Below are 70,763 nucleotides of genomic sequence, written 5' to 3'. Positions count from 1 at the left end.
AGAATAAAAAAAAGGTACTTTTTTGCCCTTGCCATCGAAAGTACCTCTTAACTTAGAATGACCCGTATGTAAAGTAAGATTTAGGGTGCCCTTTAGACATCAAGGTTGTTAAAAACCTGCTCGATGATATTATAATTCAAGTGTTCACATAATATTTGAGCTAACTTACTTAAAATACTTTTCAAACAGTAGAATGGGAATTTAGTGAAATGAACCTTATAGCCTTATTTAAAGAAAATTTAAATTAGTATGCGGTTTCGCCCGAAAGCATTTCGAACAATAAACATTTTAAAAAATCTCAAATTTTTTTGGCTGTTTTTACTTCAAAAGTACAAAAATCACAGACTTTAGAATTTCGTTATTAGTGTCATCAGATTAGATCATCAAATTGGCAGTAACGATGACCAATAACTAACCCACTTGTTAACCCAAAAATCTACTTAATTACAATGAAACTAATTGTTTTAACTCGGAGCTCATATTATCAAGTATAACAAGTACTAAAGTACAAATTTATTGCTGCGAATGAGGGCATTGTTGCCACAGTAACGTGATACGCATGACACATACAGGATTACGGACGTACTTGCATTATTGCAATATTGTAGAACTTGTTAGACCGGTTGAGAAGATATTGTTACGTTGCAGATGTGTTACGTGAAGTTTTGTATCGTGTTTCACGTTAGATACATCTAGTTATTTACTCTTTATTAGAAAACTAGCTGACCCGGCGAACTTTGTTCCGCCTTAATGGCAATAAATAAGCAGAATTTTTTTTATTTCAAACGGGATAAAAAGTATCCTATGTCCTTCTCCTGGCTCTAAACTACCTCCCTGACAATTTTCAGCTAAATTGGTTCAGCCGTTCTTGAGTTATAAGTGGAGTAACTAACACGACTTTCTTTTATATAATAGACTAGCTGACCCGGCGAACTTTGTTCCGCCTTAATGGCAATAAATAAGCAGACTTTTTTTTATTTCGAACGGGATAAAAAGTATCCTATGTCCTTCTCCTGGCTCTAGGATGGAGGTACCCTGACAATTTTCAGCTAAATCGGTTCAGCCGTTCTTGAGTTATAAGCGAAGTAACTTTTTTTTTTTTTTTTATGTATTTTCTGCTCTATGGCAATCTGTTCGAAAACAATAAGCCACTTGTTTGGCTGGAGCTACATGTCCTGAGTTTTATGTTGTCTTCGAGAGCCAATCAATTGCTGAACTTTTTCCAGCAAACTCTCTTCCTGGCTCAGTCTACAAATCTTTGGGCGAGACTGGGAATGCCTTGTCTTTTCAGTCGATTGTACTGTAGTCCACCTTCTCCACTTAAGGCCTGTGCGAGTTCGTTTGCATGAGTTTCCAGTTTCTCCTGGTATTTCAGGCTTGCCTGTACTATTTCCTCACGAACAGTGTTCATGCCTAGGTCAAGATACATGTACTTGTTGCTAATACATTGGGGTACGCCGAGCATGGTTCTAAGTGCTTTACTTTGAAATCTCTCCAGTATGTCGATGTTACTCTTGCTAGCTGTTCCCCATAACTGTATCCCGTAAGTCCAGATAGGTTTCAAAGTTGCTTTGTATACCAAGACCTTGCTGGTGCTGTTCAGTTGCGAGCTTCGTCCGATCAACCAGTTAAGACCACGAAGTTTTCCATCTAGTTGTTTTCTTTTAGCCCAGATGTGCTTCTGCCATGTGAGCCTTCTATCCAGGTGCATTCCCAGGTATTTTGCATTATCTGTCTGAGGTATTTCGTTGTTATTTAGATTGACCGGAGGACAAGTGTCTCTCCTAAGGGTAAAGGTCACATGAGCAGATGAATTGTAGAATTAACGTTCAGAATTACCGGAGTGTGATTCGAGGTAAGATCGGTACAGGACTCAATTGTTATGTAGTTACCATCCAAGTTTTTTGTTATGAAAAAGTCCAGCATGTCAGGTATTCTACATCTATCAGTAGGCCAGTAAGTGGGTTCTCCTCCAGACCAGTAATCCAGTTTCATGTCTTGTGTTACTATGTGAAGTTGCCGTCCCCTTGAAGTAGTCAACCTGGAGCCCCAGTTCAGATGTTTTGCATTCCAGTCGCCAGCACTTACAAATCTTGTACCAAGAGTAGTGAAGTAATCTTTGAAATCTTGAACTGAGACTGTATGTCTGGGGGGACAGTAGACAGCAGAGAATACTGTCTCATTGTGTTTTTCAAGGACAACTATGGTTGTGGCCTGAATTTTCTCTGTGCGGTATTCTTCCATCAGATAGTGTTTGATATTATTTTTAATGATAACTGCACTTCCTCCGTGACTGTTTCCGGAGGGATGGTTTGTAGTATAGATTTTGTAGTAGTTAAAAGCGATGTGAGACTTAGATGTGAGTCTAGTTATAAGCGAAGTAACTAACACGACTTTCTTTTATATATATAGATAGTGACAATCACAAGAGATACAGAGTTAAAATGATGCAATTTTGGTTTTATCGATAGAAAATGATCTTTTCCAGACAATCCTGTACAGATTTATGATATTTTTTTATTAAATAGACAGAAAATTACATTTGTGATAGATAGATCATCTCTTACACCATGTTATTGAACAAATAAATATTTTCATTGAAAGAATTAAGTTGCTTTTTTGTTGGAAGTTAGATTTTAGCTATTAGAAACTAATTAAATTAATTGAAATGAGTGTTATTATTTCAAATCATGATGCAATGATTAGAAAATTGAAAACATTTCAAAAGATCTTAAGGCTTGAGAAAATCCTGGAAAACAACATCGGGTAAGCTAATATTTAATAACTACTGAAAATAGGAACTTTTTGTAGAATTTAATTAATATGTTGTCTTTTAATTAGTTGTGCCAACTTTGGATCAGCAAAAAACAATGTTTTTTGATTCTTATGCCAAAAATTAATTTCCAAACTAAATTCCCATATGGTGTGTTGTTTCAAAAATTACAGTTGAAACAGTTGCGTGTGTAAAACAAGCTGTATAAACATTATCAAGTCAAATCAATTCAATGACCCAATTTGAACAATGTGTACACAAATGCATTCAAGTCAGTAGTATGTCACTCAGTACCAGTACACTAAAACAACATTTTATTTATTGTCTTTACTAATGCCCGTTATAATTTTGTTACAAAACCTTACAATAAATTAGTTAAAATCATTTTTATTTAAAGTGTCTTTTAAAATAATTTTTTGAATCTCTTATTTAAAATAAACACATTAGAGAAACTCATAACTGTAATTCTATAGTGCAACCTAGGGTTATGTGATAGAAAACCATTTAATTTTGCAAATGTAAGTTAAAGCAAAAACTAGTACAACAAGGATACTATTTTATTGTGTGCCGATAGCAACGTTTTAAAAGGCGTAATTAAATATTTAACGTCATGTATACGCACGACTGAAGTAAAGTTACATCTTTGTTGTTTTTTCCAATATGAGTACATGTTTCTAGAAAACTCCGGCTAAAATTATAAGCAACATTTAAGGCAGCTGCTTAGTAGGTATATAGCAAAAAACTGTAATTATGTGATAGAAGACCACAAAAACAATAATTTTCAATGACCGACGACCTTGAAAATGACCTGTATTTTGCGCCATAAAAACACATCTTAATTATAACTTAGCATAAATAAAATAAGTAGAAACTTACCAAAATCTATAAACTGCTTTATAGAGAGCGGCGAAGGATTAAATTGGGAATAAAAGTCCAGCATTTTGGTCACATTGCTGAAAATGGCCCCTGCCAACCTCATTTTGGAATAAATTGCAGAAAATCGCGGAAACTACTTATATAAAATTAAATTTTGTATGTGTAATCAACACAAATTCACAGTTCGATTACGAAACACATCTCTGCTTGATAAAACCACAAAATAAACTAGATTTTTGCGACGCGCCGGCAAAAACCTCCTTCCACTTGCAGAAATAGCAACTGACTGATTTGTTTTTTAATTTCATTCACGGTCACAGCAACATAGATAGACAGTAGACGTTGGAAGGAGTTGGAACGTTTGTCGTCACAAAATACGTCACAAAAAGTAAATAAAACCGGATGCGTATAACGAAACGTATTTTGGAAAAAATAATTTGACGTTCATTTGACACTTTCCCTATTGTTTCCGGCGCAGAATTTGAAAATTTCGAATATTTTGTTTTGAAAAATGCGTGATTATTTTTAGATTCATGATAAAAATTTCAAGACTTTTCATCAACGAAAGAAGAATATTTTCCTTTAACCTAATTAGAAACGTAAACGTAAGTTCAATGCCCTATTATCACTCTTTCTTTGTACATAGATAACTATTTGCTAAAGTATTTTAGTTCCATCGAAAATGTCATTTCCTTCACTGGGCTTGTTTTTTGGTAGTTTAGTTTTTACTTTGTTTGCTTATTTTAGCCTAAGTTTAAATAATCAAGATCAAGGTGACCATTTCACAAAGGTGCGTATGCTTGGTTTAATTCTTTTCCAGTTCAACCAACTGTTTTCCAATAAAATTCCATTTCAAGTATACTTTTCTTTGTGTACCAACCTATAATAACAAACTATTCTATCCAATTTCTAAAAGCTACATTACAAATTATATTATACATGTATTTTATACTCGGTTCAATCATCATCACATCACAATATTTCATTGTCTTACTTTGAAGCTTTGAACTTCTAATTTCTTTTATTTGTCAGTTTTGTGTGGTATACACTAAAGCTGAGTTGCACCACCTAACTTTAACTGTAACTATAACGATAACCGGTGCTTTTTGTATGGAGTTTGACAGATTTTTGATGTTTGCTAAAGTTAAAGTAAGATGGTGCAACCCATTCTAAGTAAAGAGTTATAAAATTATCTAAACTATGGCAAATGTTAAATACCCAAAAAAAGTTCTTTCTTTAAATTCCAGATGAACCACAAAGTGTTTGTATACGGAACACTGAAACGCAACGAGCCCAACCACCACTGGCTTGCGAACCGTGAGAACGGCTACGGCAAGTATGTAGCGGACGGAGTGACCAAAACCAAGTATCCGTTGATCATTGCAACTCGGTACAACATTCCGTTCCTGCTGTATAGCCCTGGAGATGGGCACAATGTCCGAGGTACCTATTTATGTGTTTATACTTTTTGATTGTTTTATTTGCATCTTTGCATGAAAGTTTAGCTATTTAGTACCTAAACATATAATGATGTTGGCTTAGTGGTGACAAAATAACATGATCCTCATATCTTATTATTGTACATTATCTTGATAACTTGATATTTATCTTATTTTTATGGTATTATGATATAAAAAGTTATTTTTGAAATGTAATTTTTATATCCTTGACTGGCATGTTAAAAACTAGTGAGCTTCTTGTTACTGTACTTATTTTGTTTTTTTATTTTCAAAGGCTAAAAATAGAATTTTCATACAAAAAATAAATAAAAATTAAATAGTGTTGTTTGTAAGTAATGAAATGGCATAAATATCACATGAAATATCAAGTGACATTTTATGTAGATCATTGTGTTATATTCTTCATTAAATTAAAACTATCGACGAGTATTGCCAAGAACAAAAAAGAAGAAGAAGAAATTAAAACTATTTTAATTAATTCTATCGCATTAGGTTTTAAGTACCTGTAAAGATAGTGTAAATGTGTGTGGAAATAAATAAATAACCTTTAAACATTTACTTTATTTTTACTTTATAGGAGAAATCTACCAAGTAGATGATGACATGCTTAGCAAGTTGGATATTTTGGAAGATCATCCTTCGTACTACGTTAGAGAACTAGATGATATCACTGTGGTGGGGAAAGGGTGAGTTTTATTGTATTTTTAACCGACTTAAAAAAAAGGAGAAAGTTCTCAATTCGAGTTATTCAGTTACGAGGGCTGCACTAAAAGTATCGGGAATGGAATATTTCCACTGTTCCAGTCATATTAAAATGTATTTAATTGCAAACTCCAGGGTTTTAAAAATCAGATACCATTTATTTATTTAAAAAAAGAATCTCGGTCGTATCACAAGGTCTTGTCAAACTTGTTTAGTCGTTGAGAAAATGGAATCGACTCGAGAAAATTCAAGAGCGATGATTTATTATGACTTTTGAAGTGGTTTAACACAAAAACAGTGAGTTGACCGGATGATTTCTGCATTTGGTAATGAAGCCCTATCCAAAACCACAATTTATCGCTGGTTTCCTGAATTTCAATGTGGACGTGTCAAGCTCAGTGATGATCCCCGTCAAGGTCGTCCAAAAACTGCAGTCACCTAAGAAAACGTTGATGCTGTGCGTAAGCTGATTGAAGAAGATCGACATGTGATATACCGCGAAATTCAGGCAACTTTAGACATTGGCATGAGTCAAATACAAATAATCTTGCATGAACAATTAGGTGTAAAAAAGTTGTTTTCCCGATGGATACCGCATTCGCTCTGTGAAGAGCAAAAAGCGGCTCGCGTTACTTGGTGCGTCAGAACTCTCGGGAGATTACATGCAGGATCCTCAAATGCTGTATACAACATCGTATCAGGTGACGAATCATGGATATACGCGTACGAACCCGAAACAAAAAACCAGTCACGAGTTTGGGTGTTCGAAAATGAATTAAAGCCAACAAAAATTGTTCGTTCACGGAGTGTTGCAAAAAAAATGGTGGCCACGTTTGTCTCCAAAACCGGCCATGTTGCGACTATTCCTCTTGGGGGACAAAGAACGGTTAATGCAGATTAGTATGCTAGCATTTGTTTGCCACAGGTCGTTTCTGAACTCCGTAAAGAGAACTGCAACCGCCGCATCATCCTCCATCACGACAATGCGAGTTCTCACACCGCGCACTGAACAAAAGAGTTTTTAGAGCAAGAAAACATAGAATTATTAGTCCATCCGCCGTACAGCCCCGACCTAAGCCCTAATGATTTCTATACTTTCCCTAAAATAAAGAATAAATTGCGTGGTCAGAGATTTTCATCACCTGAAGAAGCTGTGGAAGCCTACAAAACGGCCATTTTGGAGACCCAAACTTCCGAATGCAATGGTTGCTTCAATGATTGGTTTCGTGTATGGAAAAATGTGTCAAATTTTGCGGAGAATACTTTAAAAAGCAATAAATACATTTTTAAATAGTAATGTTGTTTCACTTCCTTGATTCCCGAAATTTTCAGTGCCGCCCTCGTATTATAATATGATGAAGACATATTAAACAGTTTTTTTTTACTTTACAACATTAAAAAAAAAACCTTTTCAGTGAGGTTCCCGAAGTGAAAGAGATGAAATGCTGGGTGTATTTCCTGAAAAAGTTCAAGCAAGACCTGATGACGCGGCCTCTTCTGGAGGTGTACTCGTCGAGAGGCGGTCACGGGCTGCCCTACATGGAAAGGTCCAAAAGAGATCCTAATTACGATTATAAGCCCGAGGTTATGACTAAGTAACTCTGCCCGAAGCTATTCTCTGCGTAAAAAATTGCAAAGATTAGCTTAATGAAAAATCTTCCAGGATTTTTCAACCGACTTCAAAAAAGGAGGAGGTTCTCAATTCGACCCGTATTTTTTTTTTTCTATGTTTGTTACGCGATAACTCCGCCAATTATGAACCGATTTGAACAAATCTTTTTTCGGCGTATAGGTAATACCTCAAGGGTGGTCCCATTTAAATTTAATAATAGAAAAAACAACCCCCAAGGGTGGAAAATTGGGGATGAACTTTTTTATACGCAATATCTCCGCCGATTATAAATCAATTTGAACGATTATTTTTTTGTTGAATAGGTATTATCAAAAGGGTGGTTTCATGCGAATTTGAAGAAAATATTTCACCCCCAAGGGTGGAAAATTGGGGATGAACTTTTTTATACGCAATATTTTTAATTTTTAGTTTTTTTTTTGTGTTCACGCATTTGAAGTCGGTTTTATTTTTTTTTAAAGTTATTCACTATTTAATCAAAAGTAGAAATACTTTTGTATTTTGATCTGATTTTATAATGTTTTCTTGTTCTAATAAGACATAGAAGAACTCAAATTAATATTAAGTCACAATTTTTAACTTGCTTTTTCCAACATTTCAGATTATCGAAAAAGACTAACTCTGATGAATTTATGTCCATTGTGCGATGAAAAGAAAAGAAGGAAACTAAAATACTACTTTTCTTAAATTATTGTATTTTGAAATAACGGTGTACTTTGTCCTTTTTGTTACGATAAATATGTAAACTTCCAAGTTAAAGCTGCGCAGGGAGGTTAGTATGTTTCTAAATCTTTCTTTTTCTTTTTTTACAGCAACAATGAGTCTACTATAGATGATCTGGATGATGTATTCCCAAAAAAATAAGACTTGATTTTATTTACTTAAAAAATTTAATCATGTTTCTATATTTCACTCATTTATTGTTCCTTTTAATTACGTAGTATGTGTATGTACCTTAAGAATAGTATTAGATTGTCTCAAAATACCTATAACTTTATTAAATTGTCAATTATTAATCCTTGTAATTTGTTAGTTAAATATACAACTGAAAAAATTATTGTATTTTTATTTGTTCTTTTAATTGAATCTTGTTTATAGAAAAATACGAAATATCATTAAAATCCACTGAGTAATGGCTCTATAAGGAATGCGCAAGTTCACACAGTGGGCTAAGGAAAGATTATATACTACGTTACTAATAACGTGATCCACATGAAAATCATGTGATTCATATTACACACTAGGTAGAGGTAGGCATTGGGTGATATGTGATTGTGAACTACCATCATCACTATAACTGTCAGTGTCAAGTCAACCAAGTGTCATAATTTGACATATCAACAAAAACCATGTGGTTGTTGTTCAGGTTATTTTTAAAGTAATTAATTATAATAATAATAGCTAAAATCAATTAATTTATTGTTTGAGGAACGAAGAAAAACAAAAAATGAATTTTGCAAGGAAACAGTTGGAAAAATATGGCTGGACCGATGGTAAATACCACAGTGTTTCGTAAAATTTTGTGTGCTACTTCTTACGAAGTTTTTCTTGATAAATCTAGTGTTTTGTCCCAGGTAAAGGGCTGGGGAAGCACGAGAATGGTATATCCGAAGCTCTAAAGCCCAAATTGAAGCGCAGCGTGGCTGGAATAGGCCACGATGCGGCGTCTGACTTCACTGAACATTGGTGGACGAAGTTGTATGACAAGGCAGCTGGGAACGTCGAGGTAAGGTTCTACAACTTTTTACAGAAGTGAGAATTTAATAGTTACTGTCATTGTCTTCTGAATGAAAATGCTGAATTATTGATTTGATTGAACCTACTTATCTACTTTATTCCACTTCTGTACTAAAGCCATCCTTGTAAGCCACTGAGCCCTATTCTAGGCTTTTATGTTCCAATTATTATTAATGTTAAGAAGTAATATTTATTCTGTTCTAACAGAAACTTAGCTTTGTACTAACATTAAAATATAAAATTTCAGGTTGAAGAAAAAAACGGCAAAACGAAAAAAATAAAAACAAAAGAAGACGAGTTTGAGATCACAAACAGCACATGGAAACTAAAAAAGAAGAAAAAGCAATCGGACACAGAAGAAGAACAGTACAAAGATTACTTTGTAAGAAAAGCTGTGCTGTCTGGCGGAGGTAGTACCGTAAGGAATGTGAATGATTCAGAGTCCGAAGACGAGACAGCAGTTACGAAAGATGTGTTCAAGATGACGGATGAGGAGCTATTTGCTGCTTGTGAAGGAAGAACTGCACATAAGTATGTTTACCTTTCTTATTTATTAAAAAATTAATTGCACATAACATGACAGTACAAAAGGTAAATTAATGCCATAGCACAGTAGAGCATTGTCTACCAGTTAACCTTTAGGCCAAATAGAGAATTGTGGTCAAATACCTGCCTTGTTATACAAAAATTAAGGATTGCACTAAGTCTGACATCTAAGGAGCTCAATGGCAAAATTACAATAAAGAGGCAGTAGTATAATATTTATTTGCTAAAAATAATGACCACACATCAAAAATTAAGGGCTATGTTAATCAGAACATTTTTACTAATAAATTAATCCTTTTACAGGGGTGCAAGACATGGGCTCAAAGCTACAGGGAAATTGGCCAGAATAGCCCAGCAAGAACAGATTTTACTGACTCAACCTCAATACACTGGATACTCTCATGCTAAAAAACTAAAGAAAAACAATGAAGTACAAGATAATGAAGAATCAAACCCAAATCCCGATGTAGATAGTAGTATTGAAGCAAAAAAGAAGAAGAAAAGAAAAAGAAAATTAAATAACAGTGACAATAAAAATTGTGATGAAAATGCACAAGTTGAATATTCCTCATCTCCTTTGCCAGAGGATGACGAAAAAAGCAAGCAAGATAATGTTGCCAGTGATAAAAATGAGGATGAGATTAGTACAAGTGCGAATTCAGTTGAAGATATTGTTGAAGTTAAGAGGAAAAAGAAAAAATCGAAGAACTTAGCCAATGATACGAATACGAACGAACAAGAAATTGTTGATGATAGTGAAGAGACCCCAATTCGTAAAAGGAAAAAGAAGAAAAAAAATGCTTCAGAATAAGTCAATTATTTGAAAATCTATTGATTAGTTAAAATAATAGTGACAAAATATACATTTGATATCCTATTATTTGTATTTTATTCACACAAAAGTCAAATAAAGGTAACTATACAGGGTGTTAGGTAAATGGGTATATGAGCCGACACTAGCCCATGTTAACATGGGCATATAAATGGTATAGCCTGACCAGGAACATAAAAACCCTCGCCATGTTGCGGAAAATTAATGGTACTAATTTCTTTTAATGGCAACAGTAACTGAAAACTTCATTGACATGTCACCTTGCATGTCAGTCTATTGCTGTCAAAGTGTAAACAAACTTTATTTTAAATGTGCGCAATTGATTTTGTGAATTAAATTGCTAAAATCTTTTTATAGTCGTGAAAGAAAAGTGGTTCACAATGTGTTAAAGTATTTGTCGAAGAGAAATACTATGGGTTCGGACAATATTTTCATTGAATAATGTTTCCGACAAAGGTTGTCAAATTGACTGACATGTTTATCGTATAGTACAGTCAACTATGAAAATTAGCTGTGGTTTGTTTCAACTACCTATTTTAAAGTTTTTTGTCACTTTGTAAGTATTGAATTTTATGGAATTGGGAAAGAAGTACCGAGTTTGAAGCGTTCATGAGCAGACATTGTAGTTGAATATTCAAGTTCAGAATTTGATTATTGATGAATAATAATAAAATCCTACTTGCTCGATTGATGGTTTCATTTAATTTATTTAAACCAGTTTACCTTTAATATAATATGTTTTTGTTAATTTATGAAAATATTAAATTAGCCTATAATCCTGAATCCTGATACATAAAGTTAGCCTATTAATTTAATACAGGTACGACTGTACCCAGTGTTGCACTATCAAATGCAATTGAAGCGCCCCTATGCCAGGGTTTTTATGTTCCTGGTCAGGCTATATGGTGAAGTCAAAAAATTGATATCTTCATTTCAATTATTTTAATTTTCATACAAATCGAATTTTATAAAATTTATTTTGTATGAAAATAAAAAAAAATAAAATGATGATATCAAATTTCTGACCACTGTAAATCTGAGTGGAATAGGGAATAGACCACAGTCCTTCTGGCGCAGTCGGGTAAAAATATTGAGATTTTTTTTCTTTAGTAGAAATTTATTTTCTTTGATCTGGTATCATTACTTTTGTCAATGTCAAAATTATTGTCATTTTGACATTGACAGTAATATTTTTGTCGATTTTGTAAAATCGCAAAAATGTCCGTGGGCAAATTTTTAGCTTTAGACAAGTTAGGAAACTTCTTCAATATATTACGCCAAAATGGAGGGATCCGAGGGGTCTTGTTCAAACTCTACAGGTAATACGATACAACATTATTATGTAATTTCTTTGCAGGTTATGTTTTGAATGTTAAGATTTTATTTTTTCTCTTTCTCCTGCTACTATCAACAATTCAAACTATATTTAGTAAATTTCTAACAATTAAACTATCTACATGAAAGAAAAAAGTAGCCTGAGATGTTCGGTAGACCGATTTTTGACTAAAATATGTTTGTAGTCCAAACAATAGTTCTACATATTTACCTATCTCTGCAAATCAAAGATACAATAAACAGACACTTTTTCTATTTAAAACAATAGAAACGGTTAGTCCTGCTTCCTAATTGTGCTTTTAACATCACAAAATGCAATTGAGTGTAATAGAAACATACTATTTGGTCAGGGTTGTAGTTATCATACTTGTTTGGGTAATTCCAGACAAGACGAAGTGAAAGACGGTGTGCTGATCGGCGAGGACAAGCACGGCAACAAATACTTCGAGAACCCTCGCTTCTTCTACGGCAGGAACCGATGGGTGGAGTACAACGACAACTACCACATGAGCTACGATGCTAGCCAGGTAATAAATAATAAACTGTGTTATTCTCATTATTATGTTCACATTAAGAGCGCTTTCACATTTAGGCGATTTAGGAGCGCGAAAATCGCGCGGCAGACGCATTGCCGAAAATTTCATACTATGTGACAGCTGATGCCTCCCTTCACATAACAAAAACGCCGCTGCCGCGCTGCTGTCGCGCTTCTAACGCCCTAATGTGAAAGCGCTCTAAAAAGATTTAACCCCTCAGTTCACTTAGGAAAAACTTTTAATGACTTATTTTCTGTTAAGGTTGACTAGAAAAGTATGCCATATAACACTAAGTTCACCTGTAAAAAAAACTCATTTATTTTTGCAAATAGCAGCACTTTTACACATTTATTTATTTATTGAAAGACTTTATTGCACACACAACAATGTTCCGTACAAAAAGGCGAGCTTAATGCCATGAGCCATTCTCTACCAGCTGACCTTGAGCAAAACAGAGATATTGAGTAGGCGGTACATCCCAGTATTTTGTACTTTAATTGTTGTGTAATTTTTTAAATAAATAAAAAATATGTTATTGTTGTTGCTTATGTTCAAGTTGTATCTTCCTGCACATTTATGTACAATTTAATGCTGTTGAAACATTGTTAAACAAATAAATAAAATAAATAAATAAGTCTTTCTGTGAATAAATTATTTATTACTATTTATAAATCTTTTTAATTTTCTCTCATTAGTTCATGTTTTTTAACTACATCTTTCTGCACATGTATACCACTTAATACTGTTAAAATCATTGTTGAATAAATAAATTAAACTCTTGCTATAGGCATGTGGAAATCAAAATATTCAAGTTCTAAGTTAACTTTTCCATACTAATCGTATTTGAAACTTTACAGGTGCCCTCTGAATGGTATGGCTGGCTACACTACAAAACAGACCTGCCTCCACACCAGGTAAGATATTAAAACCATTCTACTATCTTTATCATCATTTTTCAGTCGTAAAGGCTTCCACAGACCAAACGCGGGGCAGTAGCAGCGCAGTTTGAATGCGGGCCCGCGCAAGTTGTAATACAAGAAACTCTTTGAAGTGTGTCACACCAAATTTGAACGCGGGCCCGCGCTCCAACCGCGCCGCACTGCAACTGCCGAACGACAAACGAGGCGGCGCGGGTGCGGGACAGAAGCGGCGCGAACGCGGGCCCGCGCTGTTGTGTTACTATGGCGGCCATATTAGCATGACACATCGGACGCAGGGCGGTAGCAGCGCGTTGAAAGCGGTTTTCGAATATTTAAATTTTTGAGAACCGCCCGCGTTGCAACTGCTTTGAAACTGCGCTGCTTTCATTGTGCCTCAACTGACCCGCATTGTTTCTGACCTGCGTTTGGTCTGTAGAAGCCTTTAGACGTCAATTGCTGCACATAGGCTTCCCCAAAGGCTGCGCATCCAGGCCCTTCCCGCGATCTTCACCAGATCGTCGGTCCATGGAGTGAAAGACCCGCCTAAACTACGGCTTCCTATCCATGGTCACCACTCTAGAACTGTTGAGCTCCAACAGCCATAATTTCTACGAGCAATGTGTCCTGTTCACTGTTACACTGTACTTACGTACCATTGTACGTTCGTTTTAGCCGATAGACGTCTATGGCTGGACAAAGACCTCCTCCAAGGATTTCCACAAAGACCGGTCCTGCGCCGCTCGCATCCAGGCACCTCCCGCGACCTTCACCAGATCGTCGGTCCACCTAGTGGGAGGCCTGTCCACGCTACGTCTTCCGGCTCGTGGCCGCCACTCAAGAACTTTCCTGCCCCAGCGGCCATCAGCTCTACGAGCTATGTGCCCCGCCCACTGCCACTTGATTTTAACGATTCTGCGGGCTATGTCAGTCACTCTGGTTCTCCTACGGATCTCCTCATTTCTGATTCGACCACGCAGGGAAACTCCGAGCATAGCCCGCTCCATTGTCCTTTGGGTGACCTTGAGCCTTCTTATGAGGCCCATAGTAAGCGACCACGTCTCAGATCCGTATACCATCACAGGCGACACTCACTGGTCAAAAACTTGACTTGAGACACTGCGGTATTTTGGACGTGAGAATATCATGAAGCTTCCCGAACACTGCCCAGTCGAGTAGGATTCGACAATTAACCGCTATACGTACCATACATAGAAGGAAATACAAACCGATGACGTCACTACATTGTCAAAACTCCACCACCAAAGTGCGGGATTCGAACCCGCGTTCCTCGGATCTCGAGTCCAATCCTTTCACCTTTGGACTGTTGTCGCTTCAACTCCAATCTCCATTGTCTAAGTATTCATTTATACTTCTTTCCAGGATCCCAGTCGCCCAAAGTACAAATGGATGATCGATGGAAACGAGAACCTGTCAGGCACCATGGGTCAATACACCCCATACACCACCACAAGGCCCAAAGTTGAGCCCTGGGTGCCTAAAAAGGCCCAGTAAGTGGTCCATAGATCCTGAAGAGAACAGCAAAAATATTCAACAAGATGTAAATTGACAGCCAGTTTTATTTCAATTAAATCATCCAGATACATTTACAGTGAAATATCAAGTTGATAAAATCGATGTTTAGTTTTAAGTAGAAAATGAATAAAGATATTTATGAAATGTTATTTGTTTGATTTTGAACAGCATAAAGGTCATAACACACTTATTAACCCAGAAATGGATCGACACCGTATCGCCGCAAGGCGAGGCGTTTACGTTACGGTGCGGATAATGCGTTGCAGTACGGAGTTTGGTACAAAGAATATTGACCGCCTCGAGTTGATATGGTTACGATCCGTTTCCGGATTAATAAGTGTGCTTCGTCCTTAAAGCATTGTTGTATTTCGGTAGTTAGAGGTAAGGTAGTCAGTTCCTCTGTGGTTGAGGATTCCGGGTGAAGCTCGCTTCCAACTTCGGCCTGATCATCACTCTCCATTGGGTGAGATGCGGGCCAAGAGCTTGCCCTTTGTGGTTCATCATCATCATTTCAGCCATAGGACGTCCACTGCTGAACATAGGCCTCCCCTAATGCTTTCCACGTTGATCGATTGGTAGCGGCCTGCGTCCAGCGCTTCCCTGCTACCTTTACGATGTCGTCGGTCCACCTTGTAGGTGGACGTCCCACGCTGCGTTTTCCGGTACGCGGCCTCCACTCCAGAACCTTGCTGCCCCATCGGCCGTCAGTTCTGCGTATTATGTGCCCTGCCCATTGCCACTTCAGCTTGCTAAACCTTTGTGGTTAAAACAAAATATTAAAAGTACGCGGGTCTTTCTTTCCGCGGTCGAATTAGTGCCAGTGCCCCAAGTAACATTTTACTCCATTTAAGAGTTCACATTTAGTTCCAATGTGTACTTAAAGCATTAGTACAGTTCACTCGTGATGTATAAGCTGTATTATTGCAATTAATTACACCTATACCTGTCTAAGGGACTTATAGGAGTGTAGACTAGTGTAGAGTTATACTTTTATACGATTGTTGGTGTTATAATACTCTAACAACTATCCTTTAGTCAGCCGTCTGACTAAGAGCATTATAGGAGGGTAGAGATACGGCAACCGCTGTTTAACGGCCTACTTGTACGATGTTATAGAGCTAGCATTTTAATAGAACACACGTGGTCATTTATAAAGCCAAAGGCTGTTATGTTTACTTGTTTTAGACTGTTATACAGCTAGTAGCTGTAGTAGGACTTGTTTGTGTTAATAAAATAACCTTTTTTTACTATCTGTACAAAAGTGTTTCAATGGTTCGCATGTGCACTGTAGGCTGTTAAAAGGACTATATGTGTTGTCCATTAACATCAATAGCAGTTTATTTGTCCACAAGTACTACTCTTATTTGCTTTAAGCTGAAAATGAATGTGAATGTGATATTCTATTACACTTTTCCCCAAGCCTGTTTTTAGTTGTATTTATGGTGGTTCTGTACATGATGCAGAGGAAAATATTATGCCTGAACCTGAAAGTTCCCTTCAAAATATACAGATATCAGAGTGTGATGATTGCAGTTCTAGTGATAGTGAATACAATTTTGATTTAGACAATTATTTAACCTTTAGCAAAAAAATAAGAACATGGGCTATTGAAAATCGTATTCCTCATTCCGCTTTGAATAAATTGTCAGGCATAATAAACGAATTTAAACCGGGAACACTACCGTCTGATGCTTTAGGTATTCATACTTGACTATTAGTACCTGGGCTAGGCGATTTAACGGACATTAATAATTTTTATTGCGGATCTCTAAAATTTCAGTATTTGAAAGAATTAAAGATACACAATTGACCTGAACTAGGTACATCTTAAAGCTGTACATAAGTTCACATTAGAATAAATTTATAGACATTAGCGCTGTAGTGGTACAAATGTGGAACTTAATATAGATAACAGCATTCTAACAGAACACATGTGAACCTAATATACGCTCACCGCATTAAATTGGAGTTATAACAGTTCACATAGCCGTATTTCATTTCCACCATTTTGTTCTACATAACCTAAAATATTTACCAAATAAATCTCCAAAATTAATGCAGATTTATCACAAAATTCGCAGATAGAGCTATTGAGTTTTGGTTTCATGTTATAATTAATTACCGTAGTATAATTATAATGCCAATACAATATCAAAAACTGAAAATTGTAGATTTCCTCTCAGCCAGTTTTAAATATTTTAAAATGAATATCGCGTTTTTACAGAGGCAGTTTTTACGTAAATATTTTAGCTGTAAATATGTATACATTTCACGATAAAGTTGCATTCCCAATGGCATTAACATTATTAAGTATTTAAAACCCGTGTTATTATTTGCATAAATGATTATATTATCCGCCCGAGTTGTTTCCTCTTGGCACTCACGTACAAATACCAAACTAATATTAAAATGTGGAAATAATTTAGGACACACGTGAACTTTATGTAGCATTGGAGTACTTTTGTCGGACTTTATAACTTTGAAAGCTGTGCATTTAGCCACTTTATTGTCCTCACGTACGTTGTATGGTTCACACTGCGTCCCATATAGTGCCGTAAGTCAGCCTTAAGTACGATGTTACTATTTAAACTGCTATTATAATGCTATTATACTGCTAATGTACAGCCATAGTGAACTTAAAGCTGTCTAATTTGTGCCCAAACTGGTTATATAAAAGCATTATAGCAAGCTATACAGCTCGTATACAGCTGACATACACAGCTTGTGGAGTACATGTGAACGACTATTGAACTCTTAAATGGAGTAAAATGTTACTTGGGAGTGATGGGATGTAAATACCTACTACCTATAGATTTTATGGACGCTTTTATTTCTTATATTTATAACTCTTACTGTATCCCATAGCTGGGCAAAGTCCCAAAGACTTATTTCCAGGCGAAAGTATGAAATATGCAGGTAGACACTACAAGTTCTCCGTTATTCAATCACTAGATAAGTAACCCAGTTATAATTCCATACGTAATAGGTACGTTCAAAATCTGTTATAGGTATCTCTCCTTCCGTACCGATTGTACTTACCAACCTAAAAGTCGCTTATTTTCTGAAAATATGCTTCTGAAAGCGTTTTTACTCGTCCCAGTAAAAAATATTTTAACTCTACCACTGCTTCGGGACATCAAATGGGCCAGTGCTGAGAAGTAGCGCTGAAAAAGAAACTCAGTCACTAAAAAGTTCTTATTTTCTGTCGATAAGTAGGTACCTAGGCTTATAAAAAAGCGTTTAATTACACGTCCCAGTAAGAATTATTTTAATCTTACCACAGCCTCGGGACAATAAATAGGCCAGTGTTAAGCAGCACTAAAAAAGATTCAGCAAGTAACAAGGTACTTAGTTCTGAGAAGAAGCAGCGCTAGAAACTCAGTAACAACTAACAAGGTAGGTACTTTATTCTAACGGCAGGTGTAACCCACAATACCCGAAATGTAGAATCACTGCTAGCAATCCAAAATGAGACAATTCATAACCGAGCCTGTTATTATTTTAACTCGTGCAAACCAGTTTGGGGCCTGGGTCCTGGGCAGTGGTGCTCAAAGTTTTAGGAGAGCTTTCGTGGATGTAAAAAACTTATTCGATAGCACTCTACATTTTTATGGTCAGGGATTTGCAAGCTACTTATTTGACAACACCTTTATTCATCATCGTCATTTCAGCCATAGGACGTCCACTGCTGAACATAGGCCTCCCCCAATGATTTTCAGATTGGCCGGTTGGTAGCGGCCTGCATCTAGCGCCTTCCTGTTACCCTGTTATTATGTAGGTATAATTTTTAATTATTACTACTTGCTTATGTAGATACGTACAGAACTGGTCCCAAATTATATGACCTCCTATGTTCAAACTACTAAGCTTTGGAAAATCACTCTTATTCATTTTCAACCCTTTTTTGAAGAGAAGGAGTTAAAAAGTTGCGTCATTTAAGCTTTAAAAAAACTTGTACACAAAATCATTTGTACCTACTTCGATTTTGTGTGCAGCGAACTTAATGCCTCATGTATAGCATTCTCTACCAGTTACTTAGATTTCGAATCGGCTTATTGTCACCTAATCTTAATTATGTAGATGGAATTAGTTTAATTGTCGCTAATTTGGCAATTTACTAATTGGCTATATTAAAGTTAATTAAAACTTTAATCAAATAGTTCAAAAGTTTAAGAAACTCATGCTTCGACCAACTGCCCACGAACGCAGTCGACGCTACGCAAAGCTCTCCTCGTGTTCAATCGTAAATAAACCTTAAAGTAAAACCATAAGATTCAAAACCATATAACCGCCTCTCCATCGAAACTTACACTAATGCAATTCAGCCACCGCATTCAATATTAACCATTATTTACATGGTTTTGAGTCGAAAATAGATTGTGATAAAAGTTGAGCTTAACTGAACTTTTTGCCTTAGCAGGTAAAAATATCTTGGGGCTCACTTCAACTCAGTGAAGACGCGTCGCGGTACCACTCGAACGTGTTTGCAACTAATTAAAAGTTACTTTAGTGTTTTCTACTATATTGAACATTGGAAAAGTGAAATAATCTGTCAAAATGTGCGACGTAATTTGTTGTGATCTGTGTTGCGGCCGATAAGCCAATCGCAAAATGTGTGTGATTCTGAGAAAAGAAGGAGTTGGTTTCGTGCAGAATGGTTTTGGAGTGATCTAAAACAGGATTTTCGATTTATGGTGAGTTTCAAACCTTTTTGGTACTTTGCCTAGCGATTTTGTTGAATTTTCGGTATTATTTTGAAGTTACTTTTAAAGCGGCCGACGAACAAAGGCTACTCAAACTAGTTTTTGAAAGTAGAAGTTTTTAGGCTGTATTTCGTTTAGAGCCGTTGAGAAAGGATCGTGGCATTTTTTTGTTACGAAAAAAAGTTTGCGTGGGCCACACCGGGTGTAAAGTAGTGTTGGGACGCACAATTTTGGGATATCGATAAAGTTACAGATTATTTTGTCAGTTATTTTTGATTTTAAAAAATTTAGAACTATTTTTACGACTTTTTTTTAATGAAAATACTAAACAAAAAGTATTTACTGAATAATCTAGTGTTGATGTAAATTACGTATTTATTTAAGGACAAGGAAGGAACTCAACAAGAAGCTTATCTATGGCTGATCTTAAATTAGTTTATGTGAACGTGAGTAAAACGTTATAGGTTGTGACGGTAGTTATTATGCACTATTAATTAACATTTCTATGTAAAATTCAGTAGAAGGAAGGTTAAGAACAGGATAGAGCAAGTGGTACGGTACCCATTTTATTGTTGAATAATTTATGTTATGTAGTAAATCTCTAGTTAAACGATTTACGCCCGTATTTACAAACATTACTATGAGGTCTCACAGTGCGGGTGGACACACAGGGTGACACGAACGAAAAACACAGAGCTCTATTCAACGCTGTGCGTTCGATTTTCTGCTTCACTTAAGCAAGCATTGTTTGATACATAATAACATAATTTAAGATAGCGTTACATAATTTAAGAGCGTTTCTTACGTAGGTATCCTATTATTAGATATTTTCTTTTATACGCTAAGTAAAGCGTATAAAAGAAGTAAAGTCCTTTTTAGTAAAACAAAACATCTTCACGATAAACCAAATAAAATAAGTTTTTCTGTGAACATCAGGCCTCCCCAACCCGTCTGGCCAGCGCCAGCGTGGGGAGTGTAGGCCAAAACCTCCATTTGCCTCTGGTAAAATAAAGATCGTCGTGCTCCAAAGTGGAGACCAAACGACCTGATGATAAGTTTAAAATATTAGAACACACTCTAAGAGTAGGCACACACCGTTGATTTTTCGTCGGCCGATAGTTTAGTCGGGCAGTTGATCAGTATGGGCTAGGGTTACCAACTTTTTTTAGAAGAAATAAAGTATATCTGGTTTTAAAGGAGGTAAATAAAGAGTACGGACTTACAAAAAAGAGTATCATTTATTTTGTACTTTTAAAAAGGTATTTTTTTGTACTTTTTGCAGCACAACGAATCAGGAACATTCGAATATGGTTCGGGGAATCGGCGATACCAACATTTTAATTTTAACAGTAAATAGTAGACTTTTCAGGGTTCCGTATTCCTGACAAGGAACCCTTATAGTTTCGATATGTCTGTCTGTCTGTTCGAGGTTTTGCTTGGAAACTATTGGCACTAGAGAGCTGTAATTTTGTGGAGGTATGTATATTAATCACGCCGACATAACGGTAAAATAAAATTTAAAAGTATTTTTTGGTTAGCTCCCGTAAAGTGGGGATGATTTTTTTTTCATCTTCTACCCCATCGTGTGGGGTATCGTTGGATAGGTCTTTTAAAATAGCTTAGGGGTTTCTAAGACTATTTTTCCATTTAGAGATCTGTTTGCAAATTATTAGTTTAAAAATGCCAATTTTTGTTCGAGTAGGGCGTGACTCTACTCTACTCCCCCCCCTCTAAAAACTAAACTGTTGGCTTGAAAAATCTGGAAAAAATTGTAATAATACTGCTTTTCATGAACTTTCATGGAAAACTATAACGGTTAAGATACATCACTTAGTTTAAGAGTAATAGTCATTTGAAATATGAAAAGTGGTAACGATGGACAACTACGGAACCCTACAGTCTACACTGCGCGTGGCACGACACGCACTTGGCCAATTATTTATTTTAATTATTATGGATTTTTGCATATTATTACAGACGTGCACTAGTTTAGTAAACATTTTGTAAAAAAGAGTATTTTAGCGTACTCTATTAGTGTTATAGATTATAGAGTACGCCTACATGATATAGAGGACAATACTCTATTTTAGAGTACGGTTGGCAACCCTAGTATGGGCATGTATGGGAGTGCGCACACTACGCCGATACGATTTGGCCGATTCTTCATACAATTTAATATCGGGCACAACTCTGTACCCCCAGTGAAAACGGAGTTAAGTCGAAAATGGTGATTTTTGGGAAATCGCATTTGAAGTTAAAAAAAATCCTGCTTCGTCGCTATTAGAGATAACTTGGTGAAATATTTTTTAGGTGAAAGGTAATGTTAGATATAATTAGGCAGTGTGCCAGTTTGGGAAATATAGCATGTAGTTTTTTCGTAATTAAATAAAAACCCAGTTATATCGCCATGCACGGCAACTTTACATTCGTGTAAAGTGATGTAATGGGACATAAATCATTTTACACCACACTGAATTGACCACCCGCTAACAAGTGTAAAGTGATACATTTTACGCCATTTCTGTTGATATTTTTTTGTTTCTTTAATTTTAGAAAAAGTTGTAAAACAAACATTAGTAATTACACTATGAGGAATCATTATTTCAGGTTATTTAGGGTAAATCGTCCAAAAATTTCTACTTATATCAATATACACCAATTTTGTGATGAGAAAAAAAATGTGTAAACTGATCTAACTAACATAATAGCGATCTAAGTATCCTAATAATTATGTGTAAAGTGATATAAGTGGCGATTGTAAAGGAATAAGGCTAGAATTTTAGAGTGGATTCTAATTATTTACTCCTTAAATGTTTATTCTGATCTGAAACTACTATTTTATTAATTATTACACCATATACCATGAATGATATCGGCCTAAATCACATACATTATCTCCTATTTTAAAGTAAGTATTAGTTGAAGCAATTGGGTAATAAAGACCAGAAACAACAATGGTTTCACATCAACTAATTAGACAGGAGACAGAGAAAAGTTTGTTTTCTACAATTACCTTATTGGGAATCAAACTCTGGACCAGAGATGATGATGTCAAGCTATATTGATTGCTTTTTGGCTACAGAAGGATAATATAAAAGTAAAGTCATAAAATGCATTTGTTTTCAACAAAGAGGCTTTTAAAAAGCCCTTTAACACGTCCTAGTATCACTTGAACCCTACTTTTATTTTGGGACATAAATAGGTCAGTGCTGAGAAGAAGCAGCGCAAGATATTTAGCCACCCTTGTCAGCCTCTTCTTAAATCATAAATAACTTGAAAAAATCGAACTGCCTAAGACGGGAATCTTCTTAAATCAATAGAGACATGATTAACAAGACATGTTATACTTGCGAGCTAAGCAGATAAAGTCCAGCAACACATGCCATTTACATAATTATTTACTTTATACATAGTATCCATTCATAAGGACTTACGTAGTTAGTTTTGCAGGGCAATCGAATATTGCACTTAACCTTTTGATTAGACCATTGTGCGCTATTTGATCTTCCTATTCCAACCGCTCCAGATCCCCCCAGGTAGCAGCAGCCTATCTAGGTCTCTACAGGCCTTCTGCAGCGACCCTGGTGATTGGAGAATTTGAGCCTGTTGATCTGCTACGCTTCTGCACTCCTTGTGCACGTGCTGTGGTTTTTCTTCTGCCTCCATGCATCTTCTGCACATCAGGCTGTCTGTACAGCTATACTGTGTAGGTGTTTGTTTAACATACCTGTTATTACACTTAGGACCTTGCGGATGTTGTCCCTGTTAAGTCTTATGAGTCTTTAACTTTTTCGATATAATATCCACAACTGCATCTTTTGTTTGCCTACATCTTTCACAATCTTTCCATTCTGTGTGGTGTTATTTTTCTATTTTGGAGCGCAGCCAGGTCTTGATCTGTGCTTATGGTATCGGCATTATAATTGTTCCGGACCAAATACCGTCGTGTACGATCCCCTTCTGGCCAGTTCATCTGCTGCGTCGTTGCCCAAGGAGTTACTGTGTCCTTTGATCCACTTCAGGAGTGCAGGGTAACGCCATTTGCATCTGCAATGACTTAGGAGCGCGTCATGGCATTCCAATATAAGTATTATAATGTAGTATATTAAGTTGCTTTGTATTGCTTGCACTATCTGAGATTATTTTTATATTCAGACCTCGGATGTCTATGGTTGCAACCGCCTGTGCTGCTCTGATTGCAATCTGCTTGGAAAATTGTATTGTGTTTATCAAGTGTTGTTGATATTCTTAGTATATTTAGGTAATTCGAGAAGACACCAGCTCCCGTACCTTTTTGGGTTTTGGAGCCGTCAGTGTAATATCCTAACTTCATTGATTCCAGAGCAATCTTGCGTTTCCGCTGTAAGCTGGATATTATATCTTCAGTCGAAGAGTGAACACAGGGAATTCTGCCGATAGGTGCCTCGGTGAGAGGTATTTCTTTTATTAGGGTTTTGTGCAGGATCGTGGAATGTCCTGTCTCCTTGTTTTGCTTCTATATGCCGTTCTTACCTTTAAGTCTTAGAGCGGCTGCTTGCGCTTCCTCCTGAATGATGAGGTCTAAAGATCTGAGATTCAGAAGGTACTCAAGTGATGTCGATGGAGTGGTTCTCATACAACTAGTGGCCGCTATGCTTACTAGGCGTTGCAGGCTTTGGAGTTTTGATCTTGCTGTTGATAGTTGTGTTCTGTGCCACCACACAAGTGATCTATAATATTTTGTGTAAGAGGGCCATATAACCGACGTGTAGAGCCAGTGTTATCTTTGGGTTGAGACCTCATCTACTACCAATGAGTCTCTTGCACTGATGGAATGCTATACAGGCCATTTTTATTTTGTTCTCGACATGACTCGCCCAGTTCAATTTATTGTCTAAGGTGATGAGTTTTGTTTATAAAGAGTTCTGGTAGTTGGAGCTCTTGTAAATTCTATAATGCACTTATTAAGTACTTTTATTGACAACGTTAGGCACTATGAATTCAATTATATGTTTTACTAGTAGATGTTAACCATTATTTATTAAAACTATTAACTAAAGTTCTTTGATTTATAAACTACGCATTATGTTTTCCTTTAATCTGACAATTGGGCTAAGTTATATCATTTTACACCAAATAATTAACCAAATCATTAGTTGCGATTTTCAAATGTTTTTGATCTAAGTAACTGATAACATTTTACACATGTACGAAACTTTTGTGGTTAATGGTATTAGTCTAATTGAATCATTATACACAAAATAAATAATCATTTGTCTTTTACTTTTTGTGATATAAATTAAGTTACATTCTTTTTCACCAACCAACAATACATAGTTTTTTTTGTGTATATTAATATGAGTCATCTTATATTGTTAATCACAAATTCAATCTGAACAACTTCAATCGTGTAAAAAGTAGTAACACGAGTCGTACCTCTTGACACAATAAAAAATTGAAAGAAGCCTCCGGTACACTTTGTTAAAAGTAGACATGTATCAATATACACGAAAGAAAACTCAAAATTGGTTCACAAAGCCTTACTTGTATCATTTGGCACAAAATTATTTTCTTTTCTATACGTCGTAGAAACATACCGATTAGATACAAAAATAGCTAATTTTTCAGAGATTCACATTATGTTATAAAGTCAATTTTGATCTAAGTCGAGTTAGATCCCTTTTCACTGGGGGTACAGAACTATCGGCCGACTAAAAATCAACGGTGTGAGCCTACTCTAAAAGCCAGGTGGTAAATAAAGGATGCTGCATGTCATCAATTAAAAATGTTGATCGGTGAGTTGCATGTTGTATTGTATTACATTCACGTCTCCCGGTTTTTGACCAACAACTAACTGGTTTTTGAGATGACTGCTGCAGTACCCATTAAAGTCATAAAATGAAACTGTTCTGAGGCACTTTATTACTTCAGTGTTATTTAAGACAAGCTGACGGATGAATACAATTTACCTATTTGCTTTAAAAGTTGAAGTGTTAAAAACTAAGGATTTCTTTACTAAGTAGTAGGTGCCGATTTGAATGAGGTGATAGATAGTACTTTTGTGTCAAGGATAGATAACTTTTGATAATTTTATTGTTATTTCTTTAACAATTGTCACAATAGACTATTAATTTTGACACCATTCCCCAATAATTCGAAATCACAGCTTTTTTAAAAAGACACTTCATTCTGTTCTTAAAAACTTAAGAGCGTTGTAGCAAAAAGTTGGCGTTCGAATTTTAGGTTTTTATTGCTTGACGTCGCGTAGTGAGTGCGCAAACTGCATTTATCTGTACAATTTCAACGCTGCGTCGACTAAACGATCTTAATCCGTAGTTGTATCGTACCTAAGACAGTACATACATAATAATAAAGAAATAATGTATAATTTACCTTTTTGATTTTAACTCAGATCAGACTTTTAGCAAAATCAAGTTACGTAATTAATGTTTTTACACTAGTAAATCCCGCGACAAGTTTTTAATCTTTAAATTGAGTAAAGTAATAAGTTGATGGGTTTGAAAGAATTTATGTTTTATTTTATTCTTTTTACAGCATCAAAAGCTTGTTTATGAAAAATATTTACTATTTAAATTTTACTTTTGACTTTTTAGTTTTTATGATGCGGGATGGAAAAATTAAAATTTATTCTGATTTTGTGACGTTTCCGCACATAAATATAGATAGGTTAAGTAAATAGAATGAAATGTATGAAAACGAGCGTGCCATTTTTTAAACGTTATCTATAATATCTGTGTCCATCAAAGAGCTCGTAACTAAACATCGTAAGCGCCATTCACATTATTATCTAAAAGTTAATAATAAAAATTTAGTTTTTGTAAATCTAAACAAGTCAGGAACAAGTTTAAACACTCATTATGTTTAAATAATTTAAATTGAAATGTTTCTCAGGAAGTGAATTATTGTTAATTCTTATGAGAAATAAAGTTCTTAAACCGTAAACCGTCAGGAAATCAAAGAGGTAAATACTGATATTATCATTGTGATTTTATAGAATTTATTATTATAAACCACGGTTGTATAATGCTAAAAAATCAGAGGTAACTTTAAGATTTTTATCCATAGAGNATACAAACTTTTAGCTGTTTTTGCAGTAACATGTGCGAGAACTTCCAAATAGGCATCGTAAAATACTCTTCCATGAAAGCAAATGTTGATGACGCTTAAACTGAATCTGAAACTGAGACCAGTAATGCCTGCAACACCAGTATTTTGATTCATCAGACTTGGTTGACCTTACGAGTGTACTGGGACTGAATGAACATTGATGATCCTGATGGTTAGCTGGAGATGCCGAAAATAGATACTATCGAATTGTTTCCAGTTGAAGAAAAGCGTCGAGGAAAGAAGAGGAAGATAATAGAAGGAGATACAAATAGTAGGGAAAAGTCAAAGAGATCAGGTGACGGAAAAAGAAGCAACCTAAATGAGTTCCATGTTCATTTGATAGTGGACCTTTATGATGCACATAAAAGTATTTTTTATTATTTTTAGAATAAAGACTATAAACTCAAATACATCTTTCAGTAAAATTTTCACTATCCTGTATATGTTCTCACTTCCCTGTCCATCGAAAATAGAAAAACCGCTATAAAATCAATATTTATCATAATTTTGTCTGGCCCGTTAGATATTTTTTCTTTTTCACACAATAATAGTACTATGTTTCTTCTTAAGTATAAAGTAGTTTATGTTGCCAAATGACTTTTAGATTATGAGATGTGACCTGTTTTCTTGCAGTAATTTTCTCGAATTTTGACTATCTTAGACATGATAAAAATGCATTTTAATGAATTAAACATCAAAATTTTCTCAATACACTTTCTTCTTCAGGGTATGCTTATTCTAATGAATACATTCTATCTTCTTACTTAGAAATAAATTTGTTGTAATATTAGTTCAAAGTTGTGCCTTCGCGAGTTACCTGGAAATCGGGCTTTCGAAATTCGCTGTTTTCGTAGGCAAAAATCCAATTTGAACGAGATTTTGTCAATAGACATTCCGTAAAAACGTATGATAATTACGATGATATAAGTCAAAAGAAGCTATAACAATAAATTATATGACTAAAATCATTTCGAAATCTGCCAAATTCTCGATTTCTGCATGAAAAATGTGACAACGCTCTTAATTAATTTTAAATTACCTGTAAATTAAGATTTTTGGTTGCATTGTAAATTGAAAAAAAAAAAAGATATTATTTGAGTTGACAAAATAGTGACGTTATATACTTGCTTATATTGCCATACAAACAAAATCTATGGGAGTCTCGTTTTGACAGTTTTAAAAAGTACGTCAATTGATTGGTGGTGTCAACACGTCTATTGTTGTGATAGAGAAAATACTGTTAATGTTACACTGAAGCCAACAAGACGACGCAATGTTACACCGAAGCCAACGACCGTACAATTGGTCACACACTAGCAAATTAATTAACTACCGTGGGAGAAATGCCGATGTCCATTTATTGATTTAATGCATGTTATTTGCATACCAAAGAGGATATAAATGGTATTGAATTCTTTCACTTTTTTGAGAAATAAATTACGATACAACTTACAAATTCTACCGTACGGCACTATTCCCACCTCTCGTTCCCACCGCTGCAACTCCTGTGTAGCCAGGATCTACAGCTTGACCGCCAATAATAACCCAACCTACAACTACAGCCTATGGAATTTCGACCATGGGATTTACGAATGAAATAAATAGAGATTTCCTACAAAGGCTCTTGTCTTTTAGGCTACCCATCAGTTCTTAGAGACACACATATTATGAGAACTGTTCAATAAATAACATAAATGTAGAGCAATAGTGATCCATCCAGAGCCCCGATTACGGTAACTTTTATAACGTCTACAATCCAGACGCGTTTCTGATTCTGCGATACGATTGGTCAAAACAGCTGACGTACGCTGTTGAACGACCAATCGTATCGCAGAATCGAGAAGCGTGTCTGGATTGTTGACGTTAAAAATTACCGTAATCGGGGCTCTGGTGATAATTTCATTTTAGTGATAAAATAAGGGACTTTTGTGCTACTGCGAAAAGTTTTAAAAGTTGCGACATAAGAATTGGAACACACTTCTAATAAAAATTCATTCAGATTTTTATAAAACCAGCTGAAATAGAGCAACCATTGGAAATCGTTCTCTAAAGAAGTCGGCATCTTACACCCGTATCCACAAACGATGCTTGCTTAAGTGAAGCAGCAAAACGAACGCACAGCATTGAATAGAGCACTATGATTGGTTCGTGTGTGACCCTGTGCGTCCACGCGCACTGTGAGACCTCATAGTAATGTTCGTGATACAGGCGTTAATGTCAAAGTCCGATTCAATAAAAAGATCTTCATGCATCACTGGATCCAAGACAAAACAATTTCAGGATTATCTCCCCTTCAAGTAAAGGTCATGAGGGTCGAGCAGCACGTCTACATTATGCAATCAGTTAATAAACTAAATTCGTCCTTATGCCAATATGATTGTGAGTTGTGACTTTGTGGCGCTTGAACGCTATAGTTATGTCAGCGGTGCCCAAAGTTTTTGGCGAAGTCTCCTTCCCCAAGGGTTTCCACAAAATCTAGATGCAGATCTCTATTCCATCCCAGAGATCCCCAATTTATAGTTCTCTTCACAATAAGTATGGGTGAAGCTCGGTTCCACATTCGGCCTGATCATCACTTTCCATCAGGTGAGGTACAGGCCAAGTTTCCTCGTTAAAAAAAGATCGCAATCCCTCTGGGGATTTTAGGATCGAGAGCCTTTTCCTAAAAAAAGGAAAAATGATAAAATTGAAGAATTTTTCAGTTACAGGTTACTGTAAAAAATTTTTGGGAATAAACGGGTCTCCTAGATTGCGGGGCCTTGGGAAAAGTAGCCCCAGTGTAGAGTTGACAGACATCTAAAATCCGGGGAAATACTTACTTAAGGCAGCCCTACCCCAGTGGGAAAGAAGGGTCTGTCTGGGGGTCTATAAGCGTGGGGGGTACAAAATATGCCCGGGCCGTTGGGGCAGGAAAGTTCTCGAGTGGCGACCACGGGCTGGAAGACGTAGCGTGGGCAGGCCTCCTACTAGGTGGACCGACGATCTGGTAAAGGTCGCGGGAAGAGCCTGGATGCGGGCAGCGCAGGACCGTTCATTGTGGAAAACCTTGCGGGAGGCCTTTGTCCAGCAGTGGACGTCATTTGGCTGAAACGAACGAACAAAATATGTCAACAATCAACATTTAATTTTGTTGAATGTAGAGATGTTTTTGTTGGTTGTAGGGCAAAACACGTGTTTCAAACCCGGCTTTCGACCACTTTGGACTTTGGGTATCGTTGGTTTACGTCATACTTTCCCACAACGGCTCCTTGTTGCGTGTGAACGCGGCCTGTCACCGGACACTCTTGCGCCGATCGCTTGTTTTATACAACGCAGCATTATTATTGGCCTCTGACGCACTCGGTGTACAGACGAATGCACTTCAAGCTTGTGTGGTCTTGTGTGGCTGTAGTAAGAGTGAATTTGTAACAAAAAATTATAATCTGACGCGCTAATTGTTGCTACATGTAGCAAAATGGACGCGTTTTGTTACCATTTAAATATTTCGTCGTCGAGCAAATAATAATATTGATTTCTTTTATCTTAAAAAATAAATTACTTTACCTATCGCTTTTTCACAAATAAAAACATTAAAAAAGTATAATTAAAAAACATTAGCAATGACTCGAAAACTTATTAGTATCTGTGTTTAAACTATTTTTTAATTACTCGTAATGAGTGTTTGATGAAAGTTATTTCAACTATACTGTTCAATTAACTAATTAATAGTAATCGCTAATTTCTTTACGGTAATGACATCATCTTAATTAATTAATACCGTGAAAGGTCAGAAACTACCAGAATTTAGAAAATTGTGTCAAGAATGACAACTGCAGTCATGGTGTATTGTCATCATGGTGTTAATTTGAATAAATCGCTGTCATCCTGTATAACAGTTTGACACAATTCTGCCAATTGCCACGGTTGCTTTTAATTGACCTCACAAGACAGCTGCTGTTATTGAGGAATTCTTGTAATAGAAGACAGGCTTCTTCAAGAGAAACTATACTCTATTTTAAATTGCAAGGTTTGAATTGAAGAAAGATAATGTTACTTTTTTGTGTAGGTATGTCTGTACAGATGATAACGACATCTAGTTTTCTTATTAATTTAATGAGCTTAATCAAATAACAAATAATATATTGTTAATATGTAGGTAACATGCTTATAAAAAACCGGGAAAAAAATATTCTGTTTTTCTTTGGGCCCCAACCCACATCATTCGTACCTCATCAAAATAGGTTCAGGTTTTTATGCGTGAAAAGTAACGGGGAGATTACATTCGCATATTTTATACCTAATATTAGTACTATCATTGCATTCATCATAATTTTGAAATAAATAGTGCAGTGCAACTATTATCAAAGTATCAATAGAACCAACTCGATTTGTTACGTAATATCGTTACCAAATCACTAATCGAATAACGGTCGTGTAACGGTGGTCTATACAAATAAATAGACGCGCGATTTGACGATATTTGGGTCAGCACAATACTGTAGAGTTTATCGATTTCGTTTGGTAAATAAAATTTTATTGCAATGGATATGTACCCTGGCTAATGCCACTGTATTATGTATTACCTATAGCAAAACACGATTTCGTTCTCTCTAGCATCAATTTTGACATCCCCGGGACAAACTTGACCTTCACTGGTTGGGTTTTTTTTTGGCGGTCAAGCTGTGGATCCTGGCTACACAGGAGTTGCAGTGGTGGGAAAGAGAGGTGGGAATAGTCCCGTAGCATCAATTTTGAAACTAGGAAAGGGGCGTAGCTACCGCTTGTATAAGCCGTATCAATGATAGGGACCCCGAGCTACAGGGGCCATAAAACAGTTGAAAAGTTCTATAATTTTGACTTTTTTTTAAATGGAAGGAAGAAAAATTGCCTTTTTTAGAAGAAAAGAAAGAAAAAATGTATAATTTTGCAATTAAATTTTTTAGAAAACTAACAACTTTGATCCGTCTGCTCGTTTGCCTCATGTCACATAAAAAAAAAGGATCGACGTACCCTGTCTGCAGCTGCACCTTACGCCCGTATTCACAAACATTCCTATGAGGTCTCACAGTGCGCGTGGACGCACAGGGTGACACACGAACCAATCACAGAGCTCGATTCAACGCTGTGTGTTCGATTTGCTTCTTTACTTAAGCAAGCATCGCTTGTGAATAAGGGCGTTAGAGACGTTTATGGCACGCTACGCCACTGCTAAGATTCTGAATTCTGTCCGTGGCCAACCTATCTATTTCTTAAAGGTTATCAAAGCTATTGTTTTTGTACTAGAGGCCGATTGTTGAACCATTCGCGTTAAAATCAATTCGATTCAATTCGCGATTGCGTCAGTTAAATTTGACACACATTAACTGACAGGTCAAATAAATAGTTAAAACATTATCATCGGTAGTAAAGAAATGTTAAATTTAAACTATGTAAACTTTTAAAGTTTTTGTAGCTTACTTTCTAAATGTACTTTGGTTTAGTTATTTTGATTAACGACGATTCAACTAAAGTAGTTTTTGTGTCATTATTTAACTATTCTTTGATTATACAGGATACTTTTACTAGAGACGAGTCCAGTATTGTGTTGTTGACTCCTGTGTCCAGTTCATCGTAATCAAAGCCAACATGAGCTCGCCCACGACCCACATGCCTTGCTATCATTTCCTGAGGTCGTTTTTGATTATCCAGACCATAGAGCAATCCTGGCTTCAATCTGAATTGTATTGCAATCAAAAGAACACAGAAGATAGTTTCTTCTAGGATTTAATATAAGATAAAAAGTATGATAAAGTTTCAAAATCATATTGATTTGTGCCTTTGTAATATTGTAGCCTTTTTGACTCTGTCTATCTATGGTAATAATAAAAAAAAATAGTTGAGCATGCGCCATTTTGTTGCACGATACGACAAAAACATAACTGCTGAATTGGTAGTTAACTAACACCATTGAACACTAATTACAAATCACTGCTTGAAATTCTAACCTTGAAAACCGAGTTTCAATTTAGGTTCTAGTAAAATAACTAAGTCACATTAACTTTGAAATCAATTAATAGTCAATCAATGTGGGTTTTCGCGATTGAAAAATCCGCCAGATGGCAATACGTAGACGGGAGGTCCAAATGCTGCATGATTGGTGGATTTTGACATATCTGTCAATGTCATGTCAAAAATAACCAATCATGCAGCATTTGGACCTCGCGTCTACGTATTGCCATCTGGCGGATTTTTCAATCGTGAAAACCCTCATTGACTTATCCAGCTGATGATGTCATAGATCTTCTTTGCAGTTACAAAATAGCGGAAGAGTCGCCTTTTGACAGCTCTTAAAAAGTATGTCAATTGACTAATGGTGTCAATCTATTAGCTTGATATTAAATAGAAAGATAGAACTAAAATTTATTGTCAACTGGGACTTATTAGACGAACTAAAAACTGAAACGACATTGAAACGTCAAGTGGCAAAAATTGGATTTAATAACGCAGTATGTATTGATAATAGCGCCTCCTATCATGTTTTTTTTAATGCAGAACAAGGCAGGTATTTGATTAAGTGAGACGCAGTATAGGTATTCACTCTCGCCTTGAAAAGGCCTGGATTGTAGTGTTTGGGAAAGACAGCAGCAGGCAGCGAATTCCAGTCCCTAGCTGTTTGCATTATAAAGGAGTTATCAAAACTGGGACACTTCACTGGGACCACTGGGAAAATCTGGGACACTTCAGTGTTGTATATCTATGTTTAGGTCAAACATCATGTCAATAGTTTACGTGACGGATGGTGCGGGACTTTCAAACAATTTGAACAAACAGTTAAAAATACACGGCTTGGCTTAATGCACGTGTATTAAGGACATTACGTGACCGACATGTTTGTTACATGAGAACAGTATCTACCTCATTCATAAATGTATAAAAATAGTTTTGTAACATCGTTTTAGGTAAAACACGACATTAATGTTTTTTTGCATGCTATTTGTGGTGATTGATGTCATCTTCAGTACCACTGCCGAGCATTTAAATGGATTTTTATTTTGATTTTGTCCACCCATAAAGTGAACCAACGACCTCATAAAGATGCAGGCCGCTACCAACCGGGTGATGTGGTAATCATTGTGGGAGGCCTATGTTCAGCAGTGGACATCGTGTGGCTGGAATAATGATGAGGACTTATTGATTTTGTCTCTTTCTGTATTTACTTGATGGGTCACCAACGTGAGTTACAGTCACCCCTTACCATGTAGTAATTTGTTTCTCTTCTCTTCTATATAAAAATATCTAGTTCAACCTACATCTAGGTTCCTAAAATGACTCCATAGATTCGTGTAGTGAAAGTCCAGTATGCAGTAGGTACTTACAAGACTGATGGCAGCCGTTTTTCATCTCACAATAGCGTGGGGTCAGCGAAAGCGCTCTTTTGTTTTAAGTTTAAGCATTTTTAAGTGGCACACTTTTCTCGCCGCGAAAAACATCGATATGAACTTTGCGATTTTATCGACTCGGTGACATCACTTAATGGAATAAATGATAGTTGTTGTTTTTATTCACAACGAGGAAGCTCTTGGCCTGCATCTCACCTGATGGAAAGTGATAATCAGGCCGAAGGTGGAAGCGAGCTTCACCCGAAATCCTCAATCACAGAGGAACTGGCTATCTTACCTCCAACTGTTGGAACACAACAATATTGTTATGGCGACAGACTTAAGTGAGATGGTGGTAGCTAGCCAGGCGGATCTAGAACAAGCCCTACCACCAACCAAACCAAGTTGAAAAATGCATAAATTTTTGACAAACAGTGATAGAGTTTCTTAATTGCTTCAAAAACAAGTAACTAATTATATTTTTAGCTATTAAATAAGAATCAACTAAGACCATAATGTTTAATTAAAATATTCTGAATCTCTACCTCAAGAAAAAATCACTTTCGGGATGATATTTTTTTTTAATCAAAGTATTATAGCCTGACCAGGAACATAAAAACCCTCGCCATGTTGCGGAAAACTAATGGTACTAATTTCTTTTAATGGCAACAGTAACTGAAAACTTCATTAACATGTCACCTTGCATGTCAGTCTATTGCTGTCAAAGTGTATACAAACTTTATTTTAAATGTGCGCAATTGATTTTGTGAAATAAATTGCTAAAATATTTTTATAGTCGTGAAAGAAAAGTGGTTCACAATGTGTTAAAGTATTTGTCGAAGAGAAATACTAAGGATTCGGACAATATTTTCATTGAATAATGTTTCCGACAAAGGTTGTCAAATTGACTGTCATGTTTATCGTATAGTACAGTCCACTATGAAAATTAGCTGTGGTTTGTTTCAACTACCTATTTTAAAATTTTCTGTCACTTTCTAAGTGTTGAATTTTATGGAATTGGGAAAGAAGTACCGAGGTTAGGGTTGCCAGGTCCAAAATCACAAAAGCCGGACTTAGTGCTTCATTTGGCCGGACATTTTACCCTAAAAGCCGGACATGTGACGGTGCAATTAGTGTCATGAGTTAGTACTATCATCATCGGTTGCTAACCAACATCCTGATGCGTGCGCTTTATATGATTCTGTGCCTCGACTTTCGCCTGGCGCGACGACCAAATAAAAAGCCTAACAAAAGCCGGACAGGCCGGACAAGGCAATATTTGGCCGGACAAGTCCCTAAAAAGCCAAACATGTCCGGCTAAAGCCGGACGCCTGGCAACCCTAACCGAGGTTGAAGCGTTCATGACCAAACATTGCAGTTGAATATTCAAGTTCTGAATTTGATTATTGATGAATAATAATATAAATCCAACTAGCTCGATTGATGGTTTCATTTAATTTATTTAAACCAGGTTACCTATAATAATATTTTTTGGTTAATTTATGAAAATATCAAATTAGCCCGTAATCCTGAATCCTGATACATAAAGTTAGCCTATTAATTTAACACAGGTACGACTGTACTCAGTGTTGCACTATCAAATGCGATTGACGCGCCTCTATGCCAGGGTTTTTATGTTCCTGGTCAGGCTATAAATATTCTACCTGCTATCCAAAAAGGTCTTACCTACATCCTTTTCTTTCATTTCTAACATATTTACGACCTTTTTTCATGGTTTAAATTTTAAAGTTGCAAAAAAATTTGTTACCTGCCATAGGTCAGTGTCAGTATGGAGGTTTTTCTTACCACGTTGTTAACTTTGTTCAATGAGTTTTGCCGTATCTTTTTGCCGTTAACAAAAGATAACATAAATCTACCAAACAAGACGCGTTTATTGTTGAATTTTAACTGGAGCAATTAAAACTAATGTTGGTAGAGTTTCCAAATTAATACCATGAATATTTTCTGTAGAGGCGCTGTAAGTACTTACAGATAAACATTAGTTCTATTAAAGTTTTTACAAAAGAATCTGGTCTTTAAGACTTAATTTGTTTGTGTCAAAGTTTTTGCGTCCTTTTAAAGAGGCGTCTGATAATGTAGTTCAATCGGACCCTCTCAAACACGGAATGTTATTTCTGTTCCTTCTGATAAGCAGTTTGCTTCAAGCTCTCTATGTCCTTCCTTACCAAACTGCGCACAATAGACATTTTACGTTAGTGTTGCCCCACCTGGGCATCGAACATAGAACCTACGAGTCGAGAGAGTTTCACTTTCGTAGCCACCAGTTTAGTAATTTCAGTCTGCACATATTTGATGTACTTAAATTTGACTATTCTTACCGTTAGATAATTCCTGGCAATAAGTGGTGACTGAGTTTGTTCCGGCGTTTCTTCTCAGCACTTGCCATATGTTTGTCTCGAAGCGCTGGTAGGGCCCAAAAGATAAGGAGACATGTAAAGTGCCCCATAAGGGCTACCTTTTTCTTTTTTTATTATTTTCTATTGACGTTCATAAGTGCCACTTGTGGTCTAAACTGAATAAATATTTTTGATTTTGATTTTTGATTTTGATAGTCTTCACTGCAGGAGGACGACCCCCTCTAATTTACCAAAGGCAAATTGAGGATTTCAAACAATCAGTTTGCCTCAACTTCCCTTCTATGATCCGATGCCTCAACCTTCAAGCCGAGAGAGATTTTCACTGTCAGATCATAGAATAATAATTAATAATAAATCTTTATTTAATTACCAGCGGTTTGCTTATAATTAATAGTGATCGATGCCTCCTTTTAAGCTTAAAGAAGCCTGTGCCAGGAGACATCGCTCTTCCTTGGAATATTATGTGTGGTTAGAAGGAAGGAAGAATTCCCTTCTATGATCTGAGGTTTCACTCTAGTGACACCCAGTATAGTAAACATTATTTCATATACATATTTGAATTTCATGTAGTTTCGCTGTAGGACCACGTCCCTCTCTAATTTACCAAAGACAAATGGAGGATTTATTTATTCTCGGATTTGACTCCCCACGCTGGCCAGACGGGTTGGGGAGGCCTGATGTTCGCATTATTGTCCCTTAGTTGCCTCTTATACTTATCTACTATTGCTTCATCATCATTATTTCAGCTATAGGACGTCCACTGCTGAACATAGGCCTCCCCCAATGATCTCCATAATGACCACCTTGTGGGTTGAAGTCCTACGCTGTGCTTTCCTATCCAGCGCCTTCCTGCTATACCTTTATGAGGTCGGTCCAGAACCTTGCTGCCCCATCGGCCGTCAGTTCTGCGTACTATGTGCTAATCAGAGATCTATGTCAGGGGCTTTAGTGATGTTTGCCTGTTTTTCCCATAAAGTCGCCTCTACCATGGCTTACCTCGGTATAAATCTAAAATCCCTTTATAGTTTATGGTGAGAGTTGGTTCGTGCGCCGGTCACGCGTGATTTTTCAAATTTTACGCCATTTCACGAGCTCGTGACCAGTTTTAGAAGGTCTATGATGTATTTTGAAACAATTTGGAAGAAAAGAGAATCGATGTGATAATATAATTTTTGTTTATCGTTCTTACAGCATAGTTTCTGATCTTTCTTAGTAATAGCACAGAATAATAATAGGAAAGTGCGAAATTAAAAAGTAATTTAATAAAAAAAACATAACCCTCCTTCTGGTGCAGTCGGGTAAAAACTAACATGCAGTCAACCATAGAACCTCTCCTTTTTTTAAGTCCGTTTTTTTTTTACAAAAGCGAACACAGTCCTCTTGGTTTAATGTGAGATTTAGATTCGATTCGAAAAGTTTTTTCAATCCAATCGGTTTGTAAAGTAGGTAGTAGCTGTCGAATCGCATAGTTATTTTAGAAATGTAGAAAAGAGATCTCGAAACCAACGCTAAAAATAAAGCAAGCAAAGGCAAAGTTTAAAAATACAACTAGGAACTGCTTATCTCGTCCTGTCCCATTCGGGAATCGAACCCAGGAACTGTCTGTTCTCAAAAGTCTATCACTTTTAGGAATTAATTAACAAATTAATTGGTCTTTTAAAGCCTTGTTGTACTGATCTTCTTGACCGCAAGCAATATCGGCTTCCCACGGCCAAAAAACTGATCGGACTTGTTGACAAACTTGCGCATGCGCCGGGTCAACGGCCGGCGTCATTCAATCACTCACTCGTTCACTCGTTCAGTGAGGTGACAATGATTTGGAGAAGAAATTTATTTCTTCTCCAATTTTTTTTAATGGTAACATTTAAAACAATACAGATCAACTTTTAAAGAAACTGTGCGTGTATATTCTATGGAGGGAAGTCGAACCTTAACTTCGAACTCTTCCTATGTTCTTCTGATTAAATTCGTTGCGGTTCAATGACAGTTTAACTTTCCCCCGGGACAAACTTGACCTTCACTGGTTGGGTTTTTATTGGCGGTCAAGCTGTCCTGGCTACACAGGAGTTGCAGTGGTGGGAACGAGAGGTGGGAATCCGTTAATGCTATCTTAATAATACATAGTAATGTGAAAGTTTATTGTGAGGATTAATGGATGTTAATTACTCTTCCACGCAATTATTACTGAACAGGTTTTGATAATATAGATAGGATAGAAAGAAAGTATTCTTTGCATGTTCAACTTCTATCGACGGCAACAACATGACTGCACTTCAATATTGTAGTTTCATCATCGTCAACAGATCATTTAAGTCGCCATTGCAAGAGCACCGTCTCTAGTTTACCAGAGGCAAATGGAGGATGGCCTACACTCCCCACGCTGGCCAGACGGGTTGGGATGGTTTATAAGTTAGTGACACTCAAAGTGGCCAAAAAGTTCGCAACTTCTACTTATAGAGAAGAAAATGCTCTACCATAGAGAATTTTCTTGGGCATTTCTATGTAATGTTTTGTTAATGAGGGCTATCGTTTTAGCGCTCACCAGTTAGCGCCACTGTAGAGTAAGGTCCTGTCACTTGCTAGTAGCGAAGACAGTGGCACCAACTGGTGAGCGCTAAAGTGGTAGGAGGACTATCGCATTTGCACTTATTAAGATGGCGCCACTGTAGAGTAAGGTCCTGTCAATCGCCAGGGGTGCCAACTGTTAACTATGAAAACGATAACCCTCATTAATGCTCTAGTTTCTTTAGATTCTTTGAAAAATCGCAAGCTTGGCCACCCTACCTTTGTGGTCAAGTACAGTAGTCAACTGCAACAGACTACATTTTGTTGAAAAATAGCATCTATGACCACTTTTTAAGAGTGTTTAGCTTATTCTGCTGTCGTCTGTACATATTTTGACCCATTACCGTCGTTTATGTGTTATTTAATGACGATTACGTATCTAATGTTTTCTAAGCGCTTCTTTTCGTGACTTTTGCTTATTATTTTGTCGTGTACATGATTGCAATGGTTCATGGTAGGTTGAGAGATAGGAAATATAGGAATAAAAACTTTCTTTGCCTTTATACTGAAAATCTTCTTCATTTCATCATCATTTACTTTCAGCTGTAGGACGCACAACTTTCTCAATTTTTCAGGGGAAATGGTGGATTTACCCTTACCCCCACGCCAATCAGACAGGCTTTGTAAAGGAAAAACCATTTCAATAAATTACTTAAAGTAAATGGGTATTTAACAATTTTTTTACTGAATTTAGTTTAAGTGAAATAAAGTTTTTATCTATCATAACCTTAATTAGTAGATTTCGAGCAAGCCTTTGTCTCTACATAATCAAAATAAACTTATAGTCATAAAATTATATTACTTATAGCCTGACCAGGAACATAAAAACCCTCGCCATGTTGCGGAAAACTAATGGTACTAATTTCTTTTAATGGCAACAGTAACTGAAAACTTCATTGTCATGTCACCTTGCATGTCAGTCTATTGCTGTCATAGTGTAAACAAACTTTATTTTAAATGTGCGCAATTGATTTTGTGAATAAATTGCTAAAATCTTTTTATAGTCGTGAAAGAAAAGTGGTTCACAATGTGTTAAAGTATTTGTCGAAGAGAAATTATAAGGGTTCGGACAATATTTTCATTGAATAATGTTTCCGACAAAGGTTGTCAAATTGACTGACATGTTTATCGTATAGTACAGTCAACTATGAAAATTAGCTGTGGTTTGTTTCAACTACCTATTTTAAAGTTTTTTGTCACTTTTTAAGAGTTGAATTTTATGAAATTGGGAAAGAAGTACCGAGTTTGAAGCGTTCTTAGCAGACATTGCAGTTGAATATTCAAGTTCTGAATTTTATTATTGATGAATAATAAAATAAATCCTATTAACTCGATTGATGGTTTCATTTAATTTATTTAAACCAGGTTACCTATAATAATATTTTTTCGTTAATTTATGAAAATATCAAATTAGCCCGTAATTCTGAATCCTGATACATAAAGTTAGCCTATTAATTTAACACAGGTACGACTGTACTCAGTGTTGCACTATCAAATGCAATTGAAGCGCCTCTATGCCAGGGTTTTTATGTTCCTGGTCAGGCTATACCTACTTTTGTGCATTATTATTTATGATAGACGGGCAAAAACATTTACTCCTTTCTGCAGTCGAGTAAAAAATTATTCACGTTTGTCCCTAACATTTTATGAACTGCGGGCGCAGATGTTAAATCCAGCAAAATTGAACTTATTAAACCTATTCATTAGGTTATACAGCCTTCATACAGCTGTTGTCGCCGGAAGTTGACGGTCAGCTGTTCATCGCTGCTCGCTGCCATATTGTTTTTGCGTCTTTACACTGTTGCTTAGGCCGTGCACTATTTTAGACTCTATCATAAGACTTTAGGGTTGATTTTTGTGTAATGTAGAGGCAGGGTAGGAATGTAAGGCATAGAGAAGGAATTTTATAGTTTACGGTTATAATCTGTGGTATTCCGGGGTTGTGCGAGCCAATAATACTTATGTCGATGATTTTCTGTGAAATGTAGCAATTTTTCGAATTGTTTTGATGGAATGGTTTCCTTGTATGTTATACTAGACTTTGCCGGTGGCTTCTGTACAGCATTTGATGATAATAATGTGACATTGGTACATAATTTTCGGTGATAGTTTCTTATAAATTAAGAAATAATAGACAAAAACATTCATTAGTCTATTAATTTTTTATATTTTTATCTGTTGACTTCTGGCCATGTTAGAGCTCGTTTTAGTTTGAACTTAGGTAAATTAATTTACAAATTGTGAAGTGGCTCTGCCTGTCTGAAGAGTTATCCGTACACGCTTAAAAACTGCTGGACCGATTTAGATGAAATCTGGTGTGGAGCTGGAGATAGTTAAAAATTGTTGAGAACACAGGATGGAGGTGGAATTTGTTAGTTTCTGGTAGATTAGAGAGGGTTGTGTTCTTGCAAAGGAGACTGACGCCCGTATTTACAAACGATGCTTCCTTAAGTGAAGCAGCAAATCGAACGCACAGCGTTGAATAGAGCTCTGTGATTGGTTTGTGTTGTGAGTCGCCCTGTGCGTCCATGTGCACTGTGAGACCTCATAGTAATGTTTGTGAATACGGGCGTAAATGATCTTTGAAGTTGATAATAATGAGGAATTTTATTCAATACTCAATAGTTTATTTTGCATAACCACATTAGCATTCACATTAGGTCTTACAATTTAGGCAGTTATACAATGTGGACCCAGTTAGGGCACAGCAACTTTAGGAAGGAGACAGAACGACGATCTTAATAGTTTCAAAAGAAATTTATGTACACATTGAGTTTTTGAAAGAGAGACACACGCTTGATCTCGTTTTTTTGTAAAGGGCAAAGCCGCGAACAAAATTAGTTTATTTAAATAATTTTTTTATATTATTTTATTTAATTTAATAAAAATAGGCTGAAAAATAATAATGTATATCTAAAGTCATAATCCTGTATATTATGTAATTTACACCATTACAAATTGTCACTTAGTAAGCAATAAATATTTTGAATTTGAATTTGAATTTGAATTATTATTTATATTGTTTATTTTCATTAATTATGTTAAATTAATATGGAGAGCGGGGATATTCTACCACAAGTATTTATTTACTTAAAAGAATTCCTCGATCGCAATATAGAAATGTAAAAACACCTGGTTATGAATAAAGAAATTTGAATTTGAATTTGAATTTGAAAATCTTTTTTCTTTTCAGTTGAGCGGTCATCCGTGAGATGTCGCTAGCGGACGTGACGTCAGCGCGCAGCTCGCCTGCGCCTGACGCGTGTCCAGAGTGCGACACTAGCGCCTCCGTCACATCCGACTTGCATAAGGTAACTAAAAATACTCAAATTAACAGCCATATTGTCCAGTCAATAAAGCATTAATAGATGGAAATCCGTGGAACACAATTTCTGACTTTGGGACTTTATTTAGACTAGTTAGGAGGTGAAAATAGCAAAAGTCCCCGCCCTTAGCCCTTGATCCTCGGAAACTATGCGTCCTAGTGACATCACTACTATGAACCAAAAAAAGCTTATTCAATTAAGCTTAAAGGCACTGGGTCTCTATCAGAAGGAACTCTAGGGGTGGAATCTCCATAGGCGTGGGTTAACGGGCAAGGAGATAATCTTGGATGGTTGACAACCACTTTTCCTACAATTTAACGTTCCACCAAACTCAACACGCTTTCAAAGATAACCTCGCAGCCGCCTGCTCACACTTGACATGACACAACTAACTGACAGTTATCTTTTTCTGCGCATCAGTCGGGTGTTACGTTTAGGAATCACAAACCTTCCGCTCTACAGATTTACACAGATAACATAATATTAAGATTGGTACTATTAATCATCAATAATAATTGCAGCATCTGTGTCCGGCGCCGACAAGCTTATAAAATTAAGCGAAAAACCGAAAAGTGGTACCTTTAAACCCCACTCTCCCCGCCGGCTCAAGGGCTAAGGGCGGGAACTTTTTCATTCATTGACTGGACTAATAGTGCTTGATATGGTAGGTATGTAGTGGAGGCTATAGTGGAGCGACGCTTAATATGTCAGCGAGAAATCATTTAATTTCCTATAAATATGTATACTGTCTGTTAGAACAAAAATCACTCCTTTTGCACAGCTTAATTACTTACTTTAAAATCTTATCAATCATTTCGTCAGTTAATTTCAAAAAAGTATCCACAAGTGGCCGTTCATTGTGGAAAACCTTGGGGGAGGCCTTTGTCCAGCAGTGGACGTCATTTGGCTGAAAACGAACGATCCACAAGTGAAGTCAAACGTGGGCACTTTCATACAAACTCTATGGAGAGGCAGGATTCTGACTGCTCTTATTATGAATCTCATGACTGTGTTTATAATTCCCCTATTCACACGTCTCTAACGTTGGTCTCAACAACGCCACTCGTCCAATGTGTGGATCAAGAAAACAGCTCGTCTCAACTTTGGTGCCATACTGTGGAGTGGATGTGGTGGCTTTGAACCAACGTTGGAGCTAGCTTAACTAACACAATAATTATCCGATCTTTGACTATCTTTTTAAGAATTAAAAACTTTAAAAGTGTTCCAAAAGAAGAAAAACTAAATTCAAATTCGCTTTTTTCTTCTTTGTCTTTTCCAGTACCAAGTGGCCTGTACCTGCAAGCTGTCAGAGTCCGATTTATGCCCACTCTTTTTAAAAATTCGAAACTGCAAGCTCCAAAAGAATAAACACTATTTTCTTTTTTTCCACTACCAAGTGGCCTGTTAATACAAGCCAGAGTCCGATCTTTGACAATTCTTTTTAAGAATTCATAATTTCAAGTGTTCCAAACGAAGAAAAACAAAATTCAAATGAACTTTTTTCTTCATTTCCAGTACCAAGTGGCCTGTACCTGCAAGCCGTCACAGTCCGATGTTTGATTATTCTTTATTTAAGAATTTAAAATTTTGGCAGTGTTCCAAAAGAATAAACACCTTTTTCTTCTTTTCCAGTACCAAGTGGCCTGTAAATACAAGCCAGAGTCCGATCTTTGACAATAAAATTCTTTTTAAGAATTCATAATTTCAAAAGTGTTGCAAACGATGAAAAACAAAATTCAAATGAACTTTTTTCTTTTTTCGTCTTTTCCAGTACCAAGTGGCCTGTACCTGCAAGCCGTCACAGTCCGATGTTTGATTATTCTTTATTTAAGAATTTAAAATTTTGGCAGTGTTCCAAAAGAATAAACACTTTTTTTCTTCTTTCCCAGTACCAAGTGGCCTGTACGTGCAAGCCGTCGTCCGCGCAGTATGCGTGTGCCGACGACCCGGGCCCCGCGCCCCCCGCTAAGACCGACACGCCCCCCGCGCTGCCCCCGCGGCCCCCTACCAGCGTATTGGCCGCTACCAACAGAAGAAACAACAGTGAGTATCATCATCATCATTTCAGCCACAGGACGTCCACTGCTGAACATAGGCCTCCCCCAATCACTTCCACATCGCCCGGTTGGTAGCGGCCTGCATCCTGCTTCCTGCTACCTTTATCAGGTCGTCGTCCACCTTGTGGACGTCTCACGCTGCGTATTCCGCTACGTGGCCTCCAGTCCAGAACCTTGCTGCCCCATCGGCCGTCAGTTCTGCGTACTATATGCCCTGCCCATTGCCCCTTCAGCTTGGTAATCCGTCGGGCTATGTCAGTGACTTTAGTATCATGAGTATCATCATTAGTGTGCTTACAATGAGTTTACGTTAGTGTGCTCGCTAGCGAGTGCGTCAAAAAAGTCTGAAGATTTTAGTTCTTGAATGTAGCTGCTAGGGGCGCTGTACAATCTGTCATACATTTACTGTCATTTTTTACGCACTTGCCAACGAGCACACCTAATGTAAACTCATGGTAGCTGGGCATTCAGTCTCTCTAAGACAAAGTATGGAGGATTACAAGACCTCTTGTTCCCACCGCTGCAACTCCTATGTAGCCAGGATCTACAGAAAGTCAAGTTTGCCCAGACCGAAAGCACCTGGATGCGAGCAGCACAGGACTGGTTGTTGTGGAATTCCTTGGGATAGGCTTTTGTCCAGCAGATAATATTCTTTGGCTAAAACGAAGAGGACTTAATGTTCATATTTTGCCTTTTACGGCATGCATGCACGAGAAGTAGGTGGTATGCGTTTTGTAGTTGAATAAAATAGGTGGTAGGGCAGTGCGTAAGGGCAAGTTCGAAAAAAAACAACTGCCTGACACTATCCGTTCATGACCGCCACAAAAACCCAACCAATGAATGTCAAATTTATCCCGGGGGAAAGTTAAACTGTCATTGGACCCGCAACGAAATTAATCAGAAGAACATAGGAGAAGTTCGAAATTAAGGTTAAACTTCCCTCCATTGCGGTCATTCTGTAGATCCTGGCTACATAGGAGTTGCATTGGCGGGAACGAGATGTGGGAATTTATAGTCCCGTATCCTTTCATGAGATAATTTATTGCAATAGCCAAAATTGCATGCATTTTTAAAAACGCCACACAAGTTTTAGTCACTTTAACTTATGGCTTCCGTTAAACTTGCCGAATTCCTTCTACATGTGCGCAATCAAAAAAACCTTCCCACGAAAGCTTTGCAATATCTTTTGTACTTAAAAGCGTAACAATACATCGTAAAACTACCTGCTATTTGGAAACTCAGGTGCTTATTTACTGAGATTCAATGGAGACAATTTGGATCAGTATTTCTGAAGATAATGCATGGTTCACCTGATGTATGAGAGTCACTATTTGCGGTCCAAGCTTTGTTAATAAAATCATTGTATGTATGCCTTTCAATACCGTGAACTAATGTATGAAAAAACGTCTATAATAAGTTGTAATAAAAGATTCTTTACTATGTGCCTTTGAAAGCACCGAAGGCGATTTAATATTTTGACGATTTGCAATACTTATAGATAAATAGAAGGTTTTAATTTAAAAATATTATTAATTTATTTATTGAGGAATAACAAAAGCCTAATGCTATAGACAGACTAATTATGTTGTTAGGGGCTAATTAGGCTAAAAAAGTTAAATAAACAAAATTAAATGAAATACAAAATATACAATAATTATCTATAAATAAAGTGTTTGTAAAATACAATCTTATTCTTATAATAATTGCTTGTTAAAGAATCATTTGTTTGTTATTTGAACTTCTAATCATCACCAAACATTTTAAAAACTATCATCATTAATTAAAATAGCATTTAAATAGACCGAAATAGCCATCTTGTTTAATTTTAACTGCATCCATTTTTTTTAATAAACTCGTTTTCGAAGTTTTCCAATCCCCCTCCGCCATTTTCCGATTATAATCTATGGCAAGGGCTTTCGCGGGAAATCCATACGTCATAACACCCTCCCGTTACCTGGCCCTACGGACTGCGCGCGCCACTCATTGCTAAAACATAACCTAGCCTGTAAACGTAGCTGAATTAATAATGTAACCCAATTCTGTTCATGTAAAAACGTTGTTTCACCATCTACAAAACCTTCAGTGGAAATTGTGTTGTGTTAGCGATATGTGTTGTCTGTGCCGTAAAGAAAAAGAAGTGGTTTTACTGAAGCAAGTAAAATAAATAGAGTGTGTAACAAAAGAGGTTTTAGTGCCCAATTTTGTGTTGAAAACAAAACAAAAATGCATTTAGTGTGCAAAGAAAGAGGTTTCAATTAATGATTTGTTGTTTTTGTAAAGTGTAAGAGGTCAACGCTCGGAGTTTGGCTTGGGGGTGTGAATATCGATTTTTTGACAATGGCGCGCGTTTTGAATGTTCCTGGCTGGATGTCACCGTAGATGAGAAAAGTTTTGACGTTTAAAATGGCGGGAAAGTGGACTTGATCGCTGAAAGGAAAAATAAAGTGTACCTACCTATTTGTGAATTGAATTGAAAGAAATAGGAGATGCAAGTGATGCAATTAGTGCAGTATCAAGTGTCGACGCCGCAGTCGACCATCGCAGCTGATGTAGCACAACATTATGTGCCACCGCCGCCATATTTTGGTACTTAACTTATTAATATTGTTTATAATATGCACAGGAATATATTTTTAAAGCTTGACTTGATTTTTTTTCCACTTCGAGCAAGCAATATGAGGAGCAGACTCATAAAAATTGTGGAGAACCGAGAAACTAACTTATTGGCGAACTGACCCGGTGAACGTCATATCGTTTATGTCCATCGGAAATAATGTAGGATTCTACTAGTACTGAAAGATTTTTTCAAATTGGTCCAGAAATTTCGGAGCCTATTCAATACAAACAATCAAATCCTCTTTATAATATTCGTGTAGATAAATAAAGTAGGTAATGCACTGGACACACTTTTTTCCCGAAAAGCTTGTCTTCGATCACATTTTTCTTTTGTGTGGTCATTTACCTACACAACTGCGGTCACAACGATCTAGTATTAAGCTGGCACATTCTTCTGCCACAACTTTTCTTCTTCTTTTTGTCGTGTCGACAATAAACCTTTACTTACAGTATCAGCCCAAAACTCCGCCACAAGAATGGTGCTGTCAGTAGCATTCATTAATCTTCCTGTGTGCAGTTGATTGGGCACGCAGGGCACGACATCATTGCTTCATCGACTGGGGAACAAAACCGCACTTGCACTCCAAGTTTTTTCCAAAAATCCCCACCTGAACAGATTGTAATTACTACGGCTGACCTGCGTCCGAATTCTGCCACAACTGCTAAGGCTGGTTTTAGTGTCACGCGGACTGTCAGTGCGGATTGCTCCGCACAGCCGATTTGTATGAACTTCTAGGGAGCGGAGCGGTTCCTCTGGACCGCATTACTCTAAAACGCTCCCTAGAAGTTCATACAGATTGGCCGTGCGGAGCGGGTCCGCACCGGACGGTCCGCGTGACACTAAAACCAGCCTAATCCTTTAACTGCCTATTCCAGCGGCAGTCGGCTGCAACAACGACACCAGCTGTCGCCGGCGCAAGTATGCGTGGTGGTGCGTGGGCTGCGGCGCCCTGGCCGCGGCGTTGGGCGGGCTGCTGGCCGCCCAGCATATACTGCTGAGGGCTTATACCGCGTCCCCTCAGCATCTGGAGACGGTGCCGGCTGCTGTGCCTGCTGCTATGGTAAGTGTTTCATTTTGTATACACAATGAAGAAGCCCTTGGCCTGTATCTCACCTGATGGAAAGTGAGGATCAGGCCGAAGGTGGAAGCGAGCTTCACCCGGAATCCTTAACCACAGAGGAACTGGCTATCTTACCTCTTAACAGCCGGAACACATTATGGCGACAGACTTGTGTTAGGAGTGGATTTATCACAAGGCCAGGATATACTGCTGAGGGCTTATACGGCGTCCCCTCAGCATCTAGAGACGGTGCCGGCTGCAGTACCAGCTGCTATGGTAAGTTTCAATGGCTGCCTAAAAGGGTCTAGCGCATGACTCAGTGTTTGTGGTATGGGAGCGGTACCTATTGGAGATGACAGAGCATACAAGTCTCAAGCACATCTGAAGTCTCGCAGACGTTTGACGTTTCAAAAACACCCTCCTCTGTGCCGTTCTCATACCTCAGGCACTGACTTATTCAGGGTTTAACACAAGGCCACCCAGCATATACTGCTGAGGGCTTATACCTCGTCCCCTCAGCATTTGGAAACGGTGCCGGCTGCTGTACCAGCTGCTATGGTGAGTGTTTCATTTTGTATACACAATGAGGAAGCTCATGGCTTGTATCTCACCCCGTGATGGTGAGGTGGAAGCGAGGTTCACCTGGAATCCTCAACCACAGAGGAACTGGCTATCTTACCTCCAACTGCCAGAACACAACTATGTTGCTAGCATTGTGTTAGGAGTAGATTTATCACAAGGTCACCCAGCATATACTGCTGAGGGCTTATACAGCGTCCCCTCAGCATCTGGAGACGGTGCCTGATGCTGTACAATTGTTATCCACAATTTTAAAAAAATATGCTGTAGTTTTCCCCGAGTCCCGTTGCTTACCTCCATAGGTCTGCAACTTCGTTCAGGGGATAGATTAAATTTACCATTGGTAACGCCATAATTCCAACACGGTATGTGGCGCAAGATGGATGGTAATACAAGCCTTACGCCCGTATTCACAAACATTACTATGAGGTCTCACAGTGCGCGTGGACGCACAGGGTGACACACGAACCAATTATAGAGATTTACTGCTTCACTTAAGCAAGCATCAAGGTTACTAAACCTTTGTTTGTTACCTGTCATCCGCTTTGCAACGGAGGAAAGTCGAACCTTAACTTCGAACTTCTCCTATGTTATTCTGATTAATTTCGTTGCGGGTCCAATGACAGCTTAACTTTCCCCCGGGACAAACTTGACCTTCACTGGTTGGGTTTTTATTGGCGGTCTAGCTGTAGATCCTGGCTACACAGGAGTTGCAGTGGTGGGAAAGAGAGGTGGGAATAGTCCCGTTAAGCAAGCATCGTTTGTGAATACGGGCGTAAGAATATTCGCAAAGTTTTTTCTTCCTCTGCTTGAAATTGATCTACAATCTCTGCTGTTGGCTGAAAAGATGATGATGATGATGATAATGATAAAGCATTCTTACTTGTTCCAGTTGGTGTTGACCGGCGTGTGTATCATGAGTTTGGCGCGCCGCAGCAACCGGTACAGCTATATGGTAAGAAAAGTATGTAGCTGATGATTTTTTTTTGTTTGCATGAGCCCAAGGTGCATGAGGCAATCGTACGTATCTTTATCTACTTACTTTAGCTGAGTTGCACCATCTTAATTTAACTTTAACAAAAAATTACAAAAATCTGTCAAACCACATACAAAAAATAAAGTAAATTGGTGCAACTCAGCCTTAGTTTGATTTATTATAAAACTGTATAAAGTTAACTGTCAAAAACTGAAAAGATATTATAGGCAAAATATCTTTTACTGCCTGTGACGAAGTCTTTATGTGGGGTCGTGGTGTGTTACAGAACAAGAGCCAAAAGCTGAAAGTTTGTCAGCGCATGTTTTTTATACAAATTCTTATAAAGATGTTGTTTCCTCATCAGCCAGAGAGTTTTGACCGTTCCAACCCCTCACAAGACAATCATTTTAGGGTAGCTGCCAAAGTCACGATAACCTTAACTTCACGATGCAATCACGTTCTTACCTATGTTGGGAGCATGCGCTGACAAACTTTCAGTATTTATAAAATAACGAAGGTCTGGCGTTCACTGGCTCTTAGTCCATTAGAGTCGTGTTCATTTACTTAATGTCAATCAATTAAAAACCTTGGACTTCTAATCCCAACTAATATTATAAATGCGAAAGTAACTCTGTCTGTCTGTCTGTCTGTCTGTTACGCTTTCCCGCTTAAACCTCGCAACCGATTTTGATGAAATTTGGCATAGAGATAGTTTGAGTCCCGGGAAAGAACATAGGATAGTTTTTATACCGGTTTTTGAAACAGGGACACGCGCGATAAAGTTTTTCTGTGACAGACAAAATTCCACGCGGGCGAAGCCGCGGGCGGAAAGCTAGTTAATAATATAATGTAAATCATGTTTATAAACGTAGCCTAATATTATCGCTGTCGGACTAGCTGAATCAAAATCCAAGGAACGCGGGTTCGAACCCTGCCACCACTGGACAATAGGGATGTTTCCTGGGTTAAAAAGCAAGAGTTTTAATTAGTCCGTCAGTTAACTTATCAAAAAATACTCTACACGTATTTTTCACTTTTTCAAATTAATGAAAATTTAAAGAGATAAAGCGCGCCAAAGTTCATAAGAAGAGGCCCGTGACGTCAATGCATGCATAAAAGTGCCGCACGTTGTGACGTCGTGCGGAACTTCAACGCACCATAACTATGTAATTATTTGTTAGATTGACAAATAAAAATATATGTGTCCAATATTTTTTGATATTAAACATTACGGACTAAAAAAATTTTTTTAGGAAACTAGCCTATTGTTGTGAATTTGTGTGAAACTCGTAACACAAGTGATATTTAGCTAAGGACGAGGGGTTTGCGGGACTATTATTAATAACAGAGGCAGATAACAATTAGGTAAATTATGTTATATTTCCAGATCAAAGTGGTAGGCGTGTGCTGCATCGTGTGCGCTCTGACATGCGTTCTCGTCACCATCACAACCACCGTCATACATATGAACAAGTAAGTCTCTTTGGTTAATTTCATTATAATGCAAAAGTGTATAAACATCAAAAACATTAAAAAATATTTCGTTTTGTTGGATTTCACTTGAACTTGGCGCAGCACGCTGCTGTACAATGAAATAGCAAAAAGCGACCGTAAGAAATAGTACTAGTACTTTTTTCGTAAACGTGGCCTCTCACTATAGGCCTTATACAGAAGCTCAAAGTTGCACAGCGTGCTATGGAGAGGGCTATGCTCGGTGTTTCTTTACGAGATCGAATCAGAAATGTAATTCGTAAACGAACTAATGAATAAATAAATAAATAAATAAATAAACAAATCTTTGAACAATTTCACACAGCGCCAGCTAGCCCCAAAGTAAGCAACTTAATGCTTGTGTTATGGGTGCTAAGCTTAACGGATATACTACTTATATACTTTTTTTTTAAATACATAAATATTATACATAGTCACACCCAGACCCGTCACAGAAATTAAAATTCATCATTTCAATTTTTGCCCGGCCGGGAAATCGAATGTCGCTGACATAACCCGACGGATTAGAAAGAAGTGGCAATGGGCAGGGCACATAGTACGCAGAAATGGAAATCATTGGGGGAGGCCCTGTTGTAGCTGAAATTGTTGATACCCTTTATGAATTAACACTGTTTGTCGCAGGCTACAAACGCTGAAGTTCTGCGAATACACCAAGCTGACTCGGACCTGCACCTGCTTCTCGATGCCTGACGGGCAGCACGACGGCGATGATGAAGGTACGCTGGCTTTATGACTTAGCCTGAGTATGCTCAAGTAATAAATTGTATATGTATCTTTGTTGAAACAGATAAATATTTGTCTCGAAGCGCTCGTAGGACAAAAAATAAATCAGACGGTATTACCTATTGCCTTTTTTGTTGGTATGAACTTGGCTTGACATGTTACCGAGTCAGGTCCAGTTCCTGAATTGAGATTTTTAGCATGAGCGTGCTCATTTTCTTTAGGCTCCATTTTACTCGCGTACCTATCAACTAATATTTTTTTATACGCTCGGCCAATGTACGCTACCTACTTCAGCGTAGTCGAAAATCAAGCCTACCTATATCATTTTATTAACTAAGATTTCTTTTGAATAGTTTAAAACGTGTCTATCTTCGCCAGGCATCCGCTGCGTCTTCGAAGGCATGTCGAGCTGCGACGTGGTCCACGGAGCGCTGTACTGGTGCCTTCGCGGCGTCTTCGCGCTGTCTGTCAGCGCCGTGCTCGTCTGCATCTTCAGCTGCATGCTGGCCTACCAGCTGCTGAGGTAAGTGTGGCCTGTGAGGATCCCGCGTGACTGTGGCCTGTGAGACCCCAGTTTGTAGCCTGTCAGGTCTCCGCTGCTTGGGCGTGTCTGGACTCTGGCAGCGATGTGTTACACGGCGCGCTGTACTATCTTCTGTATTTTGACACACAAAGAATTGATTTCCGCTACTTATTCCTGGCTTCTTTTTTTATTATTATTTAGTGTAAAAAATACAACATCTACCCAACATGCAGTTATAGTATATTTACTTATTTTACAATAGTTACAAGTTTTTTAGTTTGTAAGTGCCTTTATTAATAACTAGCTGCCTTAGCAAACTTCGTACCTCCTACATTCATCAGAAATAATGTAGGATTCCAACGGTGAAAGGTAAAACAATCAAATGTTTCCTCTTTAAAATATTAGTGTTCCCAAAAACAAACAAAATTAGTCGTATCTCATATAATAATACGAACAAACATTTGGAAGATCTCGAATTACATACATAAATAACTAAAACTAATTATACGTTCATAGAGTTAAGTTTCTTGTTCAACGAAGTCAACGCTATCTGCTGGATATGAACTCGATTCTCCAACAATTTCACGCTGTGTTTCAAATCTGTCACTTCTGATTTCACACACACATAGTCCATAACATCTGGCACTTCGTAAGCTAGACGAACTTTCTTAACTTCTTCAAGTCTCTGAGCTAGAGAATCTGCTTGAACTTGAATTATGTCTCTTTCTTTATCTAGCTCAATCGTCATTCTTTCTCTGTCTTTAATTGTGTTTATGATATTCGTCAAATAAGTATTCTGTTCCATCATTAACTTTTTGTGTATCGTTAGATTCAGATTCGCGTCGCCCGTCATCTTTTTCAGTTCACCCAATTGCTGAAGCTTCTTGTCAATTATTTCCATGCATTCGTCGTTTTCGATCTTCAGCTTGTCGAAATCTACAGCTCGTAGACTCTCGCTCAGTTCAGCTTTGACCTTAATCTGACCCTTTAGCTTGCTGAACTGAGTGTTTAAAGTGCTTGTTCTCAAACGTAGCTTCCCGATTTGGCTGTCAGCAATTTTGACCCATTCAGTCATGAACCTGATCCATATTTCGGCGGGAATCCTCTGAGCTATTTTGTCCCAACCTTCCACTATTACTTCTTTGTTGAAAAACCCACTGGCCTTTTCTATATCAACAACTCTGACTCCAATTTCTTCCAATTGCGCTTTGAGTAGAGCGTGTTGTTTGGCAGCTTTTTTCCTCGCCTTTTCCATGTTTTCGACCAGAATCTCCATTTCTGCTGAAACTAGTTCAGATCTTTCCAAAACGTTGATACGAGGACCTGTTCCGAAGATGACTGTTCCACCAATTTTAGCTGATGACTCTACTCTCCTTGTTGATACTTTAGAAGGGCTGGTTAACATTCTGGATGGACTTGTAAAAGAGTCTAGACCTCCAAATCTTGAAGTCTGGGACTTGACGAAGCTACCGACAGCTAAAGATGAACTGCTCTGTAATTTGTTTGCGTAGTCCAAAGCTTGTTGCACTCCATGCATTAGCGCTGGTTCCAACCTCAGTATAGTTCTTTCGAAGATCTCATTTTCTAGAGAAACAATCTTGATTTGCTGCTTCAAATCCTTGACTAATTTAATCAGTTCTGCATCAGTCAGCTCATCCAAATCGTTTAGCTGACTCACTGAATTCTGACTGATTATGCTGCCTTTATTAACGTGGGTTTGTGATTGCGACATGGCTTTAAAATCTTTAAAAATTGGTAGTAAATAGTCGAAAATGAGGTTTGGTGTGACACTGCGGGTAAATTAGGTGCTTGAAAGTCCATTTTACCTCTACCTATCGATGTAAGACACTTGTTCTTAAGTGAAGGTGTTAAGACTGATATTGCCGTGTCAATAGGCTCATATGTGGTGGCTTGAGGTGTTACTATGACACTACGTTGTCATGGTAACAGATGACGTCTGTAAGTGTGAAAAGTCTATAAACCGTGAAGGATGGTCGTAAAAGTTCGTTCTTTAGAAGTTAATGGTACTGTTTGGTAAAAGTTCGGGCTGATTAATGGTGGGGTTGGATTTGGGGGAATTGAAGGTTGTTTGTTTGTGGGGGATTGTAAAACGAGTGATATAAATTGATGAGACACGAATTCACTGAACTTTTACAGGGTTGGTATGGAAATAAGTTGTCGACGTTTCTGATGGGTTTATTTTGATTGAGTTGAATTCATTGTTAATTTATAAGTGATTGCGAAAAGATTTACTCCAATATTTTAGCGGACGATAGAAATTAGGATTCATTGGCTTACTGTGACCAATCTAGCGTCCAAAATTCATCAGGCATTATGACTTATGCCCGTATTCACAAACAATGCTTGCTTAAGTGAAGCAGAAAATCGAACGCACAGTGTTGAATAGAGCTCTGTAATTGGTTCGTGTGTCACCCTGTGCGTCCACGCGCACTGTGAGACCTCATAGTAATGTTTGTGAATACGGGCGTTAATCTTTTAAATATTGCCTCTAAAACATCGGCAGTAGAAACCAGCCGCTACAAACAAGATTATCCAATTTAGACTATGAATAAATGGTAATTTTAATTAGGAAAACAATCAAATTCTAACTAAACTTTATTCTGTACAGCCACGAACGCAAGAAGATGTACTGGGAGCAGTTAGAGCTTCGCTGCAGATCATTGTACCGTCCACCAGCCGGACAGGCCACACCAGCTCAGGGAAGACAGGTCCAGGTAAGACCCGGATTCCGAACCGAAGCTGAGGGGAGAGGTGATATGGATGTAACGAAATTTGATTAGTTATTTAAACACATTTCCTCTCATCTTCGCTTTGATGGAAATTTATATGTCTGGCCTTTTTGACATATTGTTTTTTGATCCGAATCCGTGATGAAATAATCCAGCGGAGTAACTAGTCGCAGAATTATTTGTATGATAGTTTACGGATCCGAATTCGGTGTTCTGATTTCTCTAAATCCATAGATTTTGACAGTTTCGGATCGGATTCGGATCAGACGTAGTCGAAACCGTTCTAATATTATGAATGCTGTCTGTCTGTTACCTTATCACGCTTTAACCATTTATGTAGGTAAATAAGGCATAGACATAGCAAATTCTTATTATTGTTCTTAAATTGATGAGATCACAGAAATCATAGCAACCCTGTATGTTCGCAGAGCAACTGTAGCTGCTGCGCGCAGTGCCACCCGTCGCAGCCGGCCTGGGACATCAGTCTGCAGCACCGCTTCTGGCAGCCAGGTACCGTGTTATTTGTAGTCAGTAACCTCAGCACATTACAGCTTAGGCCTCAAGACCTGGTCCTGTAGAAGGCACTTAAGCTTGGTTCTTTAGGCTTGGTCCCCTAAAAGTCATGGGACTATTCTCACCTCTCGTTCCCACCGCTGCAACTCCTGTGTAGCCAGGATCTACAGCTCGACCGCCAACAACCCAACCAGTAAAGGCCAGGTTTGTCCCGGGGAAAGTTAAACTGCCAGTAGTCCTGGTCCAATCCTCCATTTGCCTCTGCTTAATCGGAGAGTCGTGCTCCTGTAGTGGAGACCAAATGACTGATGATGTTGACGGATAACTTAAATTAGATTCATTGTGCCTTAAGGCCTGGCCCTTTCAAAGTCTATAACCTCAGCACATTGAATATAAGCCTTAAGGCACGGTCATGATGAAGGGTTTAGAGCTTAGGCTTTAAGCTTTGAACAGGATTTGGACTTGCTATACAAGTCCAAATTCTTGAGACAAGGAAACTTCAAGTTAGTAATCACAGAACATTGAATCTTAGGTCTTAACCATTTAACAGTCATTAACATAATCAAAATTTTCATTGCTTTTGGACTTTAAGATAAGCGAATAAGGTTCAAAATATGGTGGGAACTATATTCCCACTGCATTTTAAAGGATTAAGGTTGGTCAGACCATCGCATTCATCAGGAGGAAGGCCTTAAGGCCTGGTCCCCTAAAATTCAGTAATCCCAGCACATTGCAGGTCGCGCAGGGAACCTCTACTCGCCCAACCCTGGTGCCGGGCGGAAGGCGTCTGCCTGGAGCTGGTTTCCTTGGCCGAGGAGTAACAGCCAGAAGTGAGTATTAAACGTAGATCTATTTTATCTTTAAAAAGTGAATTGACTTGACTTGATTTTAAGTATGTTCCTATTATGTATGTAAACTCTTGGATGAAAAAAAAAACGCTCTTATTTTTTATGAATAAACTATATTTGCTGTCTATAACAAGTGTAACTAGTTACTTACCCAATAACGATCATGTTTCATTCCGATGGAACCATAAATTGAAAGTTCTGATCGAACCACAAACTAAGGGATTTGTCACACTGGATGCGGTCTGCGGTCAGGTCAAAGTATAGTGGACTGCGTTTACTTTGACCTTGACCACACTACCGCAGACAATGGGCGTACCCAGCTTCTGGCCAAGGAGGGGATAAGTCATACATACGGCATACCTAGCATCTGGCCTAGAAGGAGGGGCAAGTCAGATGTTTTGGTCAGATCATTTGACTTAGCTCCTTCAAAGCAACACTGCTAGTTTTCCGGGGGAACTCCCCCCCTCTGTGTACGCCCAGACACAACATCCAGTAAGACAAATGCTTAAAACTAACATTTTTCCAGCTCCCGCTGCCGTATGGGCGGCGTACCCCAATCTGGCGACAGCGCATACGGCTTCTGCGATACCGACCCTGCCCCGTCGTCGAACCCGCAACCTTACGACGACCGCTCCTATCCCCCCAACTTGAGAGCCCAAGCGGGGTTCAACCAGAACCAACAGTTTGCGACCAGTCAGGTAAGGGAAAAACTATTTAGGAATTAGCTGAAGTGGCAATAGGCAGGCACATAGTACGCAGAACTGACGGCCGATGGGGGCAGCAAGGTTCTGGAGTGTACCGGAAATTACTGATCGTTATGGAAATCACTGGGGAAGGCTTATGTTCAGCAGTGGACGTCCTATGGCTGAAATATGATGATAATCCTTACGACGACCGCTCCTATCCCCCCAATTTGGGAGCCCAAGCGAGGTTTAACCAGAATCAGCAGTTTGCGACCAGTCAGGTAAGGGAAAACTATTTTATAGAACCATAGCACCCATGCTAGATTTTTTAGCTCGTTTACGGGTCTCCTCATTTCTGATTCGAACTCATAAAGAAACACCAAGCATAGTCCTCTCCTCTAACAATGAATAGGGCACAGAGTACGCAGAACTGTCAGCCGATGGGGCAGCGAGGTTCTGGAGTGGACGCCAGGTACAGGAAATTACTGATCATTGGGGAAGGCTTATTGTTCAGCAGTGGCTGAATGATGATGATGATCCTGCCCCGTCGTCGAACCCGCAACCTTACGACGACCGCTCATATCCCCCCAACTTGCGAGCCCAAGTTGGATTCAACCAGAATCGGCAGTTTGCGACAAGTCAGGTAAGGGCACATAGCTTGCAGAGCTGATGGCCGATGAGGAAAAAAATAATAAATAAAATATACTCAACATCAAATAAACCGCACCTTCCGCGACGCGAACTTTAAAGATTTTCTTCTGACACAATCATGGTGCCCCAACAATATTGGTGTTATTTGAAAGCCCAATAAATAAACTTGAAGAAAAATACATTTTTTTTACAAACACTTAACAGGTACCATAAATGAGACTTGAAAAAAGGCCTCACTTGGGGCTCACCTCTGGGAACAAATAGACCAATTTTTGTGGTTAGAAAACCAAATAATGTTATTACGAGTCCTTTTTAACAGATGGATAGCAATTAATCCCAATTTGACAGTTTTATAGCCATAAAATTTGGCTCAAGTGTAACTACCTATTTTTTTAAGAAGTGACTCTGGATCCTTCTAAAAACACATTTTTGGGGTAAAAACCTTTCCTTTAATGAAATGAAGTTTAGAACTAGGCTTTCAAATGGAACCAATGTTGGTGGGAAGTGGGGATGCATACGTTTGAGAAGTGCTTATTTAGGCCCTTTCCAGGGCACTTATACGCGTTCCAAATATAGCTTGCCCTACCACCACTTCGGGACAACATATAGGCTGGTGCTGAGAAGAAGTCGCAGAAGTTCTCGAGTGGCGACCACGGGCCGGAAGACGTAGTATGGGCAAGCCCCCACTAGATGGACCGACGACCTGGTTAAGGGCGTGGGAAGTGCCTGGATGCAAGCGGCACAGCACCGGTCATGCAGGCCTTTGTCCAGCAGTGAACGTCGTTTGGCTGAAACGGACGCTCACACTTCTACCTTAATATGGACCACTTTTTATTATAATAATATAAATTGTATTTGTCTTTTTGTCAGCAGTTTGCCACAAGTCAGCAGTTCGCACAGAGCCAGCAATTCCAAGGTTCGATGCAAGAGGGCTTTGGAGAAGCCAGCGGCAGTTTTGATGCACAAACTGGGTTGTGGGGACCTCCTCCGCCGTATAGTCCTCAGGGAAGAAGTGGTAGCAGGTGATTATCTTCAAATTCAAATTATTTATTAGTACCTACCTATTTCGGCTTTTAAAAGGCACTTATACGATATCCTATAGTCCTAGCTTGGGCTGCGTTTTGCTGATGATTCCTGAGAAAATTCATATTACCTAACTGAATTTCTAGTGCTACTTTAATTTAGCACTAGCCTTTAGTAGTAGGGTCAAAAATTACTGGGACGTGTAAAAGCGCTCTTTAAACTGTTAAAACTTCAAATTTCGTCATGTTTACCAATGTAAGTTTGTAGGAGCAGTTGTTTGCTAAGCGAAAGATCATGGGCTCAATTCCCATCAGAGACAAAAGTTTTTTCAAGTGAAAAGTGAAGAGAGATTTTATTTATGGATATAAATTACAGTTTAATATGTTAAATTCATAATTAAAAGTCAATACTTTTGTGATTTCAGACATCACCTTCATCATCAAGACCCTGCAGCGGCCACTCTACTTCATCACCACCACATAGACGTCCACCGCAACTCCATGCCCATACACGACCATACAAATATGCCCATGCAACCCCATACATGCGCCCGCAACTCATATCTCATGCACGGCAACATGCCACAGAGCATGTCCGAACTAACCCGGCTAAATCCCGAACTAAATCGATTAAATCCAGACTTGAATCGCTTAAATCCGGATTTGAATCGGTTAAATCCGGACTTGAATAGATTAAATCCGGACTTGAATAGGTTAAATCCGGACTTGAATAGATTAAATCCGGATTTGGCTCAAATGTACCAGCCGGATGTAAATGAGTTGGCTAGGATGCAGGCAGAGATGCATATATCGCCGGAAGCCAGGTTCAATACCCTGAGGGGTCACTTGGTTCCGTATAGGTCGTGTCAGAGATCCTTGGGCATGAGTGCAGGGAACCTTCATAGGGATTGCAGGATGGAGGAAAATGTGGCTATAGAATGCTTGCACCAGAAGAGCGCTAGTAAAGGTAATTCAAAAACACATAGATAGCCAATGAAACCTTACATTTTTATACAGGGTGTCCCAAAAAGTAGTGTCAAGCCAAAGCCCAGAGGTAAATCATCACTAGGGCTATCCAAATCACCTCGATTTTTGGTAGTTTCATAGTTTCGAGCTTTGATTGTTTTAAATTTCTGTTCTAAGGCACTTTTTTGGTCATTGTGGCGCGAATAGTCAAGTTACATGCCGGATTTTTTATTATTATTAGATGATTACTAGGCCTAGCTGATTCATGATTTTTGTCTGTTATTTCCATAGTATAAAATTCTATGTTTTTGTTTTCTTTTTATTTCTGATTTAGTAGACCCATCTAATAAGTTTTCAATTCTTTATTTAACCTTACAAATTATACATTCATCCCTCACCATATTGTCCATATCAATTACTGATTAATTTATGTTTTGTTCAGTTTCAGACCAGAGTTCGGATTCATGCCAAAAGCAAGGGAAGGAGAACCTTGGCTTCCAAAATGACAAACATTCGCCTATAAGGTATGCAAGTTTTAATTTTACAATCATAGGGATAAAAGAAATTTTAGTTTATTACTCAAGCATGCATGATATGCAAAACTAAAAAAAAAGTACTCGATTTTTTCGTCACGTCAAGCTTTTCTGTGTTTTCTTTCGTTTCAGCCAAATGACGTCCACTGCTGGACAAAGGCCTCCCCCAAGGTTTTCCACAATGAACGGTCCTGCGCTGCCCGCATCCAGGCTCTTCCCGCGACCTTCACTAGATCGTCGGTTCACCTAGTAGGAGGCCTGCCTTCGCTACGTCTTCCAGCCCGTGGTCGCCACTCGAGAACTTTTCTGCCCCAACGGCCATCAGCTCTGCGAGCTATGTGCCTCGCCCACTGCCGCTTGATTTTAGCATTCTGCGAGCTATGTCGGTTACTTTGGTTCTCCTGCGGATCTCCTCATTTCTGATTCGTTATTGGTATTACCATAATACTATTCTGTGTTTGCTGGGAATTAACATTCTATTCCATTTCTAGGTCTTCGATGCAAGACTGTCATAGAGGAGCGAATCAGAATGCCGAGTCTGAGGTATACTTCGCTGATGTATCCAGTTGCTGTAACGTTTCTGTGAAGGTATTATTATTATTTTTTTCATTCTATCTATCTATCTAGATCAGCCTTTGGATTCGTCTTCGAACATAGGCCACTTCTTCAACCTTCCACCGATATTTCATTATCCTCATCAGGCAATTTAGTCTTCATTGCAGGAGCATGACCCTCTCTGTTCTCTAATTTAAAAAGGCAAATGGAGGATTAGATCTAGGTACATTCCCTGGCTAAGGTTGGGTAGAATGTCAGATCGTGTTTTTTATCCACCACGATAAAGCTCTTGGCCTGCATCTCACCTGATGACAAACGATGATTAGGCTGAAGGTGGAAGCGAACTACACCCAAAATCCTCAGCCACTGCCTGTTTAACTATCCCCCGGGACAAACTTGACCTTCACTGGTTGGGTTATTGGCGGTCAAGCTGTAGATCCTGGCTACACAGGAGTTGCAGTGGGAACGAGAGGTGGGAATGCCGTATCTTGCCTGTTATTTATATTGAAACTTTCTTTCACAGGCCGAATGCTGCATGAATCCCAACGTGTCTGCTCTAGTGGGCACCATAGAGAACCACCCTGAATCCACATCTGAGTCAGACACTGGTTCCTTCACTCTAACAAGACAACAACGCCCTCAACCCCAAGTGGGGTCTAAAAGACGACCCAGACAGAACGAGAAACTGAAAAATGAAAAACTACGCCAAGACCTGAATCCTATGCGACTGACCGAACAACAAATTGAACAGCTGAACAATTCCATGAGAATTTCCGAAAGAATGAACGATCCCAGAATTGAGAGAGTGAATGACACCAGACTCAGCGATAGAATGAACGATTCGAGGATCAGTGACCGGATGAACGAGTCGAGGATCAGTGAACGGAACGACCCAAGAATGAGTGGAGTGAATGAGTCCAGATTGAGTGATAGAATGAACGAGTCGCGCATTAGTGAACGAGTGAATGATTCGAGGATTAGTGACCGTTTGAACGACTCACGAATCAGCGACAGGATGAATGAAACTCGCTTGAGTGAGCGAATGGATTCCAGAGATCGTCTCAATGATTCTAGATTAGAACGAATGAACGAGTCTCGAGACCGACTCAATGAACGGAGCGAGAGAGTGAATGAGTGTAGAATCAGCGATAGATTCAATGAAACTCGAATGAGTGAACGCGGCAGCGATTCCAGAGACCGTCTCAACGAGAGAATGGAGCGATTGAGTGACGCCAGATCGAATGATTCCAGACTGAATGACTCCAGGCTGAGTGATTCCAGAATGAACGATTCCAGGATTGAGCGGATTGAAGACAGAAGGATGTCTGACTTGAATTCTAGCATAAGACTCGAGGGTAGTCCTAAAATGCGGGCTCACATGAGTCCCTTGCGGATTCAAAGGTCGAGCCCTAAGAATCTGCCCAAAGAACACCCTAGGCAGTCCAGTTCCGACTCCGGCAAGCCAGACTTTTACGTGCCACCGCCGATCAACCTATCGCCCTTATCTCCAAACACTGAAGAGTCATTATTGTCTGACGAGGAAGAGAGAAGGCCTGACCAAGTGTACTCTAACGATCCAGAAACTTCCAAATGCCTCGGTCCTGATTCCCAGTATGAACCAATCAGGGAGGAGAAGGAAGAAATATTGAAGACGAACCACCATCATTGCTACAGCGACACCAATACAATGGATTCAGGCTGGCAGAGTGGCTCTGAAAAACAAGTCACAGATTGAGTAAGTGACTTTTAAGTTGAAATTTCTTTTACTTGAGTTCAATTTTTGATCGTCTTTCGACCTTAAGACAAGGCAATAAGCAGCACAATTGCTTGACATTTGACATTATTTACATTGTATTTTAAACTTTATTGTCTTAAGGTCTTGAGGCAGATTTTGAATAACACACTGCCGTTACTACAGTAATTTTTGTAGAATTTGAAGTATAATATAAGACGAAGACACTACCTAAATTGAGTATTAAACTATTTAAATCGGTCATGTGTTCCCGTAGAGTTTGTTCTAAGAAAGTAAGTGATCAGAGACAAGGAATTCGATAAATTAATGTCAAGTAATTTCAATTATTTAAAATTTTGCTCTCTAGAAATTTTTCATGTTTTATTTTACTCAAGTTTACAATTTTTATTGATTAATTGTCAATTTGCCACTATTCGTCACAAAGTAAGTGGCATATTAAAAGTAAACTCGTCATAAACGGGAACCGTAACTATAGTCTGGTCTGTGAGCACGTAGAATTTTGTCCAATGACCCCAAGCTGCCCATCCTTACCGCTCGCGCGTAATTATGTTACTGTCGCGCTCGCACACTCACTGCGGGCGCGCGTCGCACAGTCGCGACAGCAATATAATTACGCGCGAGCGATAAGGCTACCCATGCTTGGGGTCTTTGGACAAAATTCTACATGCTCACAGACCGGGCTTTATCAATATGAAGTGTGACGAGTTTACTCATGCTTTTCCTTGTAACGAGTCTGTGGCAAATGGACAAAACCTTTTTTTATGAAATTTATTCTTCGATTGTGATTACAAATACTCAAAATTGCCAGAATAGTGATTTTAAATTTAAATTCTTGACATGTTTGGCGGATTGTGAATTTAAAAACGAGTAGAATTTAAATAAAGTAGCCATTAGTATTAGTGCTCTCTGTAAATAACTGTCCATTTTCCATGTAAGGAGATATCTAATGTTAATGTATGGTTTGGTACAGACTTTGTTTTTAAAATTTTAATTTATACGGGGTGTAACAAAACAATCTAAATAAATTTATTCTTGTTTTCAAATAGGTAGTTACTGCAATTTTTGGTATGTAACCAGCAATAAAACTTCAATATTATTATAATTAATTCTAAAGCTGAGTTTCACCACCTTCATTTAACAGTAACAATAACTGTTGCTTTTTGTATGGACTTTGACAGATTTTTGACGTTTGTCAAAGTTTTAGTAAGATGGTGCAACTCACTCTTAATATTTTTATTGACCGATGGGCTGAGAGGATTTGATCGATTCGTTGCAGTAACGTTTTAAAATTTTATATTTTCTTTTATAACCTACTATTTATTTTGTTCAATTTGAGCTCACTAGTGGGCGCCCGAGACTGGTATTACAAATTTTTGTCAGCCTACCCGTAAAGTCTGTATCGAACCTTACAATTTTGTTCATCTGTCCTGACCGTAGAAAGATTAAGATCGTGTGTACTGTAGTTTCGTGCCAAGTAGAACTAGACATTTTTATAATAAAATGACCAAACTAGGACTTTGTATCTACGCAAATCGAGTGTGCAATTGTTAAAACGTTGAATATGTCTAGCTATTAAGTCAGTCAGTGCCTTATGGGAGCGGCGAGGGGTGACATTGAATGACAGGGCATATAGTTCCAAAATACTGAACTGTCCTATCCATGACATTGACAGTGGGGCGCCACCGTCAATACCGGATCGCTGGTTCCGATTTTTGCCATGCTGGAAACCATATAGTTGAACGATGGTAGCGCCCCCCTGTCATTGAGTTTGGTGGGACAGTTCAAAGTGGGTCATCTATACAAATCTGAAGTCTCGTTGACGTTTGACTGTCACAAAATCACCTACTCGTGCTGCTGTCATACCTCAGGCACTGATTGAGGTAAGCGTTGGACCTATAGGCATAAATCCGTACCGCGCGGGAATAACTTGACATCTCGACCTGCACTTTTTTTTTTTAATTAGCTTAAACGTTTCCTCTACCTTATACCCTTCTGGTATAAAAAACTCAACTCGAAATACCCAAAAATACTTGAAATACAGCTCTTGTTCATAAGTAAATATCTCTAATTTAGGCAATAAATATTTGACATAACGATATATCCAATTAATATTATTCGTACAAACATTTATATTTCGATTTATCAATGTATGTCAGAACATGTATTTGTTAATATCTCGACTTATACATTTATGGATTTTCGTTTTTAATTTGACAAAAACAGTTATCAAGTTATGATCCCCTCTGAGTACTAAACATATCCATGATATGTGCAGTTGTCTAGTTATGCACACTGTCAAGAGTTTGGATATTTGGAGTTATCCAGCTATTACATTCGTATAATCATATTTTTATATGTGTCATTAGCAGTTTTTAAAATATAACATTGTCAGGATTTCGAGTGTCTTTAAATATTTTTTACTTAGCAACCCCTGAAAATATATTTTTAATATATTTAAGCGTTAATTATTACTTTTATTACTATTTTCAATAGTTTAAAACTAAATTAACGTTTAAATAGCAAGTTGAAAGTAGAAGGATAAGTTTAGTCAATAGGTAGGTACTATCTACTAATGTTTTTTCATAACAGACTAAGATTTCGTTTGACAACCGAATATAAGTAAAAAATCTAATAATAAACTTTTAGGTCAACTTTAAGTTCCGGATATTTTTTATAGTCTATTGACATCAATGACATTAATTAGGAATAATGATGAGATAAGTAGGGTCGATACGCCAGATCTCGTCCATTTAGTGAGTTGGTAGATTTGAGGAATAAAAATAATATACAATTTTTCGTAATCATTTTGAACGAAAAATTGTTGTCATTATGCTCCCTTTAGTCTTTATATAGTATTAAACTTGCTCTAAACCATTAGAAGTTTTAATATCTTTGTAATATTAATATAATATAGAAAAAATGCATTCAAAATCACTAATAATTAATAACAGCATGGAAATAAAAAAATATAGATAAAATCTTACTAATTGGTATTCAAAATATTTAGGTATCACACTTAATAATTATAAACATACATTTATATTTTAGTTTATTTCATTTTTTAAAATTTCAATAGTATGGCTCAATTTGCAATAATTATGGTCTCCTCTCTAGGCACAGTTTGCTTTTTAATATTATTTACAACGTCTGTATTTAAAAAAAAATCGTGATAATGTGGACGCAAATTGGCTATCACAAAGGGTAAGCTACATTTGGAGCGTGTATTAGCGTCCAGGAAAAGGCCTAAGTACTGAAAAAAATCTTTGTGTTCGATAAGTCATGTAAATAACGTTTTAAATAATATACAACATGCATTGTTTTGTATATTTTAATATCTTAGACCCAGTTAGACCAGACCGCGATCACTTCTGACGCAAAGTGGAAATTTCATTGTAGTAAATTCGCATCCACCTTATTTTAAGTGTCATTTAATAAAGTACAATCACCGATATCATTATCCGTATTGTATGGTTCATGGTTAAGGCTTAGAGACTGCGGTAAATCCCAAACTAGACCTAAATATATTAAAAACTTACCTTGAAACGCGCACCTGCTCACGTGGGATTTATTTTTGGCAAAAACGGTAGCATGCTATAAGATTTTTTTAATGTGGGTTTACCTGTCATACATTCAGGGAATCATAGCAATAGCTTACGTTCTAGAGTGATCCATCATTTGGACGTGAACTGGACGGTGGACGCGAAAGGGCGTGTCGACCTTACGCAAAAATATATCCAGTTAATTTTAATTATTTTAAGCCTAATGGTAAGCCTAAAATAATTAAAATTAATTGTGCTTGTTATGAAGCATGGCTTTTGTTCTTTTATTTGTCTTTTTTTTTAATTTTAAGTAAACGTACAATTATCTGATCAAAAGCAATCATAATCTGCGATTCTATTTGATTTTTCTAATAAATTTGTTACTATTTCATTGCAAAAGTGATAAAAATATGTTCTATTATTATGTTTTGTTTTTTTACTTAAACTTCATTCAAAATAATTAACTTAAATCCAATTTTTACACCTTAAATGTTTGTTTTTCTTTGGTGAATAACTTGACAAGTCGTCGGTACACAACTTGACAAGTCTTTTTTTTAATAGATTAAGAAGATAATTTAATCAAATTCTTACGCCAATCGAAAGATACGCATCAAATTAGCTTATTTCAATCATAAAAATATCAATCATCATTAATTCCGATTTACCAGAGAACTCTAAACTTTAAAATCGCTCCCCTGAAAAGTACGCAAAAATGACATGTCAAGTTATTCCCGCGCGGTACGGAAATAGCGTATTTTGTATAAGTTGTTCTATTTCATATTGAAAGAACCGCTCAGATTATGGTTTCAATAGTAAAAATATTTATTTAAAATCTCTAGAAATAATCACTATGCAAAATATTATGTTCTTAAAAGAAAATAAAATATTAAAAAAAAACATTTAGGCAAACTTAAGCGGTAATAAATGTGGTGGGAATTATATTACCACTGCCTTATTAAGGGTTAAAACTTCGAGTACGGTCAACAATTGCACACTTTTTGATATTAGCTCATTTTATTAAAGTCTAAATGTAAAAAGATTCTAAAATTTTCATGAAATTTTTAATAGCGCTACTTTACCCCTGGTTTCTCGGGTATATGAAATTATAAAAAAAAACTTTTATTTAACTAAAATAATGTAATTATTTTGAATAATTATTACAGCTCAGAGAATTATTTGTTTAAGGACGTCTTTACACAATTATAGTGTTTTTTGCCACACTTGCCATTTATGAAAATAATTCTTTCATTAAAGCAATATTTGTAAATAAATGGAATAATTTGAAAAATAATTTTATTTATCGTGCTTATATTTTTCTGTTTACCACTTTTCAGCTATTTCAGGTCTCTTATATTTGAAATTTTAATAATAAAAGAAATATAATAATAATTATTAAATACGCATACTATTTTTATGACACGACAGTATTAATCGGTCAAATAAAAAAGTTACTCTCGGTTTTGTTTGCAAATTGCATTTATTTAATTGAATATTTTTTTGCATTTATTTTCATTAATTAATGTAAATTTCATTAAGTAATGTAATCTTGATGTTACACTGAAGATTTATTTTAAATAATACCTACATGATTACATACGAAATAAAATTTATGCATTTGCCTTTTTTTGAATGAGTTTTTTTTGTATAATAAACAAATGTATTTTTATTAACTGTAATACGCCGAGGAATTGTTTAAATTTGTCTATTTTTATGTAAATTAGTTTTTAAGACTATCTACTTTAATAATTAGAATATTTACATAAAAACTAATAGTTTTTATTGTTTTAATAAGGTCACAAGTTAAAGTATAGTTTTGATAATATTCGATGAAAAAAAAAACTGTCAAAAAATCAAAAAAATATTTCATCATTTCGTATAGGCTACAGATTTTTCCTAAACTTTATTTGTAGCTTACAATTTTTATATTTTTTAACGAAAACTATACTGTACCTTGTGACAACTCCAGGTTATTTGTCAGTTGTTCTGTACCTACTGTTAGTTAGATTTCAGTTACTAAATAATGGTTCTATAAAAGACTGAAAACATAAAAAACATGTTTCATTTGTTGACCCATTTCCCAAAAAGAAAAAAGCACATTGAAAAAAAAAATGGTTTTATTTTGTTACTGTTTCATTATTCAATTGACATAAAAAAGAAATTACTATTAGGAGCACCAGTCAATTTGATACATTTACAAGTAAAAATACAATAATATACAGGCAGTAATCAAAAATGTATTTTCATGAAAACATTAAAGAAATAAAAATTACAAAAAATATTGAACGTTAAAAATGTAGGTCAAAAATTGTACCTACGATGAAAGCCATGTAGCCATAGGGTTTAGGTAAAAAAACAGTCTAAAGGGCAATGCATTGAAATTGTTCTTACTGAATAACTATTTTTAAGACTAGTGAACTTAAAATGTTTAGTATTAGTTTACTGACCAGTACTACATTTGTTTCTTGAAATTTCACAACAATTTTCACTACATTTTTTTTTTACATTACATAATTATGTTACATTTAAGTCTTACTATAAAATGTATTTGATGACGTTTTATTATCCTGGGTAGGATACGTCAATTAATTTAGACTAAAAATATATTAAACGAACAAAAAAAGTGGTACAGATTATAACTTTTACATGGAAAAAAACTGAGGAAAAATAAAAACATTAAAATTATTCAAAAGAATGAATAAAATGAGATCTGTTCTATTTAAAACAAAAAAAACTATCATGCCCTGGTCAGATTTGATTCAATTAATGAAGTAAAATTAAACATAAGATTAAAAATATTATTTAGGCACTTACAAAATACGTTACTTCGATTAAATCACTTTTACTTAAACTTAACTGACATTTATTTTATGTGAAACCATAAAATAAATAATGTCGTTGCAAAAATGTCCAACAATTTGTTAGTTGGTGGTTAAAGCTTATTCGCTTATGACGCTAAAGAAAACCAAAACCAAAATTGTATGCTATATTTTTGCATAACTTTCTTTTAGAATATTTTTTTATATAATATTGAGCACATTGTTTATTAAAATACAAAATAAGTTAAAAAAACTTATAAGAATCTTATTAATTTTGACTAAAATAAATTTTCGTTGTAGACTTTTGAACAACACAAACTTAAAATAAATTTTATAATTGGTTTAGTAAGGTATAGTTCGTCTTATCAACTACATAGTTTTAGAGAAATCACGTAAAATCAAATTAAAATTAATTACGTCGTTTTAAAGGCCAATTTAATATCAAATTGTTATGTTATTGTTCCCGCATCCCCTATTGTTTTATTCCAAGGAGTTTTTTGGCGACATGTAACAGATTTTTTAAAGAGGATCGCGACCACATTTTATAGTGTTCCTCCGCAGACTGCGTGTACAAGTTTGAGTGTCAAGTGAAAATTAAATCCACCAAGAACAATCGTAAGTAAAACCTGTGGTAAAACATCTTTTCTATTTGGGATAACAGATGGCACTGTTCTCCTTTAGCTCGCGCTAACATTTGTTTTTTTCCTGGCTTTATATACCTCCTGGAAATGTATGCCCACCCAGGTTCAACTATTAACTTAGCTTGAATCTTAGTAAATGATGCTATTGCCTGTAAAATAGCTTTCATTTTCCCATGCACACCTCGCTATCGTAGGTTGTACACTGCGGTCAAAAGCTGTGTGTACCGCACGACTATTACTGGTCGCGATCCTCATCAGTGAGGGACCGACGAAGAACAGATTTTTTTACCCGGTCGAGTAAACTGCGCATTTGGCACCCCTGACGTCACATCGTCGCTCTGGTACGGACGGGGTGAACGCGGGGCGGTGTGCGGTTAAGTGGGAGGGTGCACATTCCAGCGAGGTGCGCAGTTTGCTTGATTGGATTGTAATGTCCTGGACTCAACACTGATCATCTAAGTAGGTAGGTACTTTATGCCATAATTATCTTCTGTCCATGTCACCAAAATGTTCGTCAGAATAGAACATAATAATATCTCGAATCATTGGTCAAACAAATCTTCATCATCTAAGAAAGAAGGATGTACCTAGTCACAATTTTTTTTCATTAATAAAATTTCAAATGGCCATACAAAATCGTACTTAAAAAATTGGTTTCGTTACAAAATTCCTACATCTTTAGAAAGCACATCCAACTCAATACAAGAATTCCTTGAAGAAATACAGACCAATGTTCAAGTCCCAACGCTATCCTATTTTACCTAAAATTCTAAAAAGCTAGCAGCGCACTAATCAGTAGTAATAAACAGCTGTAGGTGAGCGCCACGCTGTTACTCGTTAGTTCTTGGGAGTGCAGCACTAGTTTATTGTCCTGGGTTCGCTCGGCCACTGTTGCTGGGGTGCCATCTTTGTCGTCCAGCATTTGGTTGGCTGCTTTGAGGTTCTTGATGAGGGCTAGGACATCCTCTGTAACAAATACAATTATTTTAAGTAGTATACTAGCGTTTGCCCTCGACTTCGCCCGCTTTTTCGCTTCGTCACAGAAAGTTATTCTATTCAAAATCAAGATAAAAATCTATTCTATATTTTAAGTATCCCGGGTTTTAAACTATCTGTAAGTACGTAGGTACACCAAATAATTACATCTAAA

At 37.3% G+C, this 70,763-nt stretch overlaps 7 protein-coding genes across 16 annotated transcripts in view; 4 read left to right on the top strand and 3 right to left on the bottom strand.

Moving 5' to 3' along the window:
- Positions 1-3,952, bottom strand: part of Pdk (pyruvate dehydrogenase kinase) — a 43,078-nt gene extending 39,126 nt beyond the window's left edge. Inside the window, exon 1 of the mRNA XM_028300835.1 lies at positions 3,650-3,952. Coding sequence (XP_028156636.1) covers positions 3,650-3,752 — 103 coding nt within the window. The 5' untranslated portion in view covers positions 3,753-3,952. The remainder of the gene's footprint in view (positions 1-3,649) is intronic.
- Positions 3,953-4,084: 132 nt separating this feature from the next.
- LOC114350165 (putative gamma-glutamylcyclotransferase CG2811) lies at positions 4,085-8,494 on the top strand. 3 transcript variants are annotated; one of them, XM_028300840.1, is made up of 5 exons: positions 4,085-4,254; positions 4,897-5,092; positions 5,687-5,795; positions 7,227-7,358; positions 8,254-8,494. In XM_028300840.1, the coding sequence occupies exons 1-5, from the start codon at positions 4,183-4,185 to the stop codon at positions 8,303-8,305; spliced, it is 561 nt and encodes a 186-aa protein (XP_028156641.1). In that variant the 5' UTR covers positions 4,085-4,182; the 3' UTR covers positions 8,306-8,494. The 3 variants fall into 3 exon arrangements, with proteins under 3 accessions (XP_028156641.1, XP_028156639.1, XP_028156640.1); XM_028300838.1 differs by having other exon boundaries at positions 4,188-4,439; XM_028300839.1 differs by having other exon boundaries at positions 4,188-4,439; positions 8,043-8,494.
- Positions 8,495-8,575: 81 nt separating this feature from the next.
- Positions 8,576-10,626, top strand: LOC114350164 (G patch domain-containing protein 4). The gene is made up of 4 exons (XM_028300836.1): positions 8,576-8,934; positions 9,016-9,167; positions 9,426-9,709; positions 10,028-10,626. The coding sequence occupies exons 1-4, from the start codon at positions 8,889-8,891 to the stop codon at positions 10,533-10,535; spliced, it is 990 nt and encodes a 329-aa protein (XP_028156637.1). The 5' UTR covers positions 8,576-8,888; the 3' UTR covers positions 10,536-10,626.
- A 1,079-nt stretch (positions 10,627-11,705) lies between these two features.
- ND-B17.2 (NADH dehydrogenase (ubiquinone) B17.2 subunit) lies at positions 11,706-14,954 on the top strand. The gene is made up of 4 exons (XM_028300909.1): positions 11,706-11,875; positions 12,277-12,418; positions 13,285-13,341; positions 14,728-14,954. The coding sequence occupies exons 1-4, from the start codon at positions 11,775-11,777 to the stop codon at positions 14,857-14,859; spliced, it is 432 nt and encodes a 143-aa protein (XP_028156710.1). The 5' UTR covers positions 11,706-11,774; the 3' UTR covers positions 14,860-14,954.
- A 4,120-nt stretch (positions 14,955-19,074) lies between these two features.
- LOC114350177 (putative leucine-rich repeat-containing protein DDB_G0290503) lies at positions 19,075-63,157 on the top strand. 8 transcript variants are annotated; one of them, XM_028300854.1, is made up of 17 exons: positions 19,075-19,574; positions 42,164-42,281; positions 44,186-44,339; positions 47,846-48,030; positions 49,502-49,573; positions 50,973-51,058; positions 51,719-51,813; positions 52,199-52,343; positions 54,973-55,078; positions 55,522-55,603; positions 56,343-56,436; positions 56,981-57,152; positions 58,659-58,810; positions 59,236-59,777; positions 60,219-60,300; positions 60,801-60,897; positions 61,388-63,157. In XM_028300854.1, exons 2-17 carry the CDS (start codon positions 42,183-42,185, stop codon positions 62,597-62,599), a joined length of 3,375 nt encoding a protein of 1,124 aa, XP_028156655.1. In that variant the 5' UTR covers positions 19,075-19,574; positions 42,164-42,182; the 3' UTR covers positions 62,600-63,157. The 8 variants fall into 8 exon arrangements, with proteins under 8 accessions (XP_028156655.1, XP_028156658.1, XP_028156657.1 ...); XM_028300857.1 differs by having other exon boundaries at positions 49,502-49,564; positions 61,388-62,599; XM_028300856.1 differs by having other exon boundaries at positions 56,352-56,436; positions 61,388-62,599.
- Positions 52,807-54,132, bottom strand: LOC114350179 (uncharacterized). Its single transcript, XM_028300863.1, has one exon. The coding sequence runs from the start codon at positions 54,073-54,075 to the stop codon at positions 52,846-52,848; it is 1,230 nt and encodes a 409-aa protein (XP_028156664.1). The 5' UTR covers positions 54,076-54,132; the 3' UTR covers positions 52,807-52,845.
- A 5,386-nt stretch (positions 63,158-68,543) lies between the features above and the next one.
- The window catches only part of qsm (Zona pelucida superfamily protein qsm), a 15,284-nt gene continuing 13,064 nt past the window's right edge, over positions 68,544-70,763 (bottom strand). The window contains exon 9 of the mRNA XM_028300849.1: positions 68,544-70,579. Within this exon, the coding sequence (XP_028156650.1) occupies positions 70,383-70,579 (197 nt within the window). The 3' untranslated portion in view covers positions 68,544-70,382. The remainder of the gene's footprint in view (positions 70,580-70,763) is intronic.

This window comes from Ostrinia furnacalis, unplaced genomic scaffold, assembly GCF_004193835.3.
Source record: "Ostrinia furnacalis isolate ACB-3 unplaced genomic scaffold, ASM419383v2 OfSCF0802, whole genome shotgun sequence".
Lineage (NCBI taxonomy): Eukaryota > Metazoa > Arthropoda > Insecta > Lepidoptera > Crambidae > Ostrinia > Ostrinia furnacalis.
Note: the sequence above shows the minus strand (reverse complement) of the source record. Positions and strands in the feature narration are given on the sequence as shown.

What these genes read in the sequence shown, in the direction of transcription:
- LOC114350179 (XM_028300863.1), bottom strand. Translation starts at nt 54,075, where the DNA reads ATGTCGCAATCACAAACCCACGTTAATAAAGGCAGCATAATCAGTCAG.
- LOC114350164 (XM_028300836.1), top strand. Translation starts at nt 8,889, where the DNA reads ATGAATTTTGCAAGGAAACAGTTGGAAAAATATGGCTGGACCGATG. An exon ending in AAAATATGGCTGGACCGATG is followed by an intron (nt 8,935 to 9,015) that starts GTAAATACCACA and finishes GTTTTGTCCCAG; the next exon opens with GTAAAGGGCTGGGGAAGCAC. An exon ending in GAAGGAAGAACTGCACATAA is followed by an intron (nt 9,710 to 10,027) that starts GTATGTTTACCT and finishes ATCCTTTTACAG; the next exon opens with GGGTGCAAGACATGGGCTCA.
- LOC114350177 (XM_028300854.1), top strand. Translation starts at nt 42,183, where the DNA reads ATGTCGCTAGCGGACGTGACGTCAGCGCGCAGCTCGCCTGCGCCTGAC. An exon ending in ACAGCTATATGGTAAGAAAA is followed by an intron (nt 49,574 to 50,972) that starts GTATGTAGCTGA and finishes TTATATTTCCAG; the next exon opens with ATCAAAGTGGTAGGCGTGTG. An exon ending in CCAGAAGAGCGCTAGTAAAG is followed by an intron (nt 59,778 to 60,218) that starts GTAATTCAAAAA and finishes TGTTTTGTTCAG; the next exon opens with TTTCAGACCAGAGTTCGGAT.
- LOC114350165 (XM_028300838.1), top strand. Translation starts at nt 4,332, where the DNA reads ATGTCATTTCCTTCACTGGGCTTGTTTTTTGGTAGTTTAGTTTTTACT. An exon ending in AGATGGGCACAATGTCCGAG is followed by an intron (nt 5,093 to 5,686) that starts GTACCTATTTAT and finishes TTTACTTTATAG; the next exon opens with GAGAAATCTACCAAGTAGAT. An exon ending in ATCACTGTGGTGGGGAAAGG is followed by an intron (nt 5,796 to 7,226) that starts GTGAGTTTTATT and finishes AAACCTTTTCAG; the next exon opens with TGAGGTTCCCGAAGTGAAAG.
- ND-B17.2 (XM_028300909.1), top strand. Translation starts at nt 11,775, where the DNA reads ATGTCCGTGGGCAAATTTTTAGCTTTAGACAAGTTAGGAAACTTCTTC. An exon ending in TGAGCTACGATGCTAGCCAG is followed by an intron (nt 12,419 to 13,284) that starts GTAATAAATAAT and finishes GAAACTTTACAG; the next exon opens with GTGCCCTCTGAATGGTATGG. An exon ending in CAGACCTGCCTCCACACCAG is followed by an intron (nt 13,342 to 14,727) that starts GTAAGATATTAA and finishes ACTTCTTTCCAG; the next exon opens with GATCCCAGTCGCCCAAAGTA.